At 31.6% G+C, this 72,089-nt stretch overlaps 3 protein-coding genes, 4 long non-coding RNA genes and 1 pseudogene across 47 annotated transcripts in view; 2 read left to right on the forward strand and 6 right to left on the reverse strand.

Annotated features, from left to right (window-relative positions):
- Positions 1-5,063: 5,063 nt before the first annotated feature.
- On the reverse strand, positions 5,064-7,230 carry LOC146896830 (uncharacterized). 4 transcript variants are annotated; one of them, XR_015022439.1, is made up of 6 exons: positions 7,000-7,230; positions 6,736-6,803; positions 6,455-6,631; positions 6,246-6,299; positions 5,565-5,713; positions 5,064-5,334 (listed from the first exon to the last, which is right to left on the reverse strand). It is a non-coding gene; the product is annotated as an uncharacterized LOC146896830 (long non-coding RNA). The 4 variants fall into 4 exon arrangements; XR_015022440.1 differs by having other exon boundaries at positions 5,064-5,402; XR_015022437.1 differs by lacking the exon at positions 5,565-5,713 and having other exon boundaries at positions 6,588-6,631.
- A 7,344-nt stretch (positions 7,231-14,574) lies between these two features.
- On the reverse strand, positions 14,575-19,913 carry LOC146896831 (CASP-like protein 3A1). The gene is made up of 3 exons (XM_085733807.1): positions 19,513-19,913; positions 15,899-16,034; positions 14,575-15,038 (listed from the first exon to the last, which is right to left on the reverse strand). Exons 1-3 carry the CDS (start codon positions 19,767-19,769, stop codon positions 14,823-14,825), a joined length of 609 nt encoding a protein of 202 aa, XP_085589933.1. The 5' UTR covers positions 19,770-19,913; the 3' UTR covers positions 14,575-14,822.
- A 9,642-nt stretch (positions 19,914-29,555) lies between these two features.
- Positions 29,556-30,146, reverse strand: LOC146896832 (elongation factor 1-alpha pseudogene; annotated as a pseudogene). The gene is made up of 2 exons (XR_015023128.1): positions 29,676-30,146; positions 29,556-29,597 (listed from the first exon to the last, which is right to left on the reverse strand). The product of XR_015023128.1 is annotated as an elongation factor 1-alpha pseudogene (transcript).
- Positions 30,147-32,349: 2,203 nt separating this feature from the next.
- Positions 32,350-34,217, reverse strand: LOC146896833 (uncharacterized). The gene is made up of 3 exons (XM_085735367.1): positions 33,989-34,217; positions 33,626-33,688; positions 32,350-32,663 (listed from the first exon to the last, which is right to left on the reverse strand). The coding sequence occupies exons 1-3, from the start codon at positions 34,058-34,060 to the stop codon at positions 32,472-32,474; spliced, it is 327 nt and encodes a 108-aa protein (XP_085591493.1). The 5' UTR covers positions 34,061-34,217; the 3' UTR covers positions 32,350-32,471.
- A 10,648-nt stretch (positions 34,218-44,865) lies between these two features.
- On the reverse strand, positions 44,866-46,351 carry LOC146896834 (GATA transcription factor 9-like). The gene is made up of 2 exons (XM_085734462.1): positions 45,932-46,351; positions 44,866-45,828 (listed from the first exon to the last, which is right to left on the reverse strand). The coding sequence occupies exons 1-2, from the start codon at positions 46,253-46,255 to the stop codon at positions 45,124-45,126; spliced, it is 1,029 nt and encodes a 342-aa protein (XP_085590588.1). The 5' UTR covers positions 46,256-46,351; the 3' UTR covers positions 44,866-45,123.
- An 18,163-nt stretch (positions 46,352-64,514) lies between these two features.
- LOC146896835 (uncharacterized) lies at positions 64,515-69,423 on the forward strand. Of its 36 annotated transcripts, none has more exons than XR_015022765.1 (9): positions 64,515-64,879; positions 65,019-65,056; positions 65,765-65,835; positions 65,960-66,212; positions 66,311-66,412; positions 66,515-66,676; positions 67,944-68,017; positions 68,646-68,724; positions 68,956-69,423. It is a non-coding gene; the product is annotated as an uncharacterized LOC146896835 (long non-coding RNA). The 36 variants fall into 36 exon arrangements; XR_015022753.1 differs by having other exon boundaries at positions 66,111-66,212; positions 68,606-68,724; XR_015022759.1 differs by lacking the exon at positions 65,019-65,056 and having other exon boundaries at positions 66,498-66,676; positions 68,606-68,724.
- A 691-nt stretch (positions 69,424-70,114) lies between these two features.
- On the forward strand, positions 70,115-71,143 carry LOC146896836 (uncharacterized). Its single transcript, XR_015022768.1, has 3 exons — positions 70,115-70,224; positions 70,378-70,790; positions 70,891-71,143. It is a non-coding gene; the product is annotated as an uncharacterized LOC146896836 (long non-coding RNA).
- Positions 71,144-71,361: 218 nt separating this feature from the next.
- The window catches only part of LOC146896837 (uncharacterized), a 3,233-nt gene continuing 2,505 nt past the window's right edge, over positions 71,362-72,089 (reverse strand). For both annotated transcript variants that reach the window (XR_015022769.1, XR_015022770.1), the window contains one exon: positions 71,362-71,613. This is a non-coding gene — a long non-coding RNA (uncharacterized LOC146896837). The remainder of the gene's footprint in view (positions 71,614-72,089) is intronic.

A 72,089-nucleotide genomic window follows, 5' to 3' on the forward strand; every position in this document is an offset into this window, starting at 1 on the left:
CGAGGGAGTTTCGGATTTTGGGGTTGTGAGAAAGAAGTTTTGGGCAAATTTTAGAAATTGTTGAAATGAGGAAGGTTTTTTATTTCGAGTTATATATAGACAAGATTTGGATTTTGAAAACCGAAATACCTTTTGGATTTTATAATCCAAACAAAGGGTATTTTGGAGAAAAAAATAGGGAGCACATAAGAAACAACTAGAGTGAGAAAAATAACAGTCAAAGATTTTTCATATGATTTCTATCGATGAAACACTCAAACCACTTAGATATTTAAGAGTAGTTTATTTGTAATATGATTTTCATTCATTTTTTTGATTGGTTTGGAAACACCATTGATTTTGGTGTTGTCTTTATATTGGTTATTTGTGTATCCTTCCAATCCTGGCACTCATTGTGTTTGAATTAGGTGCTTTTAATATATCTTTTTGGCCTTTAAAAAAAATCCACGCAAACAACGGGAACAAAATAATTTTCAAAGCAATTAAGTTCCTGTATGGATAAATAGTTTAAGGGTTTTGCTAACTTGTGTCCTAAGGGCACATGTTAAAGATTCTAAAAATAGCAAGTATTTATTGAGAGGAATTAATTCACATGAAGTATTTAACTTTTGAGACATAAATTAACACAATTTCCAATGTAAAATATCTATGTTTAGTATATTAGCATGTGCCCCTAAAACACATGTTAGCATTAGTTTAATTAAGGCCTTATAGCATGAGTGTTCATCATTTTATTTGTTTTTCGACGTTTGTGTTCGTCATATTAGCATTTACTACTATGTATGAACTAGGAGTTAATTTGTTTTCTTAAGTTGTCTTTGGAGAATTTATGAAAATAAGACGAAAACAACTTATGAACATGTCATATACGTTGTTTCTATAAGATCCTCCAACAGTCTAACAACGACTTATGTCAGTAGGTACACCCAACAAATAAGTTAATCTAGACGGGCTGTAAAAACATAAAAACATAAATGCTTTCTATACCGTCTTGCCTCTGTGGTGGAAAGATTTGACAACGTTGGAGGATAGAAGTGGGCCGACTTGGTTCTACTCGGAGGTGGTTAGAAGGATGGGAGATGGAATGAGCACTAGTTTTTGGAATGATAGATGGAGATCCGATACCCTCTTTTGTGATCTTTTTCCGCGTCTTTTTTTGATTTCAACGCAAAAGAATAGTAGTGTGGGGGAGGTTTGTAGCTCTTTCGAGGGGGAGAGAAGTTGGAATTTTATGTGGCGTAGAAGGGTGATGTCTTGGCTACAATTTAAGGTGGTGTTGAAGGTGTGGCAAAGAGTGATGTCTAGGGCTCTAGGCTACAATTTAATTTCATTATACCACATAATCTTTTTGCTCATTTTGAATGTTGGTATTATAAGGCTTCATCTACGAAAATAAGACGGGGATTTTCCTTGATTTGGCTTGCTTCTATTTGGGTTATCTGGAAGAGAAGAAATGAGGTTATCTTTAATAATGGCGTGGTAGAGATAGAGGATGTGGTGGAGAATATAAAGGTTCTAGCTTGGTATTGGAGTATGAGTAAGCTGAAAATAGCGACGTGTTTGTATTATGAGTGGTGTTGGAACCCTCGGGATTGTTTACGAAGATAGGATCAGGTGTTTTTTGGTGTTTTTTAGGGGCTGTTACTGTCGGATGTGGGCTGTTGCTATTTTTCTGCTGTTTTGCGGACAGTTCTGCTGTGTTTTTTTTGGCAGTTTTTGTGTTTGTATCAACTGCTGATGGGAGCTGTTAGCTGGCCTGGGCAGCAGGCATTTTTCCTTGGTGGTGTTATGTTTAGGTTGTATGGTGTTGTCCGGCATTGGGTCGCCTTGTATTGCTTATACGCTGGGGGTGTTATAATTGGTTTTTTATGCGCCTTTTTTCTCGTCTTGATAGCTTTGGTCGCTTCTAATAATATTGACTGTTCAAAAAAAATTTATTGAGAGCAAAAGACAGAATCAAATTTCAAAAATATATAACTTCGCCATTATCGCTTGCTGCAGTCCTTTAAGGTTTAGGATATGACAAAGACTTGTCCACATCTACTTCCAATAGGAGGGTTAAATAAAGTTGGACTCATTGTTCCTGATTTTGTTTGTGTTTTCTCTGCACATGATTTTGTTGTGAATTCATCATCCTCCTACCAGTCCTACATTAACATTTTCTTTGTTTCATATTTTCTTTCTCTTCTATTCAAAACTTTTTAGCAAGACTCGAAATAGTCATCTTTCATATAATTTCTTAAATTTCTTGCATATGTTATGCACTAGTATTTACACCCGTGCAACGCACGGGAAGAAAATTAATTATTGTTTGTTATGAGAAAATTAATTATATATATATATATATATATATATATATATATATATATATATCATTTTTGTTATACCTAATATCAAATACAATTAATATTGAATAACATATATGTATTTATCAAAACTCATTATAATTTGTTAATCCAACAAAGAAATATTTTAACTCATTTTGTATTTATACCATAAAAAATATATCTTACAGGCCCCCATGTTTTTGGAGTGCATTGAGTTGAGTTGTGTACTAACTTAGTCAGGGGCGTAGCCCTTCAGGACAATGTGGTAGCCATGGCTACCCCAAACCAATTATTTTTATTGAATGAGTTGGTATGTTTTTATATTTAGCTATCTCAAATAAAAAATATTTAGCTACCCCAAACAAATTTATTTATCAAATTAGCATAAATAAGAAAATAAAAAAATTACTACATGGTTGATAGATTTATTTATATTAATTTGACACTTTTGATCTCAACAACAAATATAGAGATATCTTTTTTAAAAATAAAAGTTGTCAATACAATAGTCATAAAAAATAAAAAAATTAAACATATAATGAGTTTCTTGCAATTAACTTATTTGTTTACATTGAAAAAGACATTATTAGTCTATTTAGTATACAATCAATTATGAATAAAATTGACTTTTTGAAAGGCATTGTGTCCAACTTAACTTAAAAATAAAATTGACTTTTTATTTTCTTTGTTATTGTTTTATTTACATTTCATGTAAGTAAAAATTATTGTGATTTTTTATTTAACATATTGGTTAAGTTTAGGATTAAATTTGAATTTAGTCTCAAGAACACTCACGATTTTTAAGTTAAGTTCCCAAGATTTTGTTTAATTTTAGTCTTTAATTTGTTGTTATCGAGATTAAATGCATGACTAAAAACACTCTTCTTTTTTTTCTTTTTCTTTTTGTAAAAATTTGAGAGGAAAAATGATTTTGTTTTGTAGTGACTAAACCTAAAAAGTTATAATTTATTGGACTAAAATTATATTTTATCTTTAAATTTAATATGTTGATTTGAAAAAAAATCATTTTTCTTTAAATTTGGCCCCCGCATAATATTTATGCTAGCTTCGCCGTTGAACTTAGTGTTTTTAAATCCTCTTAATTTCTGATGAGATAATTGTTCACTTAAAATATATCCTCTTGATCCCTGCTTAACCACATGTATTATCTTTCTGAGCACTTATACATTGACATTGTTTATTTGTACCACCCTTTTGACAGTCATACAAATGTGTGACACATGACCTTCTTTTTTGTGTGATGTGAACTTAAAAGAGTGATAGTGAGGTGAAATTACTAAATTTCCCTTGCCACATCAGCAGTGGTACAAAGTGTGTACAACCTATCATTTTCCTATCTTTATAAAGTCCTCACACATTTAATAAACACGTGTAAAGATTTGACTTGATCGATATGTATTATATCTATTTTTTTAAATAATGTATTATAAATAATGTAAAGATTTAATGTATTATATGTATTATCTCTACTTATCTAGTATTTGCAAGTCCTCCGAATTTTTTAGAAGATAATTGTACACTGAAAAATTTCTCTTCTTGGCCCCTGTTTAACCACACGTAATAAGGATCTAACAGGGCCGGCCCTAGGAATAGGCCGGGGGTGCGACGGCCTAGGGTCCATGCCCGTAGGGGGCCCAAAAAAAGTAATTTTAGTGGCAGGGTTCATATAGCAAAACTTGGTTTTTTGGGGTATGTTTAGTAAATTTTATTAAGAGGCCTGACTACTTAGTTGTCAAATATAAGATGATGGGCTGATCTGTTTAATTTTTGGCCCTTTTAGTGTGATTGGCTATATATACTCCCATATTAAAAATAGATTTCTATATACACCCTCCCTATTAAAAAAAATGTGATTTTTTGTTTCTAATTATGTGTCAAGAAATTTATTATTCAAGATATTGATGAGATTTTTCTGGGCCCGTTGTTCCTAATAATATGTCTCGCTAATTATAAAAATATTTGTAATATTTATTATCCAAGAAATTGCGAGAATCTTCATAATAAACAAAACACTTTAGTTGAAAAGGGGTCTACTTGAGAAATCAATTTTAATCTTTTATTTAGAGGATAAAAAAAATAAATTATATTAATATAGTAGGGTCAATTTTCTTAGATTGATTGAAAAGATTGGATAATTGAATTTTACAATGCAAGATTATATAAGACACACTTATGATCATGTGGTCCACCATACTTTTTTTTGTTTACTTTTTTTTGTGCTATTATTCTCAAGTGCTAAAATTTTAGTCTATATTTCTCAAATGCTAAAATTTCAGTCTACTTTGCATGTGTTATAGTTCTTTACTTTTACTATTTTTTATACTGTTTTGCTTTCTATTGAGTATTTGATTTATTTTAAGATGTAGCTTATAAAATATTTATCTGTTAGTGAAAAAAAGAAAAAAAAATGAAATGAAGAACTAATAAAATCACAACAAAGAGCAAAAAAATTTATGTAACGGACCCTTTTTCATTCTATGCCTAAGGCCCCTAAAATGCTAGGAACGGCCCTGGGATCTAATACGATTGTATAATTTATATATTGTTTAAATAACGTCGTTATCCATTAAAAAAAAATTATTGTCATAACTTGTAATAGCATACAATTACAATCACATTACAGATCAATCAAGTCAATTTGTAAAACAAATACAGTGAAATAACATAGCACTAATGATAATTTTGCTCGCTTAATAAACAATTGAGTAAAAAAAATTGAAAAATATTGCAACACGGATCTCATCCACCATATTATTTATAGCAATTGCATAATATTACATGTGCACATTGAGTTGATCATAAAGAGGAAAACATACTTCAAATTACAATTCTCTAATATAGAGAAGACATGAATAAGCTGGATTGAGATGAATTTCAAATTTGACATACATTGGAGGGAACGAAAAAAGAATCTCAACCAATTGTGAGGTCTTTGCCATGAATAGAGAACTTTTGGTATTCAACGATGAGTTGAAATTTGTGGTCCCTGTTATTGTAATAAAAGAGGAAATAGGTTGGTTTGTATATATTGGAAAGATTCACTTGATGGTAAGTCTGCAGGGATAAAGGGATTTTGAATGATATGTATATTTAAAATTAATTTTCTCATAAACACATTTAAATGTTAAAAGTTAAAACAGAACCACATATATTGAAAAGTTAAAACAGAAACACACTTCAAGTTAATGACTAATGACTAAGATAGAAAAGGAATACCTTTTCATAGAGGTACCGTGGATATTCCTAGAGCACACATATTATCCATTAAAAGGTTTGCTACATATCTTTTTTGTTGTTGTAACTCACATAGGTTCAGCTAGTCTTCTTTTGAAAAAACCACACAATTGGACCTCTAACGGCTTTTACTTTCACAAACAAAAATGCAAAAAACAACATATTATCATGAAGAATTTTTTTTTTTTTTTATCAATTTTGGCTTGAGAGATTATTAAAATACAACAACAAAAGACCATGTGCAGTCAAAGCACATATATATCATGAAATTTGCAAACATGAATTGGTAGTTTGAAAACGAAATGTGACTATGAGAAATAAAGATAGTGGGTATCATTTTGAATTTCAAAATTATAGTGGAGAGGAAATTTGAAATTTGAATGTGTGATAGTTAACAAAATATGTGATAGTTAACAAAATTATAGTGGAGGAGTATTTTTTAATAATAAAACAAAGAAAGATGATGTTTGACAAATGAAAAAAATCAACAAAATAAGAGATATTCAAGCATATTGAGATAAGCAAAAGAATGAAACTGCACAATTAATTGAATATAACTAATAATTTCATCTTGTATGAACTTATTCCAAAAACTTAAGCCCCTTAGAATTCATTTAAAGAATTTAAATAAGTAAATTAAAAAATAAGTTTGATCTTACTTACTTAAGAGCATCAAGGCCAACCACATGTTAATTTCCCCATCCATACATGTTGAGGCTGCAAAATGATAATATGATTAAATCAATCTATATTAACATTTTTTAGTTGGCATAAACCAAGGCCTCATTGTTTAGTTGCTTCATTGTTTTCAAAATAAAAATCACATTTAATGTTAGAACAAAGGGCATTTCGATAAAAAAAAAAAAATGTACCTCAAATTTCTACAAATGATGAGAAATCAATGCCATTGAATTCCAGTCACAAAATAACTTGGCTAAAACTTGAGCATTACAACAAATAATGAAATATACACATAAAAAGTAATATCAAATGAAGCAAAAATACCTTTTAAAAAATGGCTTTGTAATGGATTTTGTTGGTGTCGTTTCCTAACCACAGCAACAACAAACCACAGAGAGTAAGAGAGTGGTTCTATAATCTAAACATGAGTAAAAAAAACGAAATTTGGATTTGGAATTCCTACTTCCGCTACCTGTTCTGTGCGTTCCTTCATCATTCTTTCCCATAGCCAGATTTGTCTATCCATAGAAGAACATCGATCTGAAAAAGAAAAGAAAAAACACAAAGCTAAGTATTGAAAGAGTGAAAAACGTGAGAGAAGAAAAAATAGAGGGAGAGATAAGCTATAACCAGTGGAACACGATGGTGGTGGTGAGTTGGTTCCAATCGGAAAGAGGGAGGAATAGTTTGAACAATAAAAAAATAACGAAAATAAAAATGAGAGAGAGTCACTTACCCTTAAAGATCAAATCTGGTGTTGTAGATCAGTGTTGTACAATGGTTGAACCAAAAAAATTGATGAAAAATAAAGAAGAATGAAGAACTCGGTAGTGAAAGAAGAACTCTATGTTTATATTTATGTTTATGAGGATAGGGGTTTGAAGAAGGAGAAGAAGAAAGAAAACGAAAAGATAAGAAGAGGGTTTGAGATTTTGAGAGAAAAAGAAATTTGCAGTTAGTGTGAGATAGTGGGTATGACTTATGACCGTATGAGTGTTTGAGGAAGTGAATGAATATTTTTCCTAAAATTGTGGATTAGAGAGCATCTTCTTTGTACTCCCTCCGTTTTAAAATGAGTGTCGCTTTAGACAAAAAAATTTGTTTCAAAATGAATGTCACTTTCGATTTCCAATGCAATAATAACTTTTTCTTTTCAATTGTACCCTCCAATTAATACTCTACACACTACTTCCAAAGTATTACTTTTAAAACTAACCAATAGTTAATAAAGATAATTTGGTAAAATAATCATTCTCTTTCTTTTAATCATTGCATTTCTTAATATATGTGTAAACACCTAAAACAACACCCATTTTAAAACGGAGGGAGTATTTTAGTGGGGATTTAAATTTCAAAAGAATGAGTTCGCGGCCTAAGCCACGAGAGCTAAATTTGGCTAAAAAGTGTACTTTTAGATTTTGTGATGTATAAGTGGATGACTTTAAAAATTGACACTTGTCAAAACATGTCTAAAACAGGCCTTCTAATAGTCTAATATTAAGATTTGAAAATTGATTCTTTCTTTATCAAATTATACTTTCAACTTGATCCTCTAAAATCTAACTTTTAATTCCCGATTGGTTTAAATGTGTAATTGGTCCTTGCACTTTCAACAGATTTTGGCATTGGTCCCTGCACTTTTTTTTGTTTGGCATTGGTCCATGCACTTTGTAAAAATATTGTCATTGGTCCCTGCACTTTTTTTATTTGACATTGGTCCCTGCACTTTGTAAAAATATTGGTATTGGTCCCTGCACTTTGTAAAAATTTTGATATTGATCCCAATCATTTCATGCCACGTGGCACCAATTTCAATATTTGTCCAAAGTGCAGGGACCAATACCAATATTTTTACAAAGTGCAGGGATCAATGCCAAACTAAAAAAAGTGCAGGGACCAATGGCAATATTTTTACAAAGTGCAGGGACCAATGCCAAACAAAAAAAAGTGCAGGGACCAATGCCAAAATCTGTTGAAAGTGCAGGGACCAATTACACATTTAAACCTTCCCGATTCTATCCCTATGTGGTCATATACGTACTTCAGTTTTATAAGTAGTTAATGAAAAATGTTTAACGCAAGAGAAAAAAGGTTAATTAATCTCAAGAGTTTTTTTTGTAACCAAAAAAAAGTAAGAGTTTTATTTTTCTTTTCAAACAATAATAACGACTTCAATATTAAAAACCATTTAAGGATGCATCATGCATGTCCATATGCATCACAAAGATTAGTACTCCATCCATGGCACGAGTAAAAGAAAGATTGAATAACAAAACCATTACCAAAAATTTCACAGATTTTGTAGTGCAAATTATTTTAACCCTAATCTTATTTTCTAAGGTAGCAAATGCAACTTGCAATTTTTGGCCGAATAATTTGTATTGCTTTGGGTCACCATATTATACTGTTACCTTTGAAAACCACCTATCTAAAGATGATCCAACATATGATATGAAAAAAAATAAGATGACAATTATATGTTATGCTGATGCTGATCCAACATTAATATTGCCAAATCCAACGGGTTGTTTTGGCTTTTGTGATAATGGGGAACAACGAACATATCGTTGCGTTGTCACTTTGAAAAGATCTAGTTGGAGAAAAGAGTTTATAGCCTTTTGCAATGATTGTAAAAAAGAAAAGGATGGTTGTCAATGGCAAATACGTAAAGATCACGTCTTTCTTTATAGTCCAACTAAAAAGAAGTATCTACAATACGAGTACCTACCAGGCCCTAGAGCCAAGCGATCTAAGTTATGACTTGAGACCTAAATTTTATAGCAGATATTTGAACCGTTCAATTGATCATGATAAGTGTCTTATATCCTCTTTGACTCTAGTTAAAACCTCATTCGTTAAAATTTGATATTTTTTTTTTAAATGGCTCACTATAAAATTTGTTATAGGTCTCCAAATATGTTAGGGCAATGGTAGTTTATATATCTCCATATTTGTACAATAAAACCTCATTCATTAATTTATGAGATTAATTTATATATGTCTAAATTTGTTTTATGATTATTAAATATATATATATATATATATATATATATATATATATATATATATATATATATTCCCAACACATTTTCAAATTTAACATGGACAAAAGTATTTTTTTTCCTTATAATTAAGATAAGAGGAGATATTTATTAAGGTTCAGCTTGTCAAAAAAAAATTTATTAAGGTTGAGTATGTTATTTCCTCCTCTTATATTATCAATTTTTTTATCCCTGTAAGTAAAAGTGACATCTTCTCATCCCTATATAAAATTTCATTATATATGTAGTTTTAGTCTCTTATGTTAAGTCAATATATATTTTCTAATAATTTCTAAAACATGTTTAAAATATTATAAAAGGATTTATCTTAAACTTTTGACATTTAAAAAATCAAATTCATTTCACCTCCTTTAAAAGAAAAACCTAAAATTTTGTAAAATAACTTTTTATAATGTTCTAAATATGCATGAAAAAATTATAATTTTTTTTCGAAGGAGAATTTTTTTAAAGTCTAAAAATTGTTAAAAAAAAATTAATTTTAGTAGAGTCAGCTCTTTCCTAACCAATATGTATGCATGGAACGATCGGTAAAGTGACGTGGTCTTTTAATACAAAAAAGTCAAACAGATTTGTTAGTCCACACAAATGCTTAAGACAATAAGTGGGCTTGGTTGGCAATGAAACGACTAATTTAGGACAAATTTTGTCCCAACTCCATAAACATGTATACCTCTCAATAATTTGGGTTGGACTTTAATTTAACGCTACAAAGCCGACTTTGTAAGAGTTTAGTTAAGTCTAAATTCTAATATGATATTAAAGTCTATTAAAAATCTATTAAATTTCTTGCTATTAGATCACCACTATCTAGTCGGATTGTACTACATATGTCTAGTCTTAAGTATGAGGGATGTCTGTTAAGAGTCTCACAATACGACAATGTGTGTATAAGTAAGGAAGTATTCTATTTACAAATTAGGCTTGTAATGGTTGAATTAAACTGAACTCAAATTACAAGAGGGACAAACATTTATCAACTCCAAAGTCCCTTTTGTATTTGGTTTAAAAAAAAAAGGCTTAAATATTTTTTTGTTCCTTTATCTTTTACCAAAAATGTGTTTTGATCCATCATCTTAGTTTTAACATGTTTTAGACCTTTATATATTTATACAATTGAAAATACAAAATATTATTTCACCAAATGTATAATTTTGAATAAAAATACAATTTTAGAGATTTTTATCCTGTTTCAAGACCTAGGTGTTTATTGCTTGCTTATCTTTTGAATTGTTGGAACTTGGATCGTTTATGTGTTTCCAAACGATTCATATGTTTATATTTAGATGTTATTAACACTCACTCCACGTTTTATTTTTATTTTTTGCAATTCAATTTCGAGCCCATACGTGGGTTCACCAGATTATATGTGGTAGTTGTTGTTTTGGATTATGCTTAAGACTAATTTAGGGTTGTTTCACTTTTTTTTTTATCACTTTGGCACTGACTTGTCTGTATCACCCGTTAGCATTTGATTTTGTGGTTTATAAGGTTACGTCCTTTGTCCCTAGCCTTTCACTTTCTTTTCATTTTAATTTTATTTCTATTTTGCCCTAAAAAGTAGTGGGGCAAGCAAAAAGTAGTTATTTTGTCCCTAATCTTTCACTTTCTCACCCCACTACTTTTTAGGGCAAAATAGAAATAAAATTAAAATGAAAAGAAAGTGAAAGACTAGGGACAAAGGACATAACCTTATAAACCACAAACTCAAACACTAATGGGTGATAGATTTTTAATTGACTTTGATATCATATTAGAATTTAGACTTAACTAAAATCTTACAAAGTCGGCTTTGTAAGAGATTTTTAAAAGTGAAAAACTAGGGACAAAATAACTACTTTTTAAAGACTAGGAATTTGAATATTTGAGGATAATCATGACACAATTTAATTGGAGCGTCGTGGCACAATTTTGCATTAAAGTGTGATTAATGAAGAAATTAATGCAACATCGTGGCACGATTTTGAAGTGCATCATGACATGATTTTACACTCCCATAACCCTGTCTAGATAGAAGAGAAACTTCATTTCAAATCAAGGGTTCAAATTTTTTGGATCAAGAAGGCACATTTTGAAGCAAAAAGCTCAAGATCTTGTTGTGTCTCACCATCTAACTAATTGTTGATCCTATTTTATGTAATGAATCCTTATTTTAATCTAGTTATTTATGCTTATCCACGAATAGCTAAGTTTCCATTGATTAAGTTTTAGATGAACTTGTATCAAATTGTTGGATCCTTATAATTGTATAAACGCTATTCAATACAATGTAATTCTAGTTTTTATTCAAAATTTCTTATGCTTAATGTTTTTTTTTATCTTTATTAAATATAAATTGAATTTAAACCTCAATTGACTACTAGCCCTGGGTGTTGAATTTATTTTAGTATTTTTGTTCAGTTTAACGGATCAGTTTAGAGATAAATACTTGTTAGGTTGTGACTCATAAATTAACGTTCAAGTAAAACCTTCAAAGGTTGTGACTCCAAATATGTTAGTGTTTTTTATCAGAGTTTTTTTGCTAATTTTTCGTAAAACTAAAAAAACATTTGTAGGAAACATTTCTGGTCTAGAACGGTATGATATAATATATATATATATATATATATATATATATATATATATATATATATATATATATATATATGTGTGTGTGTGTGTGTGTGTGTGTGTGTGTGTGACCAATTACATATGAATAGAAGGTAAGCATGCAACATGTAGCGCCGATAGATTTTTTTAGACGGAAGAATCAACCCTTGTAAACAAAACATTTATCAAAACCTAGAAAACATGACAATGATATACTCCATCCGGTCACATTTATAAGCAAATTTTACTTTTCTAGATTCATTAAATAATTGATGTATATGAACTATATTATAGTCTAGATACATTTGTTGTTTAATGAACCTAAAAAAGCAAAATTTGTTTATAAATGTGATCGGATGGAGTAAAACTATCATGATCAACACAATCATTGAAATAATAATTGTTGCTAATTAATAGTTAGAGTTATCTTTATGTTTTCGTATGGAGTAGACTTGATATACATAATCATTGAAATAATCTAGCATAATTTATCAAATTGACTAATTAATATTTTTTAGGGGAAATACATTACTTAATTTTATACTCTACAGTGTCATTTTTTAAAGAGATTAATTAATTTTTTTAGGGGAAATACATTACTTAATTTTATACTCTACGGTGTTGTTTTTTTAAAGATATTATATAGTGCCAGACACTAAATATTGATATTGATACGTTTATAATTTATTTAGAAGATTTCTTAACTATCAGTGTATATATCAATTAAATTTATTATATGTAAAACGACTTTATTCCATATTTTCCAAAAAAAATTTTAAAATTAATCATAATATTTTGCGTTTTGATCTTCAATTTTGTTGGGTCATATATGTACTTCAGTTTTAGAAGAAAATTAATTAATGAAAGTATTTAACGGAAGACAACAATAGATAATTGATCTTAGTTTTTTTTCCAAACAATATAACGACTTCAATATTACAAACTATTTAAGGGTCATAATGAATGTGTATATGCATAACTAAGATTAGTGTTAATTACATCCATGGCACCGGTAAAAGAGAGATTGAATAACAAAGCCATTACCAAAAATTTCACAAATGTTGTAGTACAAATTATTTCAACACTAATATTATTTCCTAAGATAACAAATGCATTGTCTTGGGTCGATGAATTCTTTTGCCGTAGTAGCCCTTATTGGTAGGGGTGTTCATGGTTCTAAACTGCATTGGAACTGAACCATATTAATGGATACAATTCAGTTTTTAAAACCACTTTAAAAAAAACTGGTTTATTTTTCAAACTAGTTCCAGTTCGGTTTAAAACCGGTTCTGAACTGGTTTACAGTTTTGAACCGGTTTATTTATTTCGAACCAGTTTCGAACCGGTTTACAGTTTTAAACCGGTTTTTGAACCAGATAATTCTTGAACTAGTTTTCAAACCGGATTTTAGTCATTGTTTTTTAATGAATCAAGCTCAAGTATTGCAATCAAAATTATGATTGCTTCAAACAACCACTGAGATCTAACAATTCAATCGATAATCTACAACAATGAAGATGAAGCTTGATACCACTGCTCTCGAATCGTTCAAAATTACTAATACTCAATAATTACTATGGTTGCTGGAGAAATCTCTGCACCCCCATCGTTCCAGCTTCCCAATTCCAACGATGTAAGCTCAAGCATTGTTAAAGGGAGTAAAGCATGCTTTTTGTGAGTGTTAATTTTGTTCTAGAGCTGAATAAAATTCCAACGATGGTGAATAAAATTCCAACTTGCCTCACATTTATGCAATATATCAGATTGGAAGACCAGTGGTGTTAATTTTGTTCTCGGGATGTTAAACATTTTGCAGATAATTTTATTTTATTTTTTTAAAAAAGTTCTTAAATTCAAACCGGTTCTGAACCGGATTTAAACTGCACTGGAACTGGTTTGAAAAAGTGGTTCAGTTCAAAACTGTTTGAAATGGTTCAGTCCAAAACAGGGTTGGATGCAGTTTGGTTCATAGTTTGGTGCAGTTAACTGAATTATTTGAACACCCCTACTTATTGGTATACTGTTACCTTTGAAAACAACCTATCTAAAGATGATTCAACATATGATTTCAAAAAAAATGAGATGTTAATTACATGTTATAATAAGCATGTTGATGGTCATATATATGATGTTTATAATGTAAGGCCAAATCCAACGGATTATTTAGGCGTTTGTGGTGCACTACCATTTGTGGCAGAACAAACATATCGTTGTAATGTCACTTTGAATAATTCTAGTTGGAGGAAAGAGTTCATAGCCACCGGTAATATTTGCAGTGACTGTAAAAAAGAAAAAGAAGGTTGTCATTGGCAAATACGTAAACACCATGTCATTGGACAAAAAATGTATTTTCATTACAAATTAGGCTCGTAATGGTTGAATTAAACTTTACTCAAGTCATAATTAAGGACACACTTTTCTCAACTCCTAAATCCTTTTTGTATTTGGTATACAAAAAAACTTTTTATACATTTGAAAAAACTAAATATTTTGTGTCATTTCAAATGTATAATTTTGAATGAAAATACATTTTTTGTCCGGTCTAAAAATACACTATTGAAGATTTTTTTTTTAAAAATTTGGGGCGAGCAAAAGTTAATTTCCCCACTTTTGAGTAGACAAATCCAAAATTAAGACAACATTATATGTTCATGAGAAAGTGGAAATACTTCTTGATAATTTAATTCTAAGATTGCTCATAGCAAGTATTACTTCATGATATATATCATACATACAAATTACAATACAATAGTACATCACAAGCTTTCACAAATGCAAGTCAATGAACAAGATAATACACATCATTCATAACATATTATCATATTTGAAAGCCAGAACATTGACTACAAGGTAGTAATCAAGGGATAAGGATCATTGTATGGAAGTAGTAGTTTACATTTTGTCAAGAAATTCAGTGTTGTGAGAGCCATATAACATCATGCACAGCAGATGTGGCAAGCAAAAAACAGCTGATGAAATTGAAGGCTATTGAGATGGCAACATGGTCACAAAATTTGTGCAAAGGCTTGCAAAAATTTGGAAGAGGTGTATGTCTAATTCCAGTGCGATTTAGATTGGTTACTCCAGATGCAGCTGATCCAGCACTCATCAATGCATAAGCAAATGCCTGCAATTTTACCACAAAAGTAACACTTATAGTTATGAGTATTAAAATTCACAAGTCCTAAATTTACAGTAATGTCAGAATGATAACAATTTATAAATACTATAGGAGAAAGGTAATATAAAATGTAAAGTAAACAATCAATTGATAGTAATATAACTGGATATTTGCTAGCCGGGTTTTCATTACATATTTATAGCTTAAATGAGAACTTAGTTATGAGTCCGTTAGGATTGACTCATTTGAGTGCTGAAATAGCTTATGGCATGTAACTCTCTAAAATAGCTTAAGAAAAAAACTTATAACTCGTGAAAAAAGTGACTTTATTTTATATCTTGTTATCGAAAATCAAAATAGCTTATGCATACATACATCTACGATTTTATAAAAATAAAATAAAAAACATCAACACTAATATGATAGAACATTTATGTTATAAGCACTTAATTAAATTGTTCATCCAAACATAGCTTGTATTTTTATGTAGGTTATATAGGCAATGTAGGTCACAAATATTCATGGAATTTTTTTCGATAACTCATCATAATTAAGTAGTTGCCTTAAGGTATTCGCAAGACTTAATGAATTTGAGCGCGCTATAAGACTAATCATCGAGTTGACAATGAGACATATGATTATTTATTAGGGTTAGATTATCTCCTATACATCAGTGATGCCAAGAATCGAGCTCGAGTTCTTTTCTTGGTGGAGAGTCTTGTTGTCAAGTCTCCCAACACTAAGTTTGTATATTTCCTAGATTAATTTTGATTATCATATTATCATAACAAGAGCGTTCATTTTTCTTTTCTTTTTATTTAACAAGAACATTCATTCAATATATGTACAACCATATATATATGTACCTGATCCCCAGCAAAAATAACCCATGCATGCTTTCTAGAAGAAATCACAGAAGAAGCCCTAAGAAATCTTGACGTGCCAATGAGTAGTTGCAGCAATGAGTGGGCTGCAACGGCTACAGAAACCCCAACAAGAAATCTGCCCAAAGATAAAAATCATAAACCTACATTTTAATATAAAACTAAGCTAACAAAAAGCTAATTAAGACCACTTTCAAGTGATACTTGGTTTTGCTGTGTTTTAAATCAACTTGACTTATCATAAAATTGATTTAGATAAAAATAGATTCAAAGAGTTGAAACTATAGATATTTGGTTTCCTCCATTAACTTGAAATCAAAAGCTAATAGCATGTTAATATTTGTGTTCAAACCCTTCAAAATCATCTTCAATCCGCTCTAATAAGAGTCTCAAACCAATCTAATAGTCTATTTACAGATCCAATGTTTCTTACATGTCTCTCCGGATCAAAGTAGATAACACAAAAAGTAGCATTTTTCATTAATTAAATCATTTAATTTGTATATGCATTTTTTTTTGAGGGAAAATTTGTATATGCATTATCCACGTAAAAATTTATATATCAATCATAAATCAAATAATTAGCTCTGATTTTTGAAGTAATTGGAATTAAAGCAAATAGTTATAATGATGTGATAATTCATGATTAATTGGTAATATAAAGTCTAATTTTTACTCAAGATAAGATAATATAAAGTCTTATCCATAGGACCTACTCAAAACGGTGACTCAAATTAACATTCTCTCTTGGGGTGATACATAAATAAAATTGGGAGGCACTCAAGACTATTCCAATTGGTGGAGTACCCTTATACTCCCTTCAACTATATGAAATTAAACTCTAAGTAAAAGTTTCACCCTAAATTTTACATCAGATATTATTGTAGCATAAATTAAAAACAAAAAATTTGTATAGATTCATAGATAACTTTATTTCAAGAAAATAATTTCATTTAACCTTTTAAGAAAATAATTTCATTTTCTTTTACAATACTCCATTTAAAACCGTATTTCGTTCATTGCTCCCTTGAACATATGCTAAGTAGAGTCATTTACTTATTTCTATCCTTTTTATAAATTGCTTAACCAATGCCTAACGGTAGCCCTTTAAAAAATCAACACAAAAACTATAAGTCACGATCAAAATTGTGATGTACAAGAATCATTTACATTGCGGTCCAAAACACGCCAAACAAGTTCGAAATATTACTAGAATCTATAAAAGACACATGAGGCTAAGGAACAAACAAAACATACGTAAGAAAAATAGTTGAAAAAGAAAGGAAAAGATATAGAATCATAGAAATTCTTTTTAAAAAATGAGAGATTCGATCACGGGCTTGTGACTGTTCAATCAAATGTCATGATGACTTTTCACACAACGCCATGGTCTGCACTTTTTATGGTCAAATTTGTCCATAACCCATTTGTTAATTCCACACAACCCTAAGAGCTAACAAATTGAATAAAAAAAATTATTTTGTTACCAAAAAATAATATATCAAAACTTTTGAAGGTTTCCCCTAAAAAAACTTTTTTTTTTTGAAGGAACCCCTAAAAAAAAAACTTTTAAAGTTTTGATCCCCTAATTGAAAAGAAAAAAAAGAAGATTTATCCTCATTTAAAAACTGATTTTAAAACCTTCCATTTAACTTTTTTTTTTTTTAATATTTCACCCAATCCAATTTCATCTCCAATTCACTTGTTTTGAAGTTATTTTTTATCGATATGGCTTGTTGATTAATGATAGAATTTATATAGTCGCATTGAATGTTTGTGTTAATAATAGAGGACCACAAATACATATAAGACCAGTGGCGTTGCCAGGACCCCGGATCAGGGGGTTCAAGCAACGAATCTAAAGACAAAATATAATTTTTCAAATCAAAACACATCTTTTTTGGTGAAAAAAATCATAATTTTTATGGCAAAATATTATTTATATTTAAAAAATAAATTGTAATCAAAATTACAAACATAATCTACAATATTTTAATATGTGGTTTCATGTTATGAAATCGATGAATATTTGAATAATCAATTTGTTATCCTTGTTATCGAACACATCTATCTCAATATAAGTCATAAGATATTTGATCATCCGTTGCCTCCCATTTGATTACACAACATAGTCTTCACAATCTTCATGACATAAAAGACGATTATTGCTAACTTCAAAAATTGCCGTATTAACATATAAATTTTATATATTTCATAATTTCTTACACTAACCGTAAATTCTAATATTTAGCACTTGACATTTAGAAAAATAATATCATCAATAATATAGAAAAGTAATATCGTCAATAATTTAGAACAGAAAAAGTTTTTTAACAAGGTAATAAAAATGGGATTGGTATAAGATTTTTTTTTTATGAAATGAGTTATACATGACACTTGCGTGCATCAAACAATATGATTCATGTTCTCGTGTGCTTAGCTCAGTTGGTAAGAACAATGTACTCCCTCCGTCTCTAAATTATTGTCGTTTAAGGTTTGTGCACGGTTATTAAGGAAATGATTGATTGTGTTAATTTCAATGGTAAAATTAATATCATTTACTAAAATACCCTTATTAATTGTAGTTAGTGGAGTAGTTAAGTTTGATGAAATTCAATAAATAAGGGTATAATAATGAAAAAAATAATAATAAATGCTGCATTGGTATTCTAAAGTGACAATTATTTTGAGAAAAAGAAAAAATGTTAAAGAGACTATTATTGTGAGACGGAGGGAGTATAATATATGCAAGGTCTGGGGTTCAAACCTCGGACACCACCAAAAAAACAATATGATTCGTACGGGCTAAGCGGAAGATCTCGTTAAATTCAACGGCATGAGATTCATTCTTGGGATTGATCTACATGTTCCCAATTTTTTAAAATTTATAAAAATGGAAAGTAAAATTAAATATTAAATAATTATAATAAGTATAATAATAAGAAGAAGGTAAATAAAGTAAACAAGAAAAGCTGAACTGCGTCAGTAACAATATGTTCCAGCGGGCTACCACATAAATAAATCGAATAGAAAAATATGTGTGCCTAACTATAGCAAGAGATTTTAAAGTCTGATGCAAAGCTGGTGCAAAACATAAAACTGAGGGGATTCAATGTAAAACTTCAATAGCATTGTAGGTGCAAAATTATAAATATTATAAATGTGAGGGGATGCAGGTGCATCCCCTGAGATGAATGTGGCTCCGCCACTGTATAAGACCACAATTTTAAAAAAAATAAAATAAATACATTGCCATGAACCTCTTTTCGGTCACCAAGAAAATACAACAAAGAAAGGAAAATGTGATAAAATGAATACCAGTGAATATTCAAATTCAATTAAAGCCAATAATAAAAAATGAACTCAACCTCTTATCAATGAATATTTTCTTAATTTCCTTCACATTATTCTCAACATAAGAAACAGTTTTTTAGTTAGTTCAGAAACACAACATACATTGTTTTATGTCTTTCCTTTTCTCTCTCCAAAACAAAAACAAAGTTAAAAAACAACTATAAATACATCAGAAAAAAAAATAAACAAAAAGAAATAAAAAGCATAAGACGAAAATAAAAGAAAGTAAGAAAGAAAATTACTCATATGAAGGAGAGAAAGTCCACTTAGAATGAACAGGTAAGTGAAAGCCATAGATAGAGACAGAACTGCTTTGTTTAGCTGTGATCATTAGTGACAAAGAAACAACTGAACTTCCCATACATAAAGCTCGAAGAATCAGCAGCATCACCTCCGTTCTCCGGCGTCGACTGGTCTTTTCGCCGTCTCCGACGAGAGGACCACTCATTCTAGTTGATCCACTGCACTCTAAAGCTGCTGTTTTTTGCTCACTCACCATGATCTCTTGGAGGAGCTATACCTTCTGATGTGTGTGTATTAAAGTGTGTGATGTGTGAAGTGTTATATGAAGAGTATGAAAGGGTGAGTTAGGAGGTGACGGTGGAATTTGTGTGTGTTGTTGCTGTTGTCATAGGATTGATTGAGAGCTTCCTTTCGGTACATTTTGTATATATATTATAGGGGGTTGTTAACTTAAAAACACTAAGGTGCAAGTTAACGCACCTACTTGTACTTTACTAAAACACCTTTTTGTCCCTATTAAACTTTATTTTAATTAAAATGACATTTTTGTAAATAACATAAATAATATTTGTTTATAATAGAAAAACATGAGTGTTTTGGTAAATAAGTAGTAGGTGCAAGTTAACAAGCTGCACCTACTTGTACTTTACTAAAACACCCTTTTGTCTCTATTAAACTTTATTTTAATTAAAACGACATTTTTGTAAATAGCATAAATAATATTTGTTTATAATAGAAAAACATGGGTGTTTTGGTAAATAACTAGTAGATGCAGCTTGTTAACTTGCACCTTAGTGTTTTTAGGTGGGTGCAAGCTTACAGCCCCCTATATTATATTCCTAAACTTTTGTACATAAATATTTATGGTTTGTTTTTGTTATATGATTTTATTTTGTTCCCTTATAAATAAATAAATAAATAGTGTACTATCGACTTCTAGCATGTCTTGTGCCATTTAATTGAATTCATTATGTTTGGTCTTTCAACAAAAAAATTGTTCTCTTACAAAAAAAATTAAACTTCTAAGTTTTAAATAGGGGTGTTCGTGGTGCGGTTTGGATTAGTTTTTAGGTAAAATGTCATCCGATCTAAAATAAAAATCACATGCGGTTCGATTTGGATGACTATTCTAAAAAAATTTCGAACCGATCCGATCTAAATATATGCAGTTTAATTTGGATCGGTTTTTTTTTTAAGGAATTTGGATCGGTTTTTGGATATACAAAATAAAAAAATTATTTTTCTATTTACTTTTTTTTTACAAATATAATTTTTTATTAATCTTAATATTACACAAACATGGTAAATAATAGGTTTAATGCAAAATATATTAAAAAATTAAAATTCCACTATGAAAATTATCGATTATTTTTTAACCATATGAAGTAGTAATAATATAGATTAAGTAAGTGCAATCTATAAGATTAAAAACCAACTAGCAACAAAATAATGCAATATTATATACTAATAAAAGAATAAATAAGTATAATATTTACTTTTGCAGTTCGGTTTGGTTTGGTTCGGTTTTGAGAAAGTGATCCGAAAGTCGATCTGATCCTAGCGGTTTTTACAAAATAACATCCAAATGCATCCAAAAATATTCGGTTTTTTTGCGGTTTTTGGTTTTTTTAGATCGGTTTGCAGTTTTATTTTGGATCGGTTTGGATTTGAACACCTCTAGTTCTAACTATGAAGGTTAGTTCGGCGGGTAAGGACTCACACCCACATTGATTGAACTTTGAAGTTGGCGTGATGATTTCTTTGAGCTTTGAGATTTAGTCTAACTACGATGAGTTTCTGAGAGTGGACTTATCTAAACTATTATAAAAAATAATAAAGAATTTAAACTTATTTTTTATATAAGATTAAGTTGTTTATCAATAGAGGTAGAATCTAACGGAATGAGTTAAACATCCAAAACTTGAGGAATTAAAAATTGAATTATGGCTAACATTTTATATTTGACACGTGTGAAATAGGATTATAGAGAGAGGAAAAGGAAGCCTTCTATACCTTTGGTTTAAGTAGAGAAGATAATAGAACAACAAAATGCAAATGTATCTTAACTAAAGCGCGTAGGAAACGGAAATTGCTTTATAGCCCCTTTCAATTGCTCAGAGACCCCAAAATACCATTTAATACGATCAAAGTTATAAACGGATTGAATTGGAAGTTATCTTCTTATGGGAATGAAAAAGGAAAAACATGCATCAGAAAATAACTTTTGATGGACATTAAAAATGAAAAACACGCATTGAAAGACAACTTTCGATGCAGGAAACGTATCCGAAGATAACTTATGATAGACCTGAAAACTTGATTTTGGCATAATTCAATTTAGACAACCTATATTTTGGCCCGAAAAGTTGGACAGCATTCAAGTTTGAAAACAACCAAAAAATATTCCTAACAAAAAGGCACATAGAGTAATGATAAATATTAGTCTACGTTCATTACCAAGTAATTGTTGGAATATTTTAATATTTAATAATATTCCAATAACATTATGTGGACAAATATCGTAATAATAATTATATTAGTTATTTATCAATTTAGAGCCTTAATTGATTAGTGATCAAATTAAGTAATAAGACTAATTAGATTTCTATTTTGGATAATTAATTATTTAATTAGTTGATATGGACTCAATGAGTGGATGTCCGGATGGCCCATTAACGGAATAATGGGAAACCCTAATGGCCATCCAATATAAAAGAGGCTATGGTCTCCAATACACCGTACATGGCAAACTCTCTCTTCTCCCCATCTGAAGAGAACTTGAGGCATAAAGGTACCGGTTGAGGAAGAACCAAATCAGCCGCCGCTTTCTTGTTTCTTTCAGATCACCTTTCTCTGTTTACCGTTGTCGTTGAAAGGGCTGCCATGAAAGCTTTATCCAGATCACCTTTCTCTGTTTACCCTTTGTCGTTGAAAGGGGTGCCATGAAAGCTTTATCCAGGTATTCCTAATACAATATTTCTTAATATCTTGATAAATCAAACATGTCGTATATCCGATCATATTCATGTTCAATGATTAATTTGCTTCCGTTATACTTTTATTTTGTATTGAACATGTTTTATGAATTAAGACCTAAATTTCCAACAAGTGGTATCAGAGCGGTCTTCATTTAATTTGGGGGTTTGTTAGTTAATTTCCCAATTAACATGCTGTTATTAGAATCGGATCATATATTTCATATATGATCTTTTGTTTGAGATCATTTACGTAAACCCTTTTGCAACCTTTTGTGTTTCTTACTTGATACTATATAATTTATGGTGACGATTGTTTATTTTTCCGATTTTACGTTCTCCTTTGTTTTTTTTTCCTACGAGAACAATCGGTATTCGAATCGTATTTTGTTTTAATTTAAAATTTTATCACTAGAAAGAATATATGGCACTGCAGTTAATCGTTTAATCTGTCGTATGATATATTTGTGATTTTTTCATGGCTTGATAAAATTATCGATTCAAATTGAGTTTATTTTCTTTCCCGGCGATTAAGAAAAATTGATTTTGTTTACATGAAATAATATTATGTTGATTTTGTGGGATCATCGAACAATATTTTTTTTTTCTATGTAAAATCGCTCCTGTTAATGATTATTTGAATCATCCTTTCTTGAGAAATTGAATGTTTGTGCCTATTTTATTTTATGTGCACATTCTGTTTGTTGTTGCCGATGTAATCATCATGAACATGCAGTACTTGTTTTATTTGCGCATAAACCTTTTCTACATCAATTTTGTTCTACTTTTGGATATGAAATTTGTTTGTAATCATAATTTTTGAGTAAATAATACTACCTCCGTCCCAATTTAATTAACACAATTTTGTTTTTCACACATATTAAGAAAAATGTATAAATAAAGGGGAAAGTGGAATATATTGTATTGGGAATGATAAAAGTAGTACTATTATTTAGTGTTATATTGTATTGGGAATGATGAAAGTTGTATTGAAAATTGAAATGGGTCAGTTATTTTGAGACACTTTTTTTTTAAAAATGGGTCAGTTATTCCGGGACGGAGGGAGTATTGATTTACTTTTGTGATTACCATTATTGGGTATCGTAGAGTTTTGGCTTTATCTTACGACTACACACATTTGCATTAATTCGAAGCTTATAATTTTGTGCATTCAAGCTGAATTGTTTATCGCTTATAATATATACTCCCTCCGGTCCTTATTATAAGAAAAAGTTGACTTTTTAGATTCATTGTGTAAGTGATGTATCTAGTCTATATCTATAACAAGATACATTAATTATTCTATGAACCAAAAAAGTCAATTGTTTCTTATAATAAGGACCGGAGGGAGTATTTGATTGATTTTCATATTTTCAAATCAAATATTTAGTTTTGACTTATTTATAAAGTTTTTGTATTGTTATATCCTTTTTTGAGAGTGGGTATAGCAAATATAAATAATAAAGGGTTAAAATATATTTGTGCTATATTTATTGCCTTTAATAACGAATCTCAAAATATTATGAACAATTTTTATTTTTTTTTGTACATAAGGTAATAATTTAGTTCTTTAAAGTTTAAGAAAATTGAACTCTAGAAGTGTTTATTTATTTATAAACATATAAAGTTTGTTTTCTTGTTTAGGAAACAATTGAGTTTAGAGTTATTCATTATTATATTTAGAGAATTATTTGGTATATGTGAATCAATTGTGGCATGAATATTTTGGTTTATATATAAGATTCAATTTTCTTTTGGTTTGAAATTGAATATTTTTCTTATAGCATGATTATGATGTTATAGTTTATTGTTATTAAGTTTTCTTCAATAATATTGTCTTATCATGCATTTTGAATATATTTCATGCTATGTTTGTTGTTGCTTTTATGCGATATATGTAAATGTATTGTCATACATACATTGATGTGATTTGTGACTTGTATCTTCTTTCAAATTCATGAGTTTTTCTTCACACTTAAGTATTGTCATACACACATTGGTGTGATTTGTGACTTTCATCTTCTTTCAATTTCGTGAATTTGTCTTCACACTTAAGGGTTGTCGAGTGACCTTATGGTTACTTAGCAACATAATGGACTAATTCAGCCTACATTATGTCGGTAGTGCCTTGTAAATTTAAGACCATTCCCATTTAATTTGTTGTGAAATGTCTAGTAATTGCGGTTGTTTTGGTTGAAACAACATGTTGCCAAAGTATCCTCTGTTGCGTAGATTTGATTCAACTGAACTTACAAAGGGCGTAGTATGAAATTATCCATGTGAGTTGTCGTCGGCCGCAAGGAAGGCACAACTTGGCCGAATACTTACATACCTGTGACGGTAAATATGTGGTGATTATAACGTAATTATCCATGTGGATAATAGGATGCCCAAAGGTGACTATTATTTGACAGGAATTATCACCAATGTTTGATCATTACATTGAGAGTACCGTTTGCAGTTAATTCTTAGCAATCCAAAGATTGTGTTTTAATGGTGCGCTTGGTATCTTGTTAAGGTCTTTTATTTACAAATAAAGAAGCACGTTTCTTTAATATTTTACTGACATGTGTGATGATGTTGTGTTGGTGCATTCACATATATTATGATAAACATATGACAATTATAAGAATTTATTTTTTGTCAAAGTAAATTGTCCTTGTTTGATCATTGCTGTAAAATACCACTAACAATTGTTATTATTGTTTAAAGACTTGATATTGATGATGCACTAGGTATTTTGGTGAGTACTTTAGCTACTCTTGTTCTCTTTAAACTAATATAGTTTATGTATCTGCTAATTTGAGTTAAATTCTAATATAGGATTTAAAGAAGAACATTAAAATTGTTCTTGGATCTAGACCTTAAATAAGGTTGGTGAAACTCACATTCTCTCACAAATTCAGCAACTAATGTGAGAATTAAGTTTGACAAGTGAGTATACACCAAATCTCATATGTCACGTGAGATCATAAAGCTGAAATATCATATGTATTAGAGGTGTTGTTTAAGATGACAAATTTATGTCATATTTTCTTTGCTTAAACTAAGGAGGTTTCAAAAACAATATAGAGAAAGACAAGCTCTCGTTGGAGAGTGAGTATTTCATTCAGGTTATTAGGCAAAGAAAATGTTAGGAGCACATTATGTAAATATTTAATCTTGCTAAGACACTATAATTTCAACTATCATATGTCTTGTTCGAAAATTCAGTAATTTCGACTATCATATGACTTGTTCGAGAATTCAGTATTTAGTATTCTCTTTGCACAATTAAGTTTATAACTGTTACAGTTAGAAATGATCATTTAAATGATCAATTCATAAAGTGTGCAAATAAGGAAAGGTTGAAGCAAGAGAAAATAAAATAGTGTTCATTCGGAAAATACCTCAAAAGATAAGGGCAAGTAAAGAAAGGTAGTCTTGACTGACTTATGTCCAATGATGTTGAAAGATATATCAATTTAGAATGGAAAAGGTCGACAAAGATTGCTTTATTCATTTTTTGAACCAATTTTAGATTGCCGTTACTACTTTTTTTTTGTATTTAAAAGACAATTTGGTGAATCATCGTTTGAATTTTTTTTTCTTTCTTTTTTCTGTTTGAATAAGTCAAGATATTTTGAGTTCTTTTTTCAAATGATGATTCAATGTGTCTTTTAAGTTCAATTATTAGAGTCAATTCAGTTATGACTTGTGACATTCTATATTGTTTAAGGTTTTGAATACTATAAGTTTTTTGTCCCACAAATTAGGAAATTTGTTGAGACAAAAATTGTTAAGTTTTCTTGAGGATATTGAGTTTGGGGGAGAGATATGGTAATAGAACAAAATTAAATGAGGAAGAATTAGTTCTAAATTAATTCATATAGTTACTATTATTATTATAGTATATTTGGATCCTCATGAGGACATTATTGTTCTTCCTCTCAATCAAGTTAAGAAACTATTTCATATAGATCAAACTCAACACCCTCAAGAACTAGGGATTCTAGTGTTATTAAGAATTGACTGAAAAGAGAAATTCTATTTAGTTTAATTGAATGACTCTATTGGGAGAGTCATGATACTAGTTTGCTTACTATAATTTTGGATCTGAATAAGATGGATTTAAATATAGTGTTTCTTAATGGTGACATTAATGATACAATATGGTGCAGTTGAATAAAACTTTTGTGTCAATTGACACTAAGTAAATGGTTTGCAAAGTCATGATCCACTTATATGTTAAGAAATTTGTCTCTTTAGTGTTACCACAAATTCTCATAAAGTAATTATCTCATGTGGTTTGGAGATAATATTATGGAGAATTGTGGATTTAGCAAGTTCAGTGGGAGTAAGTTTATATTCCTAGTTTAATATGTCAATTTTATTTTATTTAGTCAACGATGATATATGTTTGTTATGTGAAATCAAGGAAATCTCTAACAAAAGTTAGTGATGAAAAATCTTGGGGACACCTATTTTGTATTAGGCATTTCAATACTTAGAGATTCTTCTCAAGGTATTATTCGGATATCACAAATTGACATAATAAATTATAGGTGACAATCACTGAGAGAGACTTTCAGTCTCAAATATTGCCCATTAGAAAATTTATAAATTCTGAAAATTAAGTATTTTCCTACGCTTTGTCTATAGGATTTTTATGTATGATCTTATTTATATGCATTTGGAAATAACATATATAATCAGATTCTTTGGCAGATACTTGAGCAATTCAAAGTTTGAATTGTTGAAAAGCAACCTTAAGGATTATTAAAGAGAACAAGAGAGTTTATGCTCACATCAGAGATCTGACAATTTGGAGATCATCTATGTGTCAGACTTTGACTTTTGGATGTAAGTAGATAATACACATCCTAACTCAAGAAATGACTGTAAGTATTTATGTCACTTGCTTGCATATTGTTAAGGGATTGAAAAACCACTCAAGTTATATAGTGACATAATTCAGACGTATAGTTGTTTAATAACAAATTTCTAAAAATTCATTACCATATAGATTATTGTTGTTAAATGATAGAACATGTAGAGACAAATTTTATGCTAGCTGATCCACTAATCTAAGACTTGACACATAAGGTCTTTCATATGGTTGTTGTCATTAAGGATATCTTGGATTAGTGGGAGTCTCTTATTTTATGTTCTATACTTTTGTTTTAGTATCGATACAGACTTTATGTTTTGATTTTCTGCAGAAATAAAGTTCATGAGGTTATTTTGTTATAACCATTTCTGTATCATTTTGTGCAAATACTAAATTTGCAAACTTCAGTTTGATCTCACTAAAGTTTTCAGTTGGATCAGTTGGAAATAGGCATGATTTAGAGATCACATTACATGAAATTTCCATGCCACTCATCCATATCAATCTATGTCATCAAGTGCATTGATATGGTGGTCGTCGGGGTTCCGTCACGTTATATGTTAGTGACGACAGCCGCGGTGGTCCCATTATTAATGTATGAGGTGGACCAGATTGTACGGTTGAAATCTAAAGATAAATAACATTCGGACGCGCGCCTAAAGAATTCTGGTATAATTATTAAGATATGTAGCCCAAGTGGGAGATTGTTGGAATATTTTATTATTTAATAATATTCCAATAACATTATGTGGGCAAATATCGTAATAATAATTATATTAGTTATTTATCAATTTAGAGCCTTAATTGATTAGTGATCAAATTAAGTAATAAGGCTAATTAGATTTCTATTTTGGATAATTAATTATTTAATTAGTTGATATGGACTCAATGAGTGGATGTCCGGATGGCCCATTAACGGAATAATGGGAAACCCTAATGGCCATCCAATATAAAAGAGGCTATGGTCTCCAATACACCGTACATGGCAAACTCTCTCTTCTCCCCATCTGAAGCGAACTTGAGGCATGAGGCATAAAGGTACCGGTTGAGGAAGAACCAAATCAGCCGCCGCTAACGTTCTTGTTTCTTTCAGATCACCTTTCTCTGTTTACCGTTGTCGTTGAAAGGGCTGCCATGAAAGCTTTATCCAGATCACCTTTCTCTGTTTACCGTTGTCATTGAAAGGGCTGCCATGAAAGCTTTATCCAGGTATTCCTAATGCAATATTTCTTAATATCTTGATAAATCAAACATGTCGTAGATCCGATCATATTCATGTTCAATGATTAATTTGCTTCCGCTATACTTTTATTTTGTATTGAACATGTTTTATGAATTAAGACCTAAATTTCCAACGGTAATATCAATGCACGGGACACATAACAATAAACCATTCTGATGTGCATACATACAAACCAGCACAACATGTTCATTGCAAATCAATGTTTATTACCACAAAACATGAAAATATCAATGTACAAAGGTGAAAATATCAATATAAAAACATGAAAATATCAAACATCACACCAAGGAATAAACACACAAATAGAGTTGATGATATTCAAAAGGAAATAGGCAGGTCTGGAAATTTGCTGCTTACAAAATCCAAGTATTCACACTACTAGACACAATAATCACATAGCATAAAAACAAAATGAAAAACAAACGGCCCTGCCACCGTCGATCTAGTTATTAGACATACTACAGTACGGATGAAAGACCATTTATTGTAATAGCGACAATAGACTTCCCTAGATAGATCATCCCTACTCAATTCAATTCTTCTTCAAGCTGTCTCGGTAATCTTCCTCGTCACAGATATGACAACACCAACAGCCACAGTTTGATGCCGGTCTCGGACAGCAAAACGGCCGAGTGGAGGATATAGAGAGAAAGGCTCTACCACCATAGGCTTGGTGGGAATCATCTTAACAAGACCAGCGTCAGCACACTTGAAGAATGGGGGCATCTTCTCAATTATCTCACCGGAACGATTGTCAACCTTGTAAATAAGCTCGTCAAATTCGACAGCAATGTGGGAGGTGTGGCAGTCAAGAATAGCTGTATAGCCTTCTTCAATCTGGCCAGGGTAATTCATGATGATAACATGAGATGTAAAGTGATCGGCCTCCCTGGCTGGGTCATCCTTGGTGTTTGAGGCAACATAGCCTTGAGATCCGTAGCAGAAACATCGACATTAAATCCCACAAGAGTGGCATCCATCTGTAGTGGCATCCATCTGTCAACATAATTGATGATAATTAGTACTTACATAAATAATTAAATACAATCTTAAAGGGGCTAAAAATATAAATACCTTATTGCAACAGCAGATCATTTGATTCACACCAAGAGTGAAGGCAAGAAGGGCATGTTCACAGGTCTGACCATTGATACCGGCTTCAAAACCACCAGTAGTGGAATCAATGACGAGAACAGCACAGTCAGCTTGGGACGCTCTAGTGATCATGTTCTTAATGTATTCCCTGTGTCCGGGAACATCAATGACAGTGCAGTTGTACTTGTTTGTCTCAAACCTGCACGTAGAAATGTCAATTGTCGCACCTCTTTCATGCTCAGCCTTGAGTTTTTCAAGCACCCAAGCATACTTGAATGAAGCCATGTTAGCCTCAACAGCTTCTTTCTCAAGTCTCTCAAATACATCCTTTTCAATGGCTCCAAGCTTGTAGAGCAAATGAGCAGTGGTGGTTGACTTCCCGGAGTTGGCATGACCAATAACCACAATGTTAATACGAACCTTTTCCTTATCCATTACTCCTTAAACTTGAAATCACAAAAAGATCTGCCAATTCAACACAGAAAATAACAAGACATAAGCAAAATAAATAAATCTCAGTATACAAAAATAGATAAAATACAAGCAACAACAAAACATTCTTGCATAATGAATGGCAACAATAGAGCATAAATTGGGCACGAAATTGAGTGTTGCAGCAGATCCAGCAGGCACAACATATGCATTTATCATTATCACATGTGTATATATATGATATAGTATATTGTATATAGATGTTATATTTAAAAGGGTTAAATAAATGATGTACAATGAGTCAACAACATTCTGCTTTTTTTATTATGTGCAAAAACATAAATGATTATCGATGTTTCAAAAGAAAATAGGATGATAACAAATAAGTAGTGATTGAAAAACATAAACAACTATCACACTATCAGGATTCAGAGTAAAAATTAATCAGACACATAAAACCAAACATTATTATCATAATAATCGAAAACCAAGGTAACAGCAATTGCAAAGCATGCTTGCGATCCAAGGTATTTTTTCCGCCAAGAGTCTCACTTCTTGCAATCCATTTCTTCTTGCTTTTTATCTATTGTTGTATTAATTTAAGCTGTTTTAATAGGGCAGTTTATCTATGTCATGAGGATTTGAGACATTTTCAATGGCACTGGAGCAAAGGGGAGCCCATAATTGTCAGCAATGTACTTGATCATCTAGCCGAAGTTCAAGTTCGGGGTAGGATTTACTTCTTTTTTATGCTCTCTTATTGAAAATGTTGTTCTCTTGCATTCATTCTCTTTCCTTTCTTTAGTTTGATAGACTAGAGTAAATTCAATGTGCTTAGTTTTTGCTAATTTTTTCTTCCTTTACTTGACATGTCTTTCTGTTGCCGGTAATTTCTGTAAATTTTATCAGAGTTTTCATTGAATGCGGGGAGATATTAATGTGGACCAATTCTTTACTGGGTACACAAAGGGTCGCCTGGATTGGCTTAACTGGCCTCGGGTTTTGAAACTGAAAGATTGGCCTCGGGTTCATATCTTCCTTTCCGTTTAAAGAATATACAGACAGATCCTTTCAAAGGTGTTCTAAACCTTGCTGCGAAGTTGCCTAAAGCTGTTCTACAGCAAGACATGGCCCAAAAACATATATTGCTTATGGATTTTCTCAGGAGCTTGGGCGGGGTGATTCTGTCACTAAGCTCCATTGTGATATGTCTGATGCAGTATGCTTCGATTCATAGTCTTTCTCACATTGGTTTTTCTAGAATGATGATTTTTTATTTCATGTTTATACTGTTATGCTTCAATTCACAGTCTTTCTGCTCATTGTTTTTTCCGGTCAATTCTTTTTTATGTGTATGTTTAAAATTTTATTTTTTGCTGTGTCTCTGAATGCATAATCTATTACGAGGAAACTGAAATGCGTTTCTTTTATAATTTGGCTTTTTAGGTAAATGCCTTGACTCATATTGCTGAAGTAAACTTGGAAACTAAGGGCATTGCTGCCATTAAGAAACCGAAACAGATGCACCTTGAGCAAGACAAGAGGGAGTGGCATTGTGATAATTAGTATGGTGAGACCAACTTTGACATGCTTGATAATTCATCTTCTTCGATAAATGCTTCAGACGAGCAAAATAGCGTTCAAGTCGTGGAAAATGGAAGTGGATTATGTGATGCTAAAGTGGTTGATCCAGTTCATGAACACTCCGGTGGCGCTGATGACGTGGTTGATCCAACTCATTATAAATTCCCAATTCCCATCTGTACTTTGAATTACATCAAGAAGTTTGTTTTCATTTTTTCAAACAATAGAAACCTCTTAATTTTCTCTCGTCGTTTTCCTTCATCCTCACATTCTTTGGCTATTGATTCTAACATGGTATCATGAGCATTTTATCGATCCAAAAGAGACATAAGCACTCTCAAACTCTAAGCATCATTTTGAGAATGAATTTTTTGAAAGGTGCAAACCTACAGGTTGCCACATTATTTTACAACAATGATATTTCCTTTAATGGAGTGAAGGATGGAACTTCCGTGAGATATTTGAACTAAATGGGGATTAAGGGATGGGATATAAGCCACCATCTTATCACGAAATTCGACTGGAGTTATGGGTGGTTGAAAAATATCCTAGAAAAAAACCTAGAAACCATGCCTTTATCTAAAAAATTATCCGTACAAAAAAAAAAATCAAGAAAAAATAGGAACAAGCGAATGCATTTCATGGGACAATCATAACTATGTAGTTATTTTATTAGCAAATTGAAAAATTGGCAATAAAGGGAGAGATTTATTGGCAAGTAACACAGAAAAAACCATGAGCAGCTAACATAACACAAAATCAAAATGGTGCAGAAAGTGGCTCTTTTACATCAACAATATATGCTTGACTTTCAGCAGAGCATGAGCATTGACATTTGCAAACTTCCTCATAAGGGACTATCTCTGTCTTCTTCTTGATATCAATTAACTTTTCAACTTGCTTTTCATTTTCATCCATATGAGTCTCCTCCTTTATTGGATGCACAATCCCCTTCATGAACATCAATAAAACACTATTTCATTACTAAGGATAAATCAGCAAAACAATATATAAGCATTTGGAGGAGGATTTTATATTATAGGAATAATTTTTTGAGGAGTATACAAGGTCAAGCATTAAACAATGACAAAAAATTAAATTCTCAAATCTTTTCTGTTGTCCTAGCTAGGCTTGTTGTAAGATTTTATTAAAGTAACAAAAATAAGAAGCTTGAATTTTTTCAAAAAGAGAGTGCTAAGGTTATTTATGTTAGTTTTCTCAAAAAGAATAACTTTTGAATTATAAGACCATCCACAATGGTGGGTGCTTAGCCTATTTAACACCACCTTAAATAGGCATCCTCATTGTGGAGTAAAATATATGGGTGCCTATGGAGAAGGGTGGTTATGGAAGCATCCTCTCTCTCTTCATTTTTTTGTGGTCCTATTTAATAAATCTTAATAAATTAAATAAATTTTGTTGAAATGTAATGATATAGAATTATTGGTGTGACATATTTAATAATTTCTTTTGAGGTGCTGGGTTGGAGAAAATTGATGCTTATCAAGTATTATCGTAAAATGAGTGACGTGGACATATGAATTCAATTTAAGCACCCAGTTTAAGGTGTTCTGTTGTGGATGGTCTAAATTTAATTACATTTTAATGAAAATAATATAATTCTAAATTACCCACTATTTTTCAAACTAGAGTACCCATGGAAGAATTATGGGTAATTTACCTCAACCAATGAACAATCACTTTTTTAGGTGGTATTCATGAACTATCTTGACCCCACAAATAAATTGCTCATTTTCATTGGTTAGTGGGTAAATTACCCACTATTTTTCAAAGGTAATCTAGAAAAAACCTTTAAAAGTTTGATAACAAATGTAAGGAACTTTGTCAAAAAAAAATCATCTACTTTATAGTATAGGTTTCACACCAGTGGGTGGAGTATTGGGAAATCATACCTCAACAAACAAAGCTGATGCTTCACTTGGTTCAAACATTTCCACCACCTCTGCAGCTAGTTCCTAGATGAAACAACAAACATTATCAACATGAAACTCTACATGTCCATTTTCTTTTGTTTGAAAATTGATCAGCAATCCAGACATTCACGCAATCAATGATGTTTATGGTCGTTTGAATGATATAGAATGGTGCAGATATCAAGGTATATTTCAATTTAAAAATAAAAAACTGAAACTCCAACCTTGAAATCTGAACCATTCAATCTTGATCATAAACATTTCTCACTACGTGAATGCATGGATTGCTCACTACAACAAATCCAATTGCGAGAAAGCTTTGTGAAGAGTGATATTTTATACCCTTGCTTCGGTTAGCTGCACTTCATTCAAAGTTCTAGGCTCCAATTCAATGGGGCAAGAGGTATTTGCCATTGTTTAGAACAAAACCAAGATATGATCTATAAAGCAAATGAATTGACGAGTAGCAATCAAAGCCCATCACAAAAGCAATGTCTTTTACAAGTAGATAGATCAATAGCAAATATATATAACCAATTAAGAGCATGATATTTTCAATATATTCACGGAGTCTTTGGGTCATGGAAATAAAGTTTGTGGCCATATTCAAAGTAAAATTAGCTGAGTCTCTCTTCACATCCGTGGCTCAATTGAAGACAAAGTTTCAATCATGCTTGTGACTTCAAATGCTCTTAATTAATATAGTTTCACGTGTCAAGATAAAGTCTTTGCTCTTAATTAATCTACTAATATTGGTTGGATAATTGGATTTAATTTGTGGCCAAAAATAGGCAAAGGAAAGGGTGCACGTGCCCACTACACCAGCCTTTTGGCCCTTGCATTAGCAACTTAGTGGTTTGTGATCAAGGAATCTTAAATTAGTTTTCTTGGAGATAAAACAATTCTTCCCCAATTTCATTAGTCAATATCTTAAATAACTTTTCTTTGGAATAGTTTAGATAACGAAGTCATGAAACTCAATTTGGGCTTTTAGATTCATAGCTTTGGGCCATGACTATGTCCAGCCTTCTTTTTAAAACAGCCTTTGCTTAATATCCACTATGCAGGAATATTGCTCTTTAAACTTCAAAAATTGCTCTCCCACACCCAAAAATCACCTTAATACCCCCAACTGACGGTTAATTACAGTTCGCTATCCAACATCAAACTTTCATAATCATGTAAGATTATACAATTGAATGTAGTGTATGTGTTGCAAGCTCTACATATGCAACTTTTATGAAGAGTTTATTCGTAGGTTGTAATTTTAGTTTTGTTACATGTTCTAGAATGTTTTGAAATGATGTTCAACTTAAGCATATTTGTTTATATGAAGTTTTGAACCATATGTTCAAGAGACAAATATTCATGGAACTTTGAAGAGTTGAGGCATCAATATATATTACTATGACCAACTCTCTAGCTATATCCCGACCACCAACTTCAGCAGGCGTTGATGCTTTGCTCTCTGGCCTAAAATTTTGTTTGGACATACTCCTATTTCTATCCTGCTCCTTCTAATTGATTATGACTAACTACTTTTGATGAGTGAGGAAGGAAAAATATGTCGTCAGGCTCCAACTTCATTTGAGGGTATTAAGGTAATTTTGCAGCGTGAGAGCAATTTTTGAAGTTTAAAGAGTAATTTCCCTGTGTAGGTTGCTCGCTTTTGGGAAAGAGAGGTGTGGATTTAAAGCTTTTGTGTTGCAATATGTTATTCCAAGGCTTCCAACATTTGATGTTCTCACTTTTGTCATTGTAGTGTTGTACTTGTTTTTCTTTATTTGGATTTTATCTTGTACTTTGATGGGTATTAATTCCCTCAAATGTGAGTATTCGTTTTTAGTTACGTTACGCTACCATGATCAGTTAAATGTATAAGTCAGGAGTAAATCTTGTATTTAACGATTTATTTGTATGATTTTACAGTAATTTTGTACTTTACCCCGATATGAATAGTTTAATACACATTGTATAATTATTAGCGTTTTAACTATAATAAAAATGAATTATCTACGTATTGATCAAAAGAAGAGAAAGAAATTAAAGAAGACACAATGATGTCTCTCTCATTAAGTCAATTAGAAATCTTCATTCTAAATTTCTAGTTTATTAGAAGAATCAATCACAATTTCGATAAAGTCTAACTCAATTGACAATGTCGATATCATTAAACGTGACACCTACATAGGTTCAAATCCAGAAAGTCGCAATTGTGTGTCAAATAAAAATTATATATAAAGGTTAAGAAATAAACAACCATAACACCAAGAGGACATTTTTCGAATCCGGTTGGCATTTTACTATGAGGCCATTTTTCAAAGGAAATTTACTTCTTTTATTTTTATAGTTAGTTGTTTATATTATCATTCTAATTGATTACACAAGATTGACAAAGTAAAATATTCACGAAACACCAAGATATATGTGTTAAAAATAATGGCTACATGCATGACTTTGTGAGAAAAAAAAAAATTAGTCAAACCTACCATAGCTAGCTAAGATTTAGCAAACTTGCATTAAGTTTTTCGTAGCCTTAAAAAATACAGTGATAACCAAATTGGCTATCCATTACTTGTGACAAAGTTGGTCAAAGATGCATGTTTATTCATTCATGTGCAAATCTATCGACATATACATAGTAGGTGATAGCTGTAGTAGAAAATTAAGGTCTATGATCCTAATCTTTATACTCCCTTTTTTATAATAAGGCATAATTTCCACCTTAGTTTATGAGAAATGCATATTTTAATTAGTCATGCCAGTTATCAAATTCACCAACTCGAATCAGCGCCTAATGCTATTTCAACAAGGAAATCGTATATCCTTGGCAGTTGTCACGTGAAACGAAAAATTAACATTTATAAACATTGTTCCTTCTTCAAATATATTTATTTCTCTCTCTCTCAACTTAACCAATATAACAATTTTTCTATTCATAATCTTAATAGTAGGTAGGAAAAGTTTTAACACGAAAAATTATATATTCATAGACAAATCATTTTAAGCGTGATTAACCGTTGAGATGATTCTCATGTTAGGATATCAAATATATATATATATATATATTGCTAACTTAGACCAATAAAAAATACCACATTTTATTCGGTAATGTATTATCAAATAAAATACACTACTGTATTTTTGGTAAAATGCCACATTTTATGGGGTATGGAGCAATAATCATCAACATATATTCACACGCTAAATATAACGATAATAGATAAGAATTTGATCTAATTTTTATCCACCATGCAAGCTTGTTGGAGCCAAATCACAATGAAAGATGTGTACATATACCACACAATTTTTCCAAGAAGCCATAATGTTGCTTGCTAGCTTTGTTTGTCATCACCTAACTTACGACAATAACTCAACAGTGACCTTGTCTACATTTTTTGCTGTAGTTAATTAACGACATTTTTCCAAAAAAGAGACTGTGCTAACTATTACACATCTGTCACTTATTTATACAATATGAAACTAATTTTCTTGTACCCAAAAAAAACTAACTTTCTTCTTATTGAATCTTCCTTCCAAACAAAAATAAGATTCCATAGCACTCTCAAAATTTTGCACATTTTTAAAAGATTTTATAAACAGAATCAATTAATTGCACTTATATTATTAGCTAGCTTGTGAAGGAAGGTCGATGGTCCCCTATCTGTTGTTTAAATTTCACATACTTTATTTATTGACAAATATTAGTATATGTTAATATTATTTTCTTATTCACTAAGTTTGAATCTCAGTCCTTAAACTAACTTGCTCTCAAATATTTTATCATATATAGTTTCATTGACATAACTTGATCTCCCAAATATAAATTTTATTTATATATCTTTCTAACCCCAAATAAAATGATGCCTTATGGAGGATAAGATTTTGATAATTTAGAGTTCTGCCAAATAGAAATAAATCCAAGGTGCGGGACTTCTTATGTAACGTATTATATACACTAAAATATATGAAATAGAAAACAATGAGTTTTTGGAGTGAATATAGAAAACAATTTTAAAGTTACAAAAATGATCTTGAACGACAAAGCGGTGGTATAAATAAAGACAACATACAAATTTGAACTCATCCATATTAACAATGGGCTTTCCCTAAAAAAAAAAGAAAGAAAATGCTAAAAGACAAAAACACCAAAAATATGAATGCTTAATTACAATAATACCCTTTAGAGGCCTTTTTTAACCCTAAAGAAGCAAAACAAAGTAACAAGCAACAATAATTAAAAAAGGTCTCAATATGGAAGAAGGGTAGTGAGTAAAAGCAAATATATATGTAAGGAGTGGGGTGGGTGGTGGGAGGGGACAAGAACCCATTATGAACAAACGTCTTTACACACATAACATGAAAAGATCCCTTGACAATGGGGCATGCAGCAGCAAAGCCATATCGTTAGGACTTTTTTTTTGGATATATTATCATGCAACACAATACTGCAGGCAAAACAAGGTAACAGTAATGCACGTCACGTAGAGCATGTGCTTGGTTTCATCATCCACATGCACACTATTTTAATTCACTACTAGCTACTTCCTTCTCCTATTTTAGTCATATTCTCATTCATGTGGGTTAATTCAAATTCGGCAGTCTCCTCCATCCTAGTACATGTATAAGCTCCTTTTTATTGCCATCAATCCGATATCATCAGTGTGCAATTGCAGAAACTAATCCATAAAATAGTGTATGACTTTTATGGATGACAAAGACTATCTAAAAAAAATTAAAAGACCGAATTTGAACTTAGACATCTGATTAAGTTGAAAGAGATCTTTTATCATCTCATTCACGTGTTTTTGGATAGTACATGCATAAGCTAATAGTACAATTTGACAAAGAAAAAAGGTAATAGTACTGTCTATTACTAATAAAATCAAATTTTGAGTAACATATTTTTTAATCTATAAATCAATTTTGGGTAATACCGACAATGTCAATGGCCCCTTACTATTGTGTACATACAGTGTACTTCATCTGTACCCCCTTTCCTCGAATGTGTTGTCACTTTGTGTTAGGCTCAAAGCTAAAAAGTATAATAGGCATGCATATATATGGTAGCCATGCAATAATGCATTATGCATTGATCTTTTGTAATAAATCTTATGTTTTCCTAACTACGTACTATTAAATCATATTTAATAATTAAAAGAAAACAAAATAAAATATTTTTGCACATTATTAATGTGTCATTGTGTCTCTCCATTATCGATTATGGGACACTCTTAAAGAAATTATATAGAAACTTTTTTCTTGTTCTAAAGAGTCTAATGACAAAACACACATACATTAACGTCAAGAAGCAAAAATTTATGAGTTCAAACTTGCATTTCAGCGTATCAAATGTTCAAGCTTTTACCATTTGAATTGTACTTACGCGACTTTCATATAGGTAATTTGATATATCAATTATATATTTTTTTAAGGTTTTAAATTTGGAAGTTAAGATCATGGTATTTTAAAAGTGAATACACGGAGAGTAGTCAGATGGGTTGACGCTGCCAACTCTAGTTTGATGACTCCGAATGTCCAATAACGTAAATGGGTTAAATTGGTCCGATCCTACCATTGTGATTTGTGAGCTATATATTTTGATTGATGGGTGAGACTAACATCTTTCATATATGTCAACATTTTATTCACTTATGATTATGGGTTGGTTTGGTAGTGGGGACTTGTGACTTATGAATGCATTCCTCCATATGTTTATGCTAGCTATGAATTCTCCATGAGCCAACGATCCTTGTGTTATGCAGTTTATTCAAGGTTTTCCTCTATATGTACAGGGTTTTGTCAAAAAACAAATGACCTACCTCGGCCCGACCGAGTCTTTTTATATAGACTAAATAGATTACGCCGAAAAACCCTTAAGAGTGTGTTTGGATGGGAGAATGTTTTGAGGGAATGTAACGTTATGAGGGAATGCAAATACTTTGAGGTAAATTTCATTGTTTGGATGGAGGAATGTAATATAATGTTGAGGAAATGTAATGTTATGAGAGAATTCAAATACTTTGAGGTAAACTGCCTAGAATTTTAAATTCTTTAAAATTTCCAAATTACCTCATCCAAACACACTCTTATTGTTTTTTAACTTTGTTATTTTACATATTCTTAGTCCGATCCATTCTCACAACTTTAAATACAACCTAACCATTCCATTATTTAGCTAGGTTGTAATTACATTTTTCTTCCCTAAATTTTACTCGTGTAACTGTGCCTATAGTCAATATAAGTAACTAACTCTGATTGTTAAATTAAATTAAAAGAGAGGCAAGGTTTAAGTTGTCCTTTAAAGAATTGTGTGTTATTTATACAACATCAATGAAAAGTAATCATGTGTAGTATAGAAACATATAAGATAGTTTTTACCCACAAAATAACTTTTACTGCATGCACGTACAATTGACTCATCATGTGACTAATTTCACTGGGTGTTAGGTAAATTACCCGCAAATTTCAAATGACAACCTAAAAAATATATTTTATCTATATAACCAATGACTTATTAACAATTAATTACATATTCTTATAAAAATAACTCATAATTTTTCAGGTAAACCATAATTGTGCTAAAAAATTAATCATTGTGTGATTTTGATAATGATGATTTGAAGCATATAACTTAAAAGTTGTATTAGTTAAGTAATACATGAGTTGGTCAAGAAGTAAGGTAAGTAGTTAAATTACATGTTGAGCAAGTAATAAGTTAGTTGTTGATTGTATTGAGCCTAGACAAGTTGAAGGAGCCCAAAGTTGTATGACTAATGCTTTGCATAAATATGAGACATGTAAATGCATAACGTGTGTTCAATTTTGCGAAATTATTTTCTCTCTAAAATCAATTTCCTCCTTGTGTTACTATTGATCATAGTTCCATCAAGTGGTATCGGGAGTTTCATGGACAAAATAGCAAATGTACTATGTTGTCACCAAACAGTAAAATTTATAAAGTTCATATCCGTATGGATTATCTTACAAAAAATTTATCATTAATAGTCCTTGGATTCATATCAATTCATGAATAATCATATAAACATAAATATCATTAAACACAAGTTTAATTGAATGAAATAACTAAAGCAATCAACCAATATTCAGAGATTTCACATCACCTTGTTCATGATTGTTTGATCACTCATGATTTCACCACTAATCTTCATTCGGTTCTCTACCAGTGTGATTTGATTTAAATATTCATAAATATTTTCATTTGGTTCCATTTGAAAAAGTTCATATTCTCGCGAGATTTCTTCTGGCAGCGTGGACCGACTTTCCCTGAAACCTTAGAAAACGCGTGCCTTCATATATTTGACCCCTAAGTCAGTGAGAAAACACCTTTGACAAGAAGAAAATGGCGGAAGTGTGATTTCAGGTGGTTTCAGAGCGATTAGAACACTTATGGAGCAACGAAATCATCAACAGTGATTATTTTCTTATGTTTGTTTATTCATATGCATTAATATATGTTTAAATATCATGAATAGTTAAACCCCTCTAAGCTAGGTCATGAAAGAGGAGCTTTATGTAATTGTTTGAATCAATGACCTTATAGTTATGAAAGTTGAAGCATCACAGTGTTCTTTAGAAATTCAAAAACGACATCTCTTGGATGGACGTTAAAAATCCAAGTAATACATTTGATGGAAATTAGATACTATTAAACGACAGTAAAAATTTATATCTATAACATTGTAACAAAAAAATATATAGAGAATAAATTCGTATTCACAATTCTCCATTTCTCATTCTCTAGTATGTGTGAGGTGATTTGCTCTTTCAAACCAAAACAATAGTAGTAATACCCAATCCTACAAAGAGTACAACCTATTAATTAGCATAGTATATAACTTCGGACCAGGATCTGCTATTGTAGTAAAACATACAGTTTCACACAGTTTTGAATTGTGACCATTGGATCTATATTGGCATGGTACTATTATAATATTATCAAACCATCCAATGGCTGAATTGAAAATTGTGTTGTACTTTGCAGCACCAAATCCATATCCTATAACTTCATCATAGTTTTAAAACCCGGCTCGGACCAACCGGTCGAACCGGTCCGATCGGGAACTGGTGTGTAGTCCGGTTCAAGGCATTAATCAGATCGGCTGTGTAATTAATTAAACCAGTCAAAACCCGTGAAACTCGCAAAAAACCGGATAAAATCGGTAACTCGGTCAGTTTTCTGAGTCAATCCGGTTTGATAAATATCTTATGTACAATGCTCGAATTAATGCTACATTATGCCCGATTAAATGATTAAATATTAATTAATTCTAATCAATGCCATATTTATTTAAAGTGATTATTAGTGCTTCAACGGCTTTGACTTTTACTTGCAAGAAAAAAATTCGAATTTGTAAAAACAAAACTGACCAAACAAAACAAAACTGACCAATGATAAATATCTTATGTACAATGCTCGAATTAATGCTACATTATGCCCGATTAAATGATTAAATATTAATTAATTCTAATCAATGCCATATTTATTTAAAGTGATTATTAGTGCTTCAACGGCTTTGACTTTTACTTGCAAGAAAAAAATTCGAATTTGTAAAAACAAAACTGACCAAAAAAACAAAACTGACCAAAGTTTAAAGTGATTATTAGTGCTTCAACGGCTTTGACTTTTACTTGCAAGAAAAAAATTCGAATTTGTAAAAACAAAACTGACCAAAGTAGGAAAACTGACCAAGAAAACTGACCAAAGTAGGTACTTGCAAGAAAAAAATTCGAATTTGTAAAAACAAAACTGACCAAAGTAGGAAAACTAACCAAGAAAACTGACCAAGACCAAAGTAGGTACTTGCAAGAAAAAAATTCGAATTTGTAAAAACAAAACTGACCAAAGTAGGAAAACTAACCAAGAAAACTGACCAAAGTAGGAATTGAACCGCAGACATAGTGTTCCACATGAGAAACTTAACCACTACAACAACAGTTACTTGTTCATGTTTGCAAATGGAATTTATTATATATATTTAAGTATACCACATCGTTTTTAAAAATTAAAGGAACTCATAGTTTTTTTTTTCTTTCAAGAAGAACACATCATTATTAAATATAATATAATAATAAAAAAATACTAATAATATATATGTGTCATCTCTCCCCCTGAAAAAAGTATACATGCATATGTTTTCTTAGAAAATCAATGTATTATATTAATATTAATTGATTCTGTAAAAAAAATGTTAATATTAATTGATATGCATCTATTTGTTGCCAACAAAATAGTATAGTTATACTCTTTAAAAAAAATATAGCTATACAAATATACATATTATATGTCAATTTTTTAGTTTTTAGGGGACCGAGTCATCGGTTCAATCCGATGTAATCTAGTTAAATAGCTATAAAAATTTAATATTAAGACCGGGTCATCTAACAGAGTTATCCGATTTAATCTGATTCAGTCATGCGGTTCGACCAGTGACCCAGTGGTTCGACCATTAACTCAGTGACCCAATACTCCCGCCGAGTCGATGACCGAGCCGAGTTTTAAAACTATGAACTTCATACTAGTATACTCCATCTTAATCAGCTAAAAATTATTGACTTTGATAACCATCTTAATGGCACCTAGGAAAAAAATCACAAAAATGAACCGCATGAATAGTTTAACTGTATATACAATGAAAGAGTGGAGCCCATGGAAGAGGAAATGTCTAGGAACAGGTAGACAGTTATATCAGCCCTCGATATGTACCTAATTCTTTGTTTATTTAACGCTCTCTTCACAACTCAACTCACATGACCTTGTTGCACCATTTTGCAAGCTAAGTAAGTACCCATTTTTTCTTCTTTTAATTCATCTTAAATTAGTTTAAATTATTTTTTATTTTGCCCCTACCACGTTGGTTTCGTAATTTCATTCTTTCATCACTTTCCTTTAACGCACTTCCATGTAGATGGTACGTACAGAGGACGATGTGTATCTGGCTAATGGCTGACCATAAAATTTTACTATTAATTTCATAATTTCACTGAAATTCATGCAAGTTAATTCTTCACTACTTCCCACCAATTTGGGTCCTTGGCCACGATGCAGCACAAAACAAAGAATTTCATTGGGCCTTTAAGATTGTTGCTATATGTAACTTTGGTCGTAAAATTGGGTATAATGTTCACATTTGTATGCACTTTGTCTGTTAAAGCTCATGTAACTATATCAAGTGAAAGTAAAAAAGTACAAATAAAAAATCATTAAAATTCCCTTATGTATAGAAAGAAAATCCAGAATCTCATAAATCCAAGAGTTTAGAGTTTATAGAAATGATGATAGAGACTTGAGAGTAGTCACTTTTTTTGATAAGGCAATAAATCAACACAATGCTTCATGATTACCAATTGACCAAATTGTGTGTCAAGCAACCATCTTTTGCTGCTAATTTATTGTATAGTTTATGAACAGTTATACAAAATCACATTGAAGCTATCTGGGTTCCATATATTAATTCATCATGGCCCATTGGTTTTTACTTTTTACCAAAATTATGATCCATCAGTTCCAAACAAAATAAATTGAAAAAAAAAAAACTTTGATACGTCATTTTCTTCACTTTTTAAAATAAAATTTCTTCACTAAAAGAACTTGAAGTGTTGTTTTCTTTTATGTACAATGTTCTTTTCATATAAATTGACACTTCTTATTGGTTATTATAGAGTAATGCAGTTTTCACTCAAATGTAACGTTAGTAGATAGATAATTTTAATCGACAATGTTAAAAAAACTATCGTATTTATCAATATTTCAATGCATTATTATTTACTATGATTTAAATATCTATGTAGTTAAAATCAATTACTACGGTCCATAAGGTAGTACGTGTATGTCAATGTTTTGTTTTGAGATTTCTTCACACCGACATATACCGAAAAACATTCATAATTTATTTAAGAACATAATTCATATCCACGGCATTGAAATGACTTTTACAGCGGCAATCAATCATAACCGTTAAATTCTTATAAACACTTGACTATGTTGGTCCGTCATAATCGTCAAATCATTAAAAATACTTAACTTTGTAATAAGTTCTAAAATCTCATACATGATTGATTGTGTTATACTAATTTTTTTACACAGATGGTTGATGAAAGTCAAACTCTTTATTCAAAAACAGATAAATATCCATACTCAACTTTTATTTATTCTTATTTTCCAAAATGAAAAAGATTTTAATTCTAAATTTGCCAAATTCAGCAAGGAAAATAATCAAAGATTCGATTCTACAACTGAATAAACCTCTTATCCCCTCGCCATAATTCTACATTATCTTTTCCCCCTTTAAAGGAAAAAGCTCAAATTCAAAAAAAAACTACAATTCAAATTCAATTTTTTTTTTATAAGACAAAATTAGAGTGCCAAAGCAGAAAATAGTTTAAAATTTAAACTTAGAGGAGAAATTAATTTAAGAAACTGCACCCTAAATTAAACTATGCTACACTAGCACTCACTAGATAACATGTCTAAACTCTGGCCCACAATGATGATGATAATTGATGAAATCATCTCCACCGTTAGATGAAACGCCGAAAATTGAACTGTGACTCAGAAGCTGTTGATGTTGATGATGATGATGATGCTGTGATGATCTTTGCATCTCTTTCTGTCTTCGAAGTTCCAAAACTTTCCTATGAGAATTCGAATGCTTCGCCGATACAAAAGTTGGACTCGCCGCCGGTCGATACTCCGGCACCAACCTACCGGACTTAAACCTCACACCACACGCATTGCAGAGTGTTTTGGGTCCCATCGGTCCTGTTCTCCACTGCGGCGTCTTATCCGTGCCGCAGTGGAGACATTTTCTTCCAGAACATTCCACATTTGGATCCTCACGCTTTTTCACGATTGGATAATTTTTCGGTGGCGCGTCGGGGAGATGAAGTAGGCGCGTGGACCAGTCTCCTGGAGCAGCGCGTGATCGTTTGCTACGTGCTTTTCCTGGTAGAGGTGTTTCTGGACGGAGAAATGAAGCGTTACGAGCAGTTTCGTCGGTGGAGAATGACGGAAGTGTGTCGGTGGAAGATGAAGATTCCGGTGTTTGCGGTTTAACAGCACCGGCGCCGGAGAGAAGTTGCAATGTTTTCAATTCTTCTTCAGCGGAGTATGAATCTTCCACGAAATTCGAAAGCCATTCCAGTTCCGCCATATCATCATACTGTAAAGAGTAAAATTCAAATTCAGTTTCATAATTCGAAATTGAACTTCAACTATCATCAATTACGGTTAAATTAAGCTGAATTAGTGACATTATAACTTACCGGAACACAGAGTTCTCCGGTGAGTTGAACATCACCGGAAAAACCATAAGGAACAATTGTGCCTCCAAAGCGGTTATCACCACCAGAGCCAGAGGAGTTACAGCTGTCAACAGCGGTGACATTGGAAGAGTCGGTGGAATTTCCGGCGACATTGTTATCGAAGAAACCGTCAGACATAATCGCGTCGGCATTGGAGAAATCAAGTAAATCATCAATGGCGAAAGGCTCACACGGTGGTTTTTGGTCACCGTGACGCTTCTCCGGCGAGAATTGGTTTTCGCCGGCACCGTAGTAGCCACCGACAAAGTAATCTTGTGCTTCCATTTCACGCGAAATTCGAGTAGTTTTTTAAAGTGAGAGTAAAACGCAGCGTTTTGAGTTTGAGTGAAAGAGAGAATTGAGGAATGTGTGTTGAGACTTGAGAGAGAAGTGTGAGTGAAGGTGGGGGTTTTGAGGAGTAACACCAATGGCAAAATTGCAAATATTCACTCAATGAAGCATCTTTATTCATGCATATAGATACATATGATTAATAATAATTTAATACAGGAAGTGACTTGCAAGTTCTGTAAAGTTAATTAAAACCAACTTTCATTTTTTATTTTTTTCTTACTTTCTTTGGGAATTCTGATTTTTCTTTAGTTTACTGCTATCAAATGCGAGAGCTTTCCTTTTCTTTTTTCATCTTTTTTACTTTCTTATAATATATTTTAATTAATAACACTCTTTAAGATGAGTTGAAATTATTGTTGTTGCTATTGCTTCTGAATTTCAAATTTTCCTTTGTAAGGACTGAAGAAGCTTGCATGTGCGTACTCTTGCTCTTGTGAAAGTCACTTGAGGTAACGTGAACAATGAGTTATTAAAGTAGTATATGACAAATTAATACTGGTGAATAATAACATGCATTGGGTTTTTATTCAAGTACTATACATTGGACGTCAAAAAAAAGGTACTATACATTGGGTTTAGATAGTTCACCAAAAAAAAAATAGCACAAAATATATAAATGATTGAATAAAATGAAACATTAAATCAAAAAAGAAAACTTTCACACATTTAAGTGAGAAATATAAAAAAAAAAATCTTATTAAATTTTGAAAGTTAATAAAAAATATAAATATTTTCATTTAAATTTTTCCTATTAAATTAAATTATTTGTGAGTTAAATGTTATAATATATCTAATTAAATTAATGTCAGCAAATCTTGAGTGGAGATCATTGCATAAGAGGATTTCGACCAAAGACAAGTTGGCATGTTGTAGGCATGTCCATTCAAGCTCTTTGTTGTGTTCTAGTGGCTGCGGGAAAGGAAAATACTTGTATAGTCAAAACCTAAATTAAAGTTATTTAGACACACACTCATAAAATACATACATATCATTTAACTATTTTAAAAAAATACATATTATTTAATTATTTTCTCTTTCATACTTTTTATATTCATGTGATCGAGTGTGTTTAAATGAATTTTATTTATGCTTGTGTCCAAGTAAGTCTACCTCTGTGGGAAAAAGGAATGTATAGATCATTTGTTCTTGGAATGTGACTTATTTAGAAGCATTTGGACTCGTGTTTTACATGGTTGGGCATTTCTTTCGTGCTTTGATTGATATATGCAAACATGTAATGCAAATTGGTCACTCTCTTTTGTCTGAGAGATTGTCATTGTTTTCAGTTGATTTGATTGACTTGATTCTGGTTCACATGGAATGAGAGAAATTCGTGTATCTTTTCCAACAAAGGATTGTCTATTATTGATCACTTATTTGATAGGATTAAACTTCATTCTTGACTGTGGTTGAAGGCACAATAACTATTGTACAAAATTGAATACATGAGAATGTCTTAATTGAAACTAATTTTAATTTATTTATATTTTTAAAATTGAATACATGTATACTTTATTTTAAAATATATAAATAGCTTTGTAATCAAAGTGCAAATTTTATATAATCTGAAGAAGAGCCAATTGTTTCCTTATCGTAAAAGTTTTTTGGTGATGATTGCATTATTTTTTCTTAACAATTATAATTTTTATCATTATTCGATTTCTATGTAATACATATACTCCACATGAAATCTGCCAATAAAAATTATAATCAAAATTGATTTTCCAAGTTAATGAAACAGCACAAAACACTGACATATGTCACTACAATTGTTTTGCTTAAGATTCTTTATCTTTGAAGAATTTATACGTTAGAAAAATTGTTAATAATTACTAAAAGTTTTATTGTACTCCCTCCGTCCCAATTTATTTGACCTCTTAGTTCATTTCACACAGATTAAGAAAATTGTATAAATAAAGGGGAAAGTGGAATATATTGTATTGGGAATGATAAAAGTAGTATTATTTAGTGTTATATTGTATTGGGAATGATGAAAGTTGTATTGAAAATTGAAATGGGTCAGTTATTTTGGGACACTTTTTTTTAGAAAATGGGTCAGTTATTCCGGGACGGAGGGAGTATGAAAAGTAAAAGATGAACAGAGAAAAAAGAAGGGATTAGTTGATGCAATGAATAATGATCATGTGAAGTGAACAGGAATCAAAGTGTTAAGCAGTAGCACAATGGTGGGCTGTCACTTAGAAAGAAAACAGCTATGGCCACAGACACATTCTACTTACTTTCCTTAACATTTCAGTTTTTAGACACTAAATTGTGTGTAAATTATTCCATAATTAATCCTTAATTAACAATGATTAAGAGAAGATAAATTTAATGTTTCACAAATTCAACTCATCACAAAAAAAAATTGATCTCTTGCAGGTTTTGTCCCTGTGACTCTTCCAATAGTGTCCAAGTTTACAGCCGGATTCCTCTGCTGCTAATAATATTATTACTTTGGGAAATGTGCAAAAATTTAATTTATTTCCTTCATTCTGATTTATTACATTAGTTTAGTTCAATTAATTGTACTTTCTACCCGTCTTGCCTTATCATGGCATGTTATTATATTCATCTTCTCACGTTTTAGCACGACGTTTACAGCTCAACTTAATCCATAAATGGCTATGATCTCATCCACGTGGCTAGTTAGTAAGAGTTTTACTTTAATCTCACCTGCTACAGTGCCAAAATAGTGGTGTTTCCATCATTACTATTTTCTGTTTTTAACTCTAATCAACCTTGTTAGAATTTTATATCTAGCTAGTAGTCTTGGTAATGGTAATATACTCTATGGTATATTCTGGTTCTTTTCTTCATCGCAACTTAGGTCATTTAGACTCGTTATAAGACTAATTATTGAGTACGCAACCTATCATCCATCTTATTTTTCTTTTCGTTTGGGTTGGACTATCTTCAAATGTTATGTTTAATTTTGCGGTTGGTCATTATATCCGCATGTTTAGTGTTCCATTTTTTGTGAAATAAGAAGCTAGTAATAGTAGTTTCACAAAAGACGAACATCTACTAGGCTCTTTGATGTGGAAACAAACAAAGGCAGATAACTTCAAGAAATGAATTCAAATTCCTTTAGTAACATAACTAGTAACATGAAGTTATGTTACTAAATCTCAAAGTAATGTTGGTTATGTATATGCTTGTTATCGAATGGGAAAATTGAATTCTTAGAACATTAGATTTGTTGATATTAAAATTAAGGTTTTGCTAACAAATATCCAAACGGCATTGTTTATGGAACTCACAGAAAAAAAGTATGTCATGAAAAGACAAATCAAACACATGTAAAAGTTACTACTTTTGAATGCTTATACAATACTCGAAGGGTATTTGTTAGCATTTTCCTAAAATTAATAGTAAGTTTATTTGGGCAACAATGGCGTATCTCTTTTGACTTATGATATTAATTTTAACATTTGTAAAACTGTTTGAGAGAACTTAAAAAAATTGATATGTTCAAGATAGTTTCCGAAAAAACAATTAGTCCATGCACATTTTGTGCATTGAGTGTTATGTATAATATGTTGTTTCAAATAAAAAAAAAAGCTTATGAAAATAACTTATAAATATAAGATAACAATTTGATTTTCGTTCACCTTTTAGTTATAAAACTATTTTTTTTTTTTATAAATTTATATCAAAAGCGCTTATGATATAATCACTTAAGTGAGTTGTTTATCCAAATAGTGACTATATCATGCATTTGGAAGAATCTTGCATGTAGAATTAATAACGTTGAGGTTAATCTAAAGAAATAAATATAAGGTTTTGCTGAGATATAGGACAAACTATACTGATAAACCTTCATATTGTGTGATTATATTACCGTTCATGTGACTAATGAAGCTTAATTTTAGCAAATGAAATGATTGATTGCTTGGGTTCTTGAGAGTTGTATATATATTTATACCGACTTTCAGCAAATTCAAGAACATTTTGATGTAAAATCATGTGGCTGCTGGTGATAGAGCAAGCATTTTGTTTTAACTTTATAGTATTTTATTATGCATACATAGATAGAATAGAATAAGATAAAACAAAAATTGAGTATGATGGATTGGGCCGGTTCATGCTATTCTGATCCCAAGGTTAATGAGCCCCCAGTAACTAGTGGATAAGGTTTCCTTACAAACAATTATTACCATCACAATTTTTATAATAATACTTCCTTTTTTCAATACTTCTAAATAAATTATCTTAAAACAGTGTTACTTATAATTTTTAATGTAATTTTAGTTGGTTTTTTTTTTCAATATATTTTTTGAGAAGTGTTAGGAACACTTTTTCAACACTTCTTCTAGTATTCTTTTAGTGAGTGAAATTTATGTATATCAATAAAAGAGTGTCAGAAACAGCGACGAAAAGAAAGTATTGATAACACTTTTTTACTTTTAATTATATTTTTTCATTTACATTTGTGATAATAAAAATACATCAATAACAAATATAGAGAATTTAGTAAAATCAAAATTCGTTGTTTCATTTATCATTTTATAAATTCATGTAAAATGATCAAAAGTGATAGTTATTGTTAGAAGGAGAAAGTCGTAATTTATATTACATTTCTTTTTTGTAAAATAACCTGTTAGTTCAGCTTTTTAAGGTGAATAAGTGAAGAGTCTAGGTTCAAACCCCGACTTAAGTATGTATTATGTGATGTATCTACCAATTGAGTTATGTTTACAAGACGTTTATATTACATTTCTAGTTGTATGACTTATGATTGGTGTTCAGTTTCACGCATTTTAAGTAAAAAAAAAAAAGTGAAAAAATATATTATTTCAAGAGTAGGAAAAAAAAAATTGGTGGTTGTTTACTTGTATAAATAAAAAATTAAATGTATGTGGGACTGTGGAAGTGGTTTCTCTTTATTAGTAGTGTGTGATATTTCAATTAGAAAAATAGTAAGTTGCAGAGGGAGCATGCGAGAAAGGAAGAAGGGTGTGTGTTTGTCAGCTATCATGTGAGTGTTGTGAGAGAGTGAGTCTTCTCAATTAAGCTTGTGTGAGGCTTGGTTCAAAAGAGAAACTATATTTAGCATATGGGTTTTCTAATATAAAGTAAATGGATTGTTTTAGAGTAAAATATTTTAGCTATTAAAGAATAAACTTTTTAAAGTGTATTTTACAGCAACAAATAAATAAATTTAAAGTTGTATATATACAAACACACTATATGCACATAAACTTGTATTATTAGTTTTTTTTTATGTTGTTGATTATAGTATCACCCACTCATTTTGATATTAAGTGTCACATTTAGAATTAGAATGAAAATGAGTCGGGTTGAATCAAATTAGATTAATTTCGATCCGACTCAATAAAAACTAGTTTAATTTAAAACTTGGTTTGAGTTTGTTGTGATTTTTTTTAATTCGAACTCGACTCAAACTTGTTTTAATCATATATGTGTGCACACGTAATTATTATATTCGTGTATTTGACCAAATTGATTTTTCCTTATGATAAGATGATTAACTAAGTTCTGTAAAAAAAAAGATAATTAACTAAGTTGGACCACATAATTTGCACTAGACTTAATAAGAAGAAAAATTTAATGTACCACTTGTGTTCCTTCAACTTTAAATTCAATTCTCAACAAAATATAATTAATCAAAGGACCATATGATTTGATTATATATACATATAGCTCGCTGAACACCTTAAAAGACAAATGTTAATATGTGACGGATGTATTAGATGTAATATTTAGTTATAATAATTAGTTACACTATAATTAATTAAGTTAGACTGGTTAGTTATTCTCACCACAAAAAAAAAAAAAAAGACTAGTTAGTTATTCTTATTTGCTATGCAAGTTCTGTTGAATAGTATTTATTTTCAGTACAAGTTCACCATAAGGCAAAACCCTAAATTGGAGGGGGGTTGTTTGGTTCGTTGCTTCCCACACACGTGCGTACTCATCCCTCATGTCCTATTGCTAACATGGTACCACATGCACCGTACGCAATGAATTATAAACGCATCATTGAAACATGTGTTAATATGTATTCCTGTTCCTTTTTAGAATATGTATTCTTTTTCATTCATATTTTTGGACCACACACAATCTAGGCCCCCGTGGTTTTTGAGTTGAGATTATCTACATTCAAGCAAATATGTCCTGCCCAATGGGCTAATTGATGTTTGACTGAGACCAAATTCAGAAAACTATGTCATAATGTGGTATTAATTGCTTACTGTTATAATTGGAGTTCATTTTTAGTCCCACTACCTTAGAATAAGGCGTGGAAAGAACATGGTGCAATATGGATAATTAATAACTACTAAGAAATATGTTCTTGCAAATCTCGTTGGGGGAAGAACCTGAAAGTTGCAATTTGGTTTAAAGGTCTAGTTCCTTAGAAATCATAGTAAGTAAGACTCAATCTTATGTGCTCTTCACTTAGGGCTTTGGAAGCAGGAATACAATGTATTCTGAAGATATTATTGCTTTCTGTTTAACTATACTATTGCTCTTAACTAGTTTATTAAGTTGGTTTAATTAAATTGATGTATATTACAGCACGAAACCAAGTTTAGGTTTGTAGGGTTGTATGTCTCACGAGGCTTAGGTTTGAGTCAACTTGATGTAGATGTAGTGTGGCCTTGAATTTTGTTGTATTTTAATGGCAAAATGGAGCATGCAATCATGTTTGTTAAGTTGTTTAACTATATCATAATAGTTACTTAAGGGTTTTTTTGTTTAAAAATATGTCCTCTCTAAGTCTTATTATGTACATATATACACAATTACCATTTTTCATACTACTACATTATATTGTGTTACAAAAATGCATATAGGTGTACGTTATGTTGATTATTATGTTACTGGCGTTGTATAAACTGAGTTTGTAACTTATTCTTTGTACACTTCTTTCTCATCTCCTAACGTGTTCCTAATATTCATTTTAGAACCATTTGAGACAAATATTTTGCATAAGAGAATTGTGCGTTACAGAGTGTATTTGCTAGCATAGTTTTTTTTTTTTTAATAATAAGTTGTAGTCTATCAACATTTGTAAATTTTAAATAAATTTGAAACTCGGGGAAGGGTTTTGATGCGCAGATCTTATCGGCTCTTTGCAGTTGCACTTAAATATTATTCAAACTCTTAGAAATCGTGGTTGGGCCTAACACAACCCCACAAAACCGGCTTGTGAGGTGAGGATTGCCCCCACTTATAAACAAATTGTCAGGCCAACTCCTAACCGATGTGGGACTCTTAACACACCCCCTCACGCTCAGGATTGCACATCTGAAGCGTGAACATAAATGACGGGTGGCCCGATAACGGAAACCTGACAACAGGTGGCCCAAAATCGTGAAGAGGCTCTGATACCATCTTAGAAATCGTGGTTGGGCCTAACACAACCCCACAAAACCGGCTTGTGAGGTGAGGATTGCCCCCACTTATAAACAAATTGTCAGGCCAACTCCTAACCGATGTGGGACTCTTAACAATGTTAGGAAACATGGCATCCATGGATGAAGAGAGAAAAAAACTTAGAATATTATTGTATTGATGATAGTTGAAAATGATACAAGAATGAAAAAAAGGTAGTTACAAATGAGTCAACCATGTGACTTATATAGTTACAAAGCTAGTATCCTAACTAACTATATACTCCCTCCGTCCCTTAATGTAACCCCTCTTTGTATTTTTCACATTTCTTAAGAAAAGTTGTCAGTGTAATTAATGTGTCTGTTTTGTGTATTAATATTACCAAATTGTCCTTTGTTTGTATGTGTATTAAATTTGACTATTCATATTTCAAGACAAGTTAGTAGTATTAATTAGAGGTATGTTTAGGAAAAAAGTAATAAATGCATCTAGTAATTTGAAAAGGGGGTTACATTTAGGGACAAAAATAAAATCAAATAGGTGGTTACATTAAGGGACGGAGGGAGTATTTATTCTTAATAGCCTCCCTCAAACTCAAGGTAAGAGAACTCTTAACTTGAGTTTGAATGACAAAGCTAAAAGTCAGCAGAAAGAAATGCTACATTGTCTTCAAATGGGATACTTCTGCAAGAAACCAATTCCATGCCATTGTCTTCAAAAAATAACACTTTTGCAATGTTGACATATCCATAACAATTGCAGCACAAAAATCACAAAAAATCTGTACCCATTAGATCTGAAACACCAAGCATGAATAATGGAACTAACATCAATAGGAAGTCTCTTTCCTTCAGCTATTGCTCCCACAACAAAATCACTCCATCTTTCCCACTAGAAGCATAGAGAGAACCATCAGTACATATCCAGACAATGAGAGAAATCTGAGCAAATCAGAAACTTATGAATCAAAATGCTTAACCATTGAGTAGAAGCCACAAACCAAGGCTTAACCACTTAACAGAAGCTAACATCAAAAATCATCAAGGGACATAATGCTTAACCACCATAAGGCAGAAGCTAGTATCAACAAGCCATAAGGCAAAAGCTTAACCACCAAGCAGAAACTATACTCAGAGTTTAACCACTTAGCAGAAGCACAACAACGCTTAACCATCCATGACAGAAGCACAACAACAAGGCTTAACCATCATGGACAGAAGCACAAGAAGAAGGAAAACAATGCTTAACCATCCTTGGACAGAAGCACAACACTTAACCATTCATGACAGAAGCTTATCAACATAGCTTAACCATCATGAACAGAAGCACAAAAGAATCAAAGCCAGCATAGGCTAATAACAAAGATGAAGAATTGGGCCAGGGACAGAAACTATTGTCGACAGAAATACCCAATGAACTTCAAACAGAATGGAACCTCCAACAATGAAGCTTGTAATATGCACAACGATATACAAACCAGCAGAGTAACATAAAGCTTCAGTAACGATCCAGGGGGAAAATCCATGCTTTGGATATCAAACCAAGGCATCCAAAACAGGACAAAAGCAAAAATTAAACCTCCAGGAACCAATTAGTGTCGCACACAACTTGATCGTTCATTGACATAAGCCAGTATGCACAACAGCAAACACTCATGAACCAAATCATGCAACATGAGAAAATCAAACACCAAGGCACCATGAGCTTATAAAGTTGTCTTCAAAAAAAATGGGAACTCATAAACTTGCAATCTTCATAATGAGATACAAAACCATAAGCAAACTTCATCGACGATCCAAGAACAAACTATGAGGCATATGCATTATCCCTTGTCCAAATAACCAACCAAGGAAGCCTCATAGAAATCTTCTTTATACCTTTACCACAGAGCAAGCAACATACACAAAAGCTATTTCATGGCTGATACATGAACTTGAGAGGGAATGAATTGAAGTAGTCAATAGGCAGCAACCTGCAATATTGCACAAAGAAGGCCACAAATATGCAGCTGTTGACGATTCCATCACTTGGTTCTTCACATCAAAAGCTCCATTCCAGTATGGAAGTAAATCAAATTCAAGCAGATTCCAATCAATTCAAGTAAACTAACCAATCAACTAAAACTATCAAACATAATCATGAGTTAAGAGTATTTCACCATAAGCAATAACTACATTGCTATCAAGTGCAGAGTGAAGAATATACGCTTCATTGCATCAAAAGGAATCTCAGTGCTTCCCCAACAGCATTATTCCCAAAAAAAAAATCTTCAAAGTTCAAAGATGAAGTCAAGAAAACGAATCAATCGAGTCTACCACTTGAATAAGGAATCTCAACAAGCACCAATAGCAGTTCCTTGGGTAATCACCGTAGTTAACCTCCTCAATTATGCAAACGCGCTTCTGCACTAAAACAGCTCAAGCAAAAAACGCTTTTCCTGAAATCAGCTTTACCAAAATCGGAGTCAATTGAAACTTCTTGTCTTCAAGCATGCTAGAAACCGTGCGATATGAACCGAATCAGATGCTATGAACAAGAAATCCAACAATGACGATGACGATCAGATGAGAAGGAATCGAGCAAGAATTCGAACGAGAAAAAAACGAATCGAGCATTAAATTGAACCCAAAATTGGATTCTAACTAATTGATCGAACCAGAATCGAACAAGAATTGCAAAACAGAACCGCAAAAGAAATCACACGCGAGAAACGGAACCCTAAGATTTGGGGAAAACTGTGAAGATGAAAATTGAAACTCAAGAAGAAATCGAAAATGGAATTGATCGAAATAGTGAAAAATACTGAAAAACAAGAACGAATTGAAAAGAAATTGATCGAGAATACAAACTGGAAAAAAAACGGAAGTAGAGAGAAAGTGGAGAAAACGAAGAAAAAAAAATTGAGTACGGGAAAATTGGAATAAGAAAGAAATTGAAAGTGAGAAAATTGATTTTTCTCGAGAAAATGCAGCGGAAAATATCCTTCAAGGTGGATACCAAATCATGCTCTGATACCATGTTAGGAAACATGGCATCATGAAGAGAGAAAAAAACTTAGAATATTATTGTATTGATGATAGTTGAAAATGATACAAGAATGAAAAAAGGTAGTTACAAATGAGTCAACCATGTGACTTATATAGTAACAAAGCTAGTATCCTAACTAACTATATATTTATTCTTAATACAAACCAAAGTCGCTTCTGCTCTTTGTCAAATGATTCAAACTCGATCCCATCGTTGTTCTACTCTTCATACTTCAAGTTCCGGCGCTTCTGCTGGCCAGGGACTTTTTTGCTTCATTGACACAGTTCTTGGCTTTGTTTTGGCTGTTTGGGTGTGTTCTGGGAGGACTTGTTTTTGTCTGGCCCATCTCTTGCTATTTCCTCTTTGCACTAGCCTATACTTCTTGTATGGTTAGATTGCTTAATAAATTTTGCTGATTAAAAAAAAAAAAAAAAAAAAAAAGTCCCTTGAGTTTTTTCCGATATGCTCTCTAGTCACCGCATGTTGTTGTTTCGTTTCAGTCCCTTGTTGATTACTTTCCATTCCAAGAGTGATACCTTATATGTTTGAACTTGTTAAAAAAAATTACTACAGGATGCAAGAGTGATGATTCAATTAGACGTGTGAAAGAATAAATCCTTGGTGAACTCAATTATTTTAGGCAAACTGAACAACCAAATCGAACCAAACTGAATATCATAGATTCAGTTTAGCTTGGTTCACTTTTAAAAAATGCTGAAAATCGATCCAAACTGAATCAGTGTAGATTTGTTCGGTTCAATTTTTTTTAACATAATACTGAACCAAACCAAAACTGTTACACCACTAGTTGTTCAAATCTTCTTTTGTTGTTACTAGATTAACCCTTGTAACTTAAACCGAAAAAATATCTCAAGTATCAAAAGATCTCCAAGATAATCTTGTCAATGCTAAATACTCTCTGATGCTTCAACTCCTTTAAAAAAACATTTTTTTTCTATAAACAAAATGAATTAAAGTGAGTACAAGGAAACTCAAAACCATTATAAATGATGATTCCCAAGCATTTTGAAGACAAGATTGAGGACTATTCCACCAATCTGAATAGACAAAATTTAAACTCCTACCTTCCCTGTTAAAAAAAAAAAAAAAGCAAGGCAAGACATCATTTTTATGTTATCTAACACCTCCTCCAACAAGTTAGATATCTTCCCATTAAATAGAATTTTATTTCTAATAATCAAATGCTCCACTTTTTTTTAGGAACCAAATGCTCCACTTAATTTCCAACTAAATTAAATGGGACAACAATTTTTCGCTTTTTTTCTTTCACCAGACCATTAAACTCCAAAAAGTTCTCCACCACTTCAGTATTGCCAAAGAGATTGGACAAGTGAAAAAAATGATTATAAGTTTTCACTTCATAAAAGCACTATACACAACATTGTTGATGAGGGTCTCTTACACGTCATTGCCACAATTGCATCCGAGTAGGAACCCTCCCATCAAACTGGGCATGAGGCATGTATTCACCTTTGTTTCTATCCAAAAATATTCACCTTTGATGAGCATGAGGCAGCCCGTAGCCACTGCACTGTAGTCCTAAAACTGTTGTCATGGACAACCAAATTGCCCACAACTTGTAACAAGACTTAACCGTAAATTTTAGGGTGTGTTTGTTTCAAGTTTACCAAATTTATTTCTGAGAATAACATTTCTTAGAATATAAAGATGGGAATTTGATTCTAAAGTATTTAGAAAAAATATGTTTGGTTAACTTTATAATATTCATAGGAACCATAAAAATATAAATTATAATAGGTAATTACACATGAATGTATTCCCATCTTCATGGAAACTTTATTCCCACCATTTTCTTTGGGAATATTTTTCTATTCCCATGAACATTTTATACTCGGAAATAAAATTTAATAAACTTGTAACAAACATAAACATCTATATTTCTATCGTTTTATTCTCAGGAATCAACAATTATACCTTGAAGCAAACACACCCTAATTAGTGATCTATCATGTAGTGATTTCACAGTCTAATTCATCAACCTTTGTAGCCATTTCCTAATACCCTTCGTGTAGCTTGAGAGAACCAATTATGCTCAAATTCATGCGCTTTTCCGATAAGCATCATGTCATGCCAACTTAGATCATCCTCAATGAAAGGGTCTTAAATTTTGAAGACTTGGTACCTATTAGGTACCCCCACTGGGGATAAAAAAAATTGGGGTCTTAAGACCCAATGTCTCACTTAAGACCTCAATCTTAATGAGACTCATACTTCTTTAATATTAAAAAATTGAAATATAATGATATAAAATTATTGATAGTTGATTATTGAGTCTCATTTAGAAATTTGTGTAAGATGCTGGGTTGAAGAGATTGGTGCTTATTAGATATTACTATTAAAAAAGGAGAATGCTAATAAGTGTCCTTGGAGCATTGGTTAAAGTATTAAAATAAGTAACTTTGCAACAAAAAGGTGTATAATTATTGCCAAGACAAAAGTAAAAACTTGTATTTCCGAGGCATAATTTCTACTAATGGATTCCTTAACCGATGCCCTTAGGGCACTGGTTAGCAAAACACATTAAAAAATTATAAATGAGTGATGGATACACATGAGACCCATTTAAGTACCCAAAAATGAGTGTCTCCATTGTGGATGCTCTTAGGACTCGTTTCGATTAGGTTTATTTTGAGTTAATGCAATACAACTTATGCAAATAAATAAACTTTTATATTATTTATAAGTTTTTTTAAGCAATATTATTTATAAGTTTTCACTAACAAAAATTGTGTCTACATAAACAAGTTTTTTCATAAACTACATTTATAAACTTATGAATAATACATAAATACTTATTGAGTAAACCATCAAATCGGTCCTTGTCTTTGTACCAAATTCTCAATTTGGTCCCTAACTCTACTAATAACTCAAAATGGTCTCTATCTTTGCCAAACGTTTCTCAGTTAGGTCCCTCCGTTAGTTTCCTTCAACACCGAATCAGCCTGACCTGCGTCCTCCAACACCGAATCAGTCGGTAAACTACTCATAAATGAGATTGTTGGTGAGACCCATTTAGTATGAATATCCATTTTTTCATACCAAAATTTCTTAGGCTATTATCATGCTTCAGACCTTTTGCCTAGCTTTTATTTTTTGAGCAACCTTCCTTCGCTTTCACTTCTTTGAAGGTTAAATAAGATTTTGGTTAAACACTCAAAAGATAGGTTAGGTGAATGCATTTTCTAAACAAAAGAAAGAAATAAAGATTGTGGAAAGTTTGTCTTGAAAGTTCGCCATAAGACTACTTTTCATGACCCCAAGAGCAAAGTAAACTACTCACATAAGAATGAGTTGTCTAATAAAAATCAAAGAAATGAAGAAGTAAAGCTAAAATACATTATTGAAAAAACAAGAATAATACAAAAAAAATCTAGTATGTAATAATGTGGTGAGAAATAAAGTCTAGGTTTGTCCTATTTATGCGATCCAATTTCCATTTGCAATGCGATACAATTAAAGCTTAATTTTTTTAAATAGATTTTCTTAATTTTATTTTTTTATAATTATTCTCAATAAAAATAATGAACAAAATAATAACAATGAAACATAATAATTTCATTGAAAGTTTCTTTAAGAAAGAAAAAGAAAAAAGTCCAGGGACCAATATCAAAGTGCAAGGACTAATATCAAAAAATGTTGAAAGTGCATGGGCTAATGATATTTTTAACTTAAAAAATAATGAATAAAATAATAATTAAATTAAAAAGTTGGAATATTTTTTGTCTTTTAGTGTGCCACGTGGCGTGTAATGATTGGTCCACGTGGCACACCTTTAGTTTAGTTTTTTTTTTTTAACTAAGACTTAACAGAATGACCAAAACCAAAAATTTTACAAAGTGCAGGGACCAATGTCAAATAAAAAAAGTGCAGGGACCAATGTTAAAATCGGGTGAAAGTGTAGAGAGTAATCACATATTTAAGCCATAAAATTATATTTGAAACTTATGAAATTCACAAAAAAAATATTGATACAATATCTCATACTAATAATAATATAAATAAGGATTAAAATTTAAATATGCTTTTTCGTTTGATTTTGAAAAATAAATTTGAAGTTGGTTTCAATGCGAGAGATTTTCACAAAAGAAAGTTCAAAAAATCCAATAAAATTTGGTTTTGGGCAAAAGCAATTCATGATTTTACTTTGAATCAGTTTAGATAAGAATACTCTTATTCAACATTCTACAATCTCCTCCAAAACTATGGGTATTTGATTCCGATTGTTTCTTAAAAACTACTTATATTCATTATTTAATTTTGTTTTGGCAAACTAAAAATAGATTAAAATAATATAATCTATTGTTTTTGTGGCTCTTCAATTCACTTTTAACTGATTTTTTTTAATATTCTAGCTAGATACATAAGAACCTACAACCTTATTCCCGTGAGCTTAGCTCAGTTGGTAATGACAATGCATAATATTTGCAAGGTACGGGGTTCGAACCCTGGACATCACCAAAAAAAAGAACCCACAACCCTAAATTCACAGGAACCGATAACCCTTCGTCGCCTCTGTCCCCCTCCCTCCCTTATCCATAGTCCCGACCCGATGTAGCATTGATGGTGGTGGTGCTCACAAGCCTTCAAACAATACCACCTTTAAACCCCTCTTGAGATAGCAAATCGTCGGCATTTCTCTAGTTGTTTGGTAGATATAAGTTTTGGTTTGGATCGTGTTTTATTCTTCGTAGTCAATTCGAGTCTCTTAGACCTTGGTTGTTGCTTAAACTTTGCATGAGTTGCCTAAATTTCCACCTGTGAATCCACTGTCGCGATCTGTTTTGTGTTACTATTCGTCTCTTTGATATTTTGCTCGTGTTGTATTTCTCGACGAATTGTGGACAGAAAAGTCAATTTGAGTCTTTCAGACCTTGGTTGTTGCTCAAACTTTGCATGAGTTGCCTAAATTTCCACCTGTGAATCAACTGTCGCGATCTGTTCTGTGTTACTATTCATCTCTTTGATATTTTGCTCGTGTTGTATTTCTCGACGAATTGTGAACAGAAAGGTGGTTCAATGTTTCTTTGATATTCTTATATTTTTAAATCAAATGAAGAATAAATCCTTTTTTTTTTTTTTGCAGGACCAGAAGGTCCTAGTCTTATTCTCTTCTGTATTGGATTCATCATGCATTTCACGAAGTCCAAAAATACTTTCCATATAAGTTACATTGTGTTGTAATCCAAGGAGTGTTATTGGTTACAATAAATGCTCACGAGCAATTTGGCTTAGGTTTGGCAAAAGCAGTATAGCATTCCTGAAATACATTCCTGAAATACGTAAACCACACAATACGCTTTTACCAAATTTCATGAAATTCTATGCCGAAAATGAATTATAAACATGTTTAATTCAAATGGCATTGCCATTTTCTATGCTTTATGACCACCAACAAAATACTCCCTCCGGATTTTACTACGAATCTTTTCTGACATTTTCATAAAAATTACTCCCTCCGTCCCGGAATAACTGACCCATTTTCTAAAAAAAAGTGTCCCAAAATAACTGACACATTTCAATTTTCAATACAACTTTCATCATTCCCAATACAATATAACACTAAATAATACTACTTTTATCATTCCCAAGACAATATATTCCACTTTCCCCTTTATTTATACATTTTTCTTAATATGTGTGAAAAACAAAATTGTGTCAATTAAATTGGGACGGAGGTAGTAAGAAATATAGGTAATTTTGTATTAGAAGAAAATTATAAGTGGTTTTATAAAATTAATAAGACATGGTAAAAATATATTAAAAGAATAGATACAAAAAGAGTACCAAATGATAAATTGTGATAGAATACTAGACTCATAATTAGGGGCAGCACTTTGGTGCCATTAATGGCACCGTGCCATTAAATCTGGGCCATTAATGGCACCAAGATAGATGTGTTGTGTGACCCAGATGCAATGACAATGTGTTTGTATGGTCCAGATTTAATGGCACGGTGCCATTAATGGCACCAAAGTGCTACCCATATTAGTACGTTCTATGTTCATGACCGGACATTTTGGTCTTAGAATGTGTGACTCAATGGATGTGTGATATATTTTGTTATCATTGTAAAATTTAGACAAAGTATTATTTGTCTTTACATAACTCTGTTGTAAAGCGATAAGTGTCTTAATTACAAACTAGATATTTGACCCGTGCGAAATTGACACCAATTAATTATATTCTATAAGTATTTTCATCGATTTTATTTAAGTCATAGAAAAAAATTGTACTCATTCCGCTTTAAAATGAGTGTCGTTTTAATAAAAAAAAATGTTTTAAAATGAATGTCACTTTCAATTTTCAATGCAATAATAATTTTTTCTTTTCAATTGAATGAAACATTGCTTCATTTTTTGATTTTAATGTAAAATACTGGAAGACATACCACCCTTAATTGCCAAAACCTTATATTCCATATTCAACCATAATTGCAAAGAGTAGTAACTAATACATTTAATTTAGGATACCAAAATTTTGCTTTAATCTTCAACAACTCTATCTATCCTATTGCAGATAAACAATATAATGTAGATAAAAACACAACACATATTTAAAAAAAAAAAAACTCAAGGTACATAAACTCTTATTTGATAATAACTTATGATCAACAACAACGGTTCATATTGATAAAATTAAATATTTGACATCGAAAAGAACACAAAAAAATGTGCCTGGATTGTCGGTTAACAAAAAGCCACCGAAATAATTAGGTCTGATTCCTATAAAAAAAATTGAAATTCAAATTGACAAAGACTTTGGAGGGAAATATTTTAGGCTTAACAATCCTTTATTATAAAAGCTAGACTTGTTTGGCTATCATGTTTGCCCTAATTCACCCTTCTTTGCCCTAATCCCTAGCATTTTTCCCTCCTAAACATGAACTAATGACTAATCTAATCTCATCCGTTCAACCTCTATTTTCACACTTGATCACACCCGTTGATTCAAAGTCTACAAATTTTCTCTCATATTACTTAGTTAATGCAATTGAAGACGTATTTAATGCAAATAAAGTCGGTCAACAATCCCCTAACTAATTGCTGATCAAAAGGTGTTCTTCGTACTGACATTACAATGTTTCACACATACATTTTTTTTAAATAAAGTCGAAATTATATGCCATTAACTATAATTAAATTTCTATAACTAATTGCTTTAAATAAAATGATATGCCACTGTCCAAAAAGTATTTCGACTTCTCTCAAAAAAAAAAGTATTTCGACTAAATAGGAATTACTTTAAATATTTCTATAAATTAGGCTGGTAATTAATTGCTTTTAATTTTCGCAATGAATGAGAATTACTACCGATAGAAGCACAATGGTCATTCACATTAATTAGCATTCTATAAAATGTTGTCTTCTCCTTATAACTTTGGTGCATATTTTCGAATCAAAGCCTTAAAAAAACATTTGATCCTGTAATTCTATGACGTTAGACCTTACGACAGCAAAAAATATCACGGATTTCGCTCTATACTCATGCTCATGTAATTGCTTTTAATTTTCGCAATGAATGAGAATTACTACCAATAGAAGCGCAATGGTCATTCACATTAATTAGCATTCTATAAAATGTTGTCTTCTCCTTATAACTCACTACAAGAAAATATGCATTTTGCGACACTTCATCTGCGACCCTTACTTTTTAACTGCCTCAAATGCATTTTTGCAACAGTTGTTGCGACTGTTTGTGTCAACCGTCGCAGCTTTTCTTTGTAAAATTGATTAGAAGGCGTGTGTTGTACCAATTTTTCATTCTCACATTCTCACTCTTACTTTCCCAAATTTTTCATTCCCAACTCTCATCTCCCGCTTTCTCCCCCAAATTTTTTCATCTCACACTCAAATTTTTTCAAATCAGTCTAAACCTTTCCCCCAAAGTTTTCATCTCGCACTAATCTTCTCAATCGCACTTGCTTCCGTCTCTGCTTCCGTCTCTCCGCCGTCATCTCAATCGCTTCCATCTCCGTCGAGTTCAGTTTCCGCCGTCATTCTACTCCATCGATCTCCACCGCTTTACTCCTCCGACGTCTCCTCCATCACGGATCTGAACTTTTAACGAACACTTCCTGTACCAGCCGCCACTTCGTCTCCTCCGGCAACGAGGATCTTCTCACAGGTTCATCTCTCTCTCTCTCTAATTTCTTTTGTATGAAGTCCACACATGCTGATTAGGTTCATTTCACCTTTATGCTACGATTATAAACCTCTTAACCTCTTTCTCGTTCTTCAATTCCAATTGGGTTGAAACAAACAAGGGGACTTTTGTTGATCGAAATCAGATTGTGTTTGAAGGGTGAGTAGAGACTTTACTACCATTGCTACTTGGTTTTGCTGTGAAACATGGCCTGAATTGAATTGAAATTTGAGGTTGGTCTTGATATAACTAGTTTAGTGTTGAAGGGAAAGGGAAAATGCTTCTGTATTTAGCAATTCTATTAGGGGTGTGTCTAGTAAAGAACTTGTGGGTATAAACACAAAACTTAACTGCACTTTTTATGTTATTATTCTTTATCTAAAAAAATAATTTCAAACTATGATAATTGTAAAACCTAATTTTCAGCATTAATGTTTGTGTGTTTTTATATATTTTGTTGTTATGAAAAGTTGAAATAGTGATGAATGTCATATTGCATTAGCTAGATGAGTAGTTTCATGAGATTGGATTAGTTAAAATTTTGTAGTGAATGATCCTTATGTGATGAATGTGCTGAGTCGTGAAGAATTTATGCACATGATTTTGGGATTTTTGCACTGGTATAGTTCTGTTTTGACAAGTTGTACTAGTGTAATTCTATCAAGGGGCATTTGTTTGTCACATATTTGTTGTAGCTGTTCTTATTCGATTAAGTGGCATTTGTTCTTATTTGTTTATAACTACAAAAGTTTGCGCCTAGGAGCAACTGTCAAGTTGGCTATATGTGTAATCATACCTATTATAACAAAAACTCCTATTGGTCCAAAACTATAGCATTAGCCATGATGGTCATTTGCTCCTTGGCAGGTTTTAAGGCTTGGACAAAAAGCTCGCACGAAAGAAGCACTTGGCTGATATTTTATTCTAGGTACTCAACGGTATGTACTAAAGTTGGTGTTTGTGTACCTCACATGTTTCTCTTAAGCTGTCTTCATTTGTAGTTGATGTACTTTGTGATTGGGAAAATCAAAATTATCATGATTTTAATATTTTATTTTACAGGATATCTAGAAAAAGAAACTCTACTTGTAGAAGAAGCTACATATGCATCAACCTTTGATGGATATATTAGCCTTGTGTTTTTTCTTTCTCTATAAATATCCTGTTTTTGTTAAATGTACATACATTTATAATATTAAATATTGGTATGCAGAGTCAAATTTGTGGTTCTATTTGGTCATGCTCTTCTGAAGGAGTTTTGAGCTTTTCTGCTTTCTCAGTTTTCTCATTCTGTCACAATCACCATATACTTCTGGTACTAACAAAAATATTTGACTCTCTTTCAGATTTATATAGTGATTATATCCAAATGAATGAAAGATTACTTATTTATTCACTTGTTCTTCTTTTTAGCTCTTTGGCAGACCACAATGGCTCACATAATAACGTTAGGAAAGTAAAGGAAGAGCTTCAGAGGAATGATAGTCAAACAATAGCACTTAGTTTCAGCCGCGAGTAAATAATTCCAATTCCCAACCCCTGTTATTTTTTCCATTTCCTCCCCCTTTAAAAAAGGAAAGTAGATTTGATGTTCTTCTAGTCACAACTCTTTTGCAGGATGTGTAGTGTATTGCAAATATGGTAATGAAGAAATGTATGGTGGATGCATAATAGCAGTACATGCTCCGGATGGTTTGAGATTATGAGGAGATGAAGCAATATATGATGAGAGAAATCAATCCAACAGATAAGGCTGGTTGTGGAGCGTTAATTCCAGAGGTACGAAGAAATCAAAATCAACTATTTTATTAATTTTTATGTATGTTTCTGATTCTGGTTTAGTGTTTTGTGTTCTAAATCAACTACTTTGTAGCTTTCAAGTTTTTGCTCTATGTCAAGTATTTGGCTATACTCTGAAGCCTTTATTACATGTTGATCATTGGCTCAGACCTCTAAATATGCAAGAGCTTGTGTGTGTCTCTCTATTCCATTCACTGATTCCATTTTGCTCCTTCGTCCTAGTAACCAACCTACCCATTTTCTTCTTCTTTTTAAATAACAAAGCAATGTTAACCCCTTCATTTTCTTCTTCTTCTTCTTTGGTAACAAGGCAGTGATGATGTTTTCTTTCGTTAATTTCTTGATTTTTTAAATTTTGTGCAATTTCTTATTTGACTTTTGCGTTCTTAGATTTGTGCAATTGGGTTTCGCCGTCGTTCGCAATTCTTCAGCTATCCCTTATGGTTACTAATTGGTGCAAACATCTTTGATTTTCTTTTTATTGTTTTGTGCAATTCTCATCTGAAATATGCGGACTTTGTTCTCAAGGCCTAAAAGAGCTTCCTTGCATATGACATGTCTCTTTCTAAATAGTGTTGTACTACTAACTTGTTACTTTGTGTGGTCAAAGTTGTACAGCAGCAATATGATTGAATTTGATGTTAATTTAATAGTTAGAATTAGAAATAGATGAAGGAAAATTACTGTGATTTGCATGCTACTTTTTGTATTAAACTTCTCTAGTTTGTTGAAGCTGAAATAGTGTGTGCGTGTATGCGCACATGCCGCTAGACTGTTACTTTTCTCCTGTTTTTTTTGCTGGTCTGTTACAATAAACTTATCTGTTTTTCAGTTAGCAGCTTCTGTTTATGCAGAATGGTTCTTGTTATGTTAGTTTGTGGAATTTGATTTTGTGTGTATGTTATATTGTGTCACATCATGTGGTAGTAGCGTCACCCTCTTATGCCCATAGGTTCTGGCATTTTTCACACTATTATTTAAAAAAAAAAAAAAACTCGAGCATTTTGAAACTGAATGGTTAGTGTGATCTTAATATTACTCATTTTTTATGATATGTTCTTTGTTATAATACACTATTAAATATGAAGGCCCTGAATCCTATTACAGACATTTTACATGATTTCTTTTATCTCTTGTTTGTAACCATCCTTTGGAAATGCATAGGAGAAGGAGCACGTTGTTGTTTTAATCATGTTTGTAGCCCTTCTTTTTTTTGTTAATTTCTTGATTTGTGTTGTGTTCTCAGTTTTGTGCAATCGGGTTTCGCCTTCGAGTTTTGCTGTCGTTCGCACTTCATCCCGTCTACTTAACTTTCTCAAGGTAAAACTTTGTTCTGAATCTCAATTAAGGTCACGTACTTGGTGATTTTGTATATTGTGGGTGTTCTACTAGTTTTTTATGAGTTTAGATACAATAACTTGCATTGTGCCTTGTTCTTTAGGTGAATCTTATGATTTGGACTATTGTGAATATATAGCAATGCTGTTTATTTACTTGGTATTAAAATGTTGTCACACCACTAGTATATTTGGAGAGAATTATTAATAACATGGTGAATTGCATCGTTAAAGTAACTCTTTACCTTGTGGTATGTTTGGATATGTAGCTTAAGAGTTCATTGGTGTAAATAGCAGTAACTTGTATAGTTAATCCTGTTACAGAGTGCCATTTTAGCATTAGGAGTTATAATTGTGAGTTATTGGCTAGGAATCTAGGATAGTCTAGGATTTTATATGTACTTGTTGTGAGGCATCGATTGTCTAGGATTTGGTAATGTACTACTGCTAGTTTTCGTAGGCGAGTTTTGAAAGGTATTCTGGCATAGTTTATTTTGTTAGTAATTGAAACATTTGTATTGGCGAGTTTGGCTTCTACTTTGATTTGGATTTTCTTTTTTCGTGTTTTCAGTTAATTTGATTTTTTACATTCAATGGTACCAATAATCAAGCTGCTGAACTGAATATGGATAATAGTGATTGGAGAGGTCAATTTCCGCCTGAATCACGCCAAAGAATTGTCAAAAAAATGTAAGCTTAAGTTTTAATACTCACAGATATCCTCACGGACACTTCACTTAGAAGTCACTATTTGCATTATATCTGTTTTGGTCAGATATGTAATATGCAAATCAAATCTGATCACATATGTTACTGCATTGATTTTTAAGTGAATTGTGTCTATTGGATTCAATTGTATCTTCAGATTTGATTACATATGATATTGCATTGATTTTCTTTTTGCTGAATTGCGTTCCATAGGACTTGGGAATGGATAACACCATCTCAAATCTCTACTCACTCTACTAGATTAGCATCATCTTCTTTTGAGGGATTTACATTTGGCATTAGCTTTCTTCTCAAGAGGCAGGTTGATTCCTAAAGCAAAGGTTGATTCTGTTCTTTTACCTTCTATGATTATTTCTAGCTGATCATGAAGTGGGTGACCTCCCCCACAGTCTGTTGTTGAGGATAGCAGCAGATGCGGTACCGATAGAAGTGCATGGATCGTGTTTGTGCGGTCAGATATATCTATTGTAATGAGGCTCTTCAACTTTTCCGGCCAACAATATTTAGGAATATTACTTAATCTAATTTTTGGTAATATTATTTTGAATGATTACCCACTAGTGTATTGGTTTTTCAATGTTTAAACTATGTACTTTATCTATTGTTTTGATTGTTACTCTTGAAAGAATTATATGAATGAGATTTTGATATTTTTAGTTATATATTTATGTATTTTAAGTATTTAATAATATATTTATTTAAATTGGCAACAAAAACTGCCCCATTCAATAATTTTTTTTTTTAAAAAAACTTAACATTTGCGACTGTTGTGAAGGGTCGCAAGCCCCTTAAAAACCATTTTTTTAAAAAAAAAATTAACATTTGCGACTGTTGTGAAGGGTCGCAAGCCACCATTTTTTTTAAAAAAAATTTAACATCTGCGACTGTTGTGAAGGGTCGCAAGCCCCTTCAAAACCAAGTGAAAACTCTTCATTTGCGACTGTTAGGAACTGTCGCAATAACATTTGCGACGGTTGGAGCGGCTGTTCTACGAAGGGTCGCAAATGACTGCTGCGACCCCAACATTAGCGCCTGTTGGGCAACAGTCGCAAATGTACATTTGCGACCCTTCTAACAGTCGCAATCGTCAATTTTAAAGGTCGCAAAATGCGTTTTTTCTTGTAGTGACTTTGGTGCATATTTTCGAATCAAAGCCTTAAAAAAACATATGATCCTGTAATTCTATGACGTTAGACCTTACGACAGCAAAAAATATCACAGATTTCGCTCTATACTCATGCTCATGTATATTTTGTATAATAGAAACTTTATGTTAATATCATCTGATTACTCTTATTTTTTGATGAGTGAAATATACCGTAGCTATGGAACAGCAATAATATATTAACATTGTTCCTTCACAGATGTTGCACTAGGGAGTATCACGTTGAAGATCCTGCATTTATGCAACTGCTGAAGCTAAAGTGGCACACATATCATGTGCAGTACCACCCAGACGAGGTATTTTATACAAAAAAATCCTGGAACTCAATCATACTGTTAGAAAGTAAAATAGAAGAAAGAAAATATTTTGCTATTTAGTTGCTATAAAGAGCATAATTGATTTATTTTGATATATGTTTCCAATACATACGCATTTGATATTGGGTACAGCTCTCAACAAGGGAATAGGCAACGAGTTGAATAGGAATGTCACTTTAATCGATCCAGGACTCAATCAATTTGAGGTTGTCGTGGATAAATATGATGGAAAGCTGTATTTCTCTCATGGAATAGAAGAACTGAACAAGGCCTATAAATTAGAGCATGGTGGCTGGATATCTCTGATTTATGCTTTCCATCAAATTTTTGTGATTCGGGTTCACGATCGCCATAACTATGAAATCAAGTATCCGAGTTATCTCCCTCCTTTACGTTTAAGGCTAGCACAATTAATTTACGGTCCTAATGCAGCACCCGGATTTGTCCAGATCGACTACCCCGCTCCTTATCCCCACATATGCGACTGTTTTAAATTTAGTGTCACCAAATGGTTAACACTTGCAGATGTAACATCTGATCAACTGGTATACAATCTTTATAGATTTAGTCACATATTTCAATTTGTTATCTGCAATGTCGATTTATTTATAAGATCTCATGTGTCTGTTTTCTTATTTTACACAGACTTTCTCCTATGCTAAAGTATTTGATAGCATCGTTGACAAGAATTGCAAAGAATTGGCAATTATTGACGATAGCGGACATCATTGGTTGTTCAATCACTACAAGAAAAAATGCATTTTGCGACCCTTAAAATGACGGATTGCGACTGTTCTAAGGGTCGCAAATTCACATCTGCGACTGTTCTTGAACTGTTAGGGATGTTGGGGTCGCAACAGCATTTTGCGACAGTTCACAAAACAGCCGCTGCAACAGCCGCAATGGGTATTGCGACAGTTCAAAACAGTCGCAAAGTACATTTTTTTTGTTTGAAAGGGGTGTTGCGACAGTTTATAACAGTCGCAATTGTTGGAAAATATTTTTAAAATCCCATTGCAGCAGTTTGGAACTGTCGCAATTGTTAAATTTATTTTAAAAAAAAATAAATAAATCAGTTTTTTCATGAATTTTTAATAGAACTTTTTACTCATCATCTTTTTATGACAAAACTAAATTATAATTCATAGATAAAAAATATGAATTAATTCATAAACTAACATGAATTTTACATTCATATAAAATGATTCTATAAAACACAAACAAGTGATACAATTAGGTTTCTTAAGCACCTAACATGAAAATTTAATCATGTAGATGTTCTCTGACGAGGAAGTTGTTTTGATCAACTGGCGATGAATAGACTCCAAAGAATGTCACGCCCTGTTTGGTCGTTCGAAGTCTTTCCACCTAAAAACAAATCAAACATCATATAAGACACCAATAATTAACAAAAATAAGCAATAAAGTCACCAAAGTCATGGATTTTAACTTATCGTGCAATGAAACTATAATTACTTTATGATATATTTGTCAAAGAATATGTACAATTGCATAAAAAATGGCAACCATACTCTTTCTCCAATCTATGGATTAGCTATGTAATGCTACACATACAGAACATAAAAATGCTTACACTATCTTAAAACACTTTCAGAACATAAGGGAACGAGCCTAGGGCTTCAGGTGCCCCTCGGGAGGGTGCCTAAGCCTTACTGGAGGGCATTTGTGCCCTAAGGGATAGATTGACAGTCCACTTTTTCTATAGAAATTACATATTTTCACTTAAATGACTGGTAAAAAGTATGATCCGGATTATTTAAGTTGGCATGATATGTTTACTAATGTGTCACAGTTCTAAAAACGCAGAAATATGAAGACCATTG

This window comes from Medicago sativa, chromosome 8 (genome assembly GCF_051527215.1).
Source record: "Medicago sativa cultivar Bolivia chromosome 8, Bolivia_mono, whole genome shotgun sequence".
Lineage (NCBI taxonomy): Eukaryota > Viridiplantae > Streptophyta > Magnoliopsida > Fabales > Fabaceae > Medicago > Medicago sativa.

Excerpts from the sequence above, each read along its gene's own strand:
- LOC146896831 (XM_085733807.1), bottom strand. The coding sequence starts at position 19,769 with ATGGTGAGTGAGCAAAAAACAGCAGCTTTAGAGTGCAGTGGATCAACT. Across the intron at positions 16,035-19,512 it reads ACTTTCTCTCCTTCATATGA|ATTTCTTGTTGGGGTTTCTG; the intron begins GTAATTTTCTTT and ends ATCTTTGGGCAG. Across the intron at positions 15,039-15,898 it reads TTATTTTTGCTGGGGATCAG|GCATTTGCTTATGCATTGAT; the intron begins GTACATATATAT and ends GTAAAATTGCAG.
- LOC146896834 (XM_085734462.1), bottom strand. The coding sequence starts at position 46,255 with ATGGAAGCACAAGATTACTTTGTCGGTGGCTACTACGGTGCCGGCGAA. Across the intron at positions 45,829-45,931 it reads CCGGAGAACTCTGTGTTCCG|TATGATGATATGGCGGAACT; the intron begins GTAAGTTATAAT and ends TACTCTTTACAG.
- LOC146896833 (XM_085735367.1), bottom strand. The coding sequence starts at position 34,060 with ATGGCAAATACCTCTTGCCCCATTGAATTGGAGCCTAGAACTTTGAAT. Across the intron at positions 33,689-33,988 it reads TGCAGCTAACCGAAGCAAGG|GAACTAGCTGCAGAGGTGGT; the intron begins GTATAAAATATC and ends TGTTTCATCTAG. Across the intron at positions 32,664-33,625 it reads CATCAGCTTTGTTTGTTGAG|GGGATTGTGCATCCAATAAA; the intron begins GTATGATTTCCC and ends ATGTTCATGAAG.